Raw genomic sequence first — 72,089 nt, 5'->3', positions numbered from 1 at the left:
AGGGTCGTGGTTGTTCATCATATTGGTTAGCTTTATTTACAATTAATCCCTAGTATTAATTGTTACATTTATCAGTTTGTGCCAAGTGAAATCACATATCCTTAAAACCACTTATAAGTTTAATTGTTGTTCGATTTTAAGACAAAATAATATGAATTATTAATTTAGATTCAGGTAACTTAACTAGACTAGAATCCTGAATTCATAAAATTCAAATTTTAGTCCGCTTTATTTGCAGACCTTATAACAAGGAGCGCCATTGAAAAAGAAACAAAGAAAGAGAAGAATAGACACACAAAAAAAGAAGGCAAAAGTCAAAACGATTTTAAAATGAAATCCTGTGTCTGCTGGGTTTTTTTTCTTTCTTTCTTTTTTGGATAAAATAACAAGAACAAGTCAAAATTTCTTTCTTTCTTCTTCTTTTTCTTCAAAACTGGCCTTCCGCATTCCTCAATAACGCTCAACAACCCCAAAAACTCAATATAATTTCACAAATAAAATTTAGGTAAATAATAATCGTTAACTATGAAAAAAGTTTATGCTAGAATTATAAGTTGACATAATACATAAATAAACCCTCAAACTTGGACCCAGCTGGTAAGTATACCTTCCAACTTTGGGTGTGCACAAATTGACACCTCAACTTGTCTCCACTTTGTCAGTTAAATACTCCAACTTACAAAATGATCATCTAAATACCTTCAAAATTTGTGTGTCATGTTAGTGCCACATCAACATTTGTGTTTACGTGTTCAACTTTATACAAGTTGAGGTGCCTACTTATGCACACCCAAAGTTGAAGGGTATACTTGCTAGCTGAGACCAAGTTTGAGGGCCTGTTTATACTATGCCTAATAAATACATGAAAAAATTCATAATTTTACACACAATTTGATGGTTTAATCACTATTAATTAATATATATTTTACCATGTATGACTTAATCATAACTTAAAAATCAACACTAAATGTGAGTAAGTATTTTCCGTAAATTACTTCCTTCTTTGCAGCGGCAGATGCACCCTGTCCTCGGTAGTGTCATGTGATACTATTTCGTCAAAAATTTTAACTAAAATATTTATGTATAACTAATAAAATAAAATAAAATAAAATATTGGCTATAGATATACAAATAATATCGCTTGTCATTATAGTGATATATTCATTTATTTACTTCTTTAAATAATACTGCTTACGAAAAATTCTATGCTATTGTAACTTAAAAGATTCCCAAATGGAAGGTTGCGCAGGTTCGAAGCCTCCTGTATGCTTTCTCGATCGAGCTCGCCGTACGGGGTCTGTCTAGTGCGATTTTTCTCTCCAATGTGATTTGCGAGCTATTGTGCTAGAGCGGGATTTACCCAGAGCGCACTCGAAAGATAGTGAGTGCGGGTTCCTAGCTTACAAAATAATGTATAATTTTAGGAAAATCTCTCTGTATTAGTATATTGTATATAGTTGGAAAATGAGCTAGCTCACTCCCCACCCACCCCCAATATGAGTTTGAAAGTCATATAAGTTAAGAACATAGTTCCTTCTTTGAATCTCCCTTACACATTTTTAAATTATTGTTTTAGTTGGGAATTTGGACGTAGTCATCGTGTTACATTAGAAGACTTTATTAAAGAAAACAAGAAAGAAGAGAAATATACAATGTGCTATTAAAATTTGTCCAGCTGTTGCCTTTTAATAAGTACTCAGTTTCTCAACTAATTGCTTTTATACAAGCAAACCCTTCTGATTGGGGTTCAAATTTTAAATAATTGTCGGAATTGTTACACAAACAACCGGCCAAATTTAATATTTAGTTTTTCTAACCGATATACATGAATTACACATCGACTAAAATTATATGTATAGTATATACCCATCGATTATATTTAATTTAATAGATTATGTGGGCGACTTTTTGATTTAATTCTTCATAATTATTTATAGGGTAGGGCATAATTAAGAGGATGACTCATCTTTTTATTTTTATCTTAAATTTAAAAATGAGGTATGGTGATGAGAAATATAATATTTTCATAATTGGGTGAAGGTATAACTTTGAGTTTATTACAATTCTCAAGCAATACAAGTGGTTAGGATAGCATATTTTTTGGTCTAGTCAACAATTGGTTGATTGTCTTATTCTAACTAATGATCATAATTCATAAGGATTGTATTTTTATTTTTTTTTGAATTTCTTATTATGTGACGATATAATCATTTGCTAGCAATTTCCAAGATTTTTCTTTTAGAATATATTCTTTTGGAATATATTGGATATCTATGGCACTTTACCAAACAGTCAAAACACAATGATAAACTGACGGGCACAAAAATACAGAAATAATTCGAAAAGCACTAAACATCGATATTAATGCCTCCAAGTGTCACAAGTTTCTGTAAACTAATTTAAATAAATAATCATCACAATTTTAACAATTTAAGCTTTTATACAGTATTATTTATATAATTCAGTATATGCTTAAACTTGAATTGATAGAATTAGCTGATATTTGTGTTGCTAACAAATAACAGGTAAGTTGTAGAGTAGTGAAGTGTGCAAAAGCTATAAGCTAATCCCCATACAACCCTTAAATATGTTAATATAATTGTTAACTGATAATTCACATATTTTAGCAGGCGTTAGGGCATAAAAATTATAATTTATGAAAAGATAGTATTTGAAGTTAAGTTGAAAATGGTATTCGAAATTTGAAATTATGTTTGGACATACATTTCACTTGAAAAAATATTACAGTTTTGTGAGTGGAGAAAAAATTCATGAAAATTTTAAAAAGTTGATTTTGAAAAACTCATTTTTCGAAAAATTTCTAAAAATTTACAAAATTTTGTGTACAAACACATTTAACAAAAAAATATCTTTTTATGGACAAACGGATCCTTAGTATTTTTTGTTTTTTCCAACGGGTCCTTACTAGATTAATGTACGCAAATCGAGGATATATAACATTTCCTTCAAAAGTAAAACTTTTTTAGTTGGGGAAAAAGATAGTAGTAGCTAGCACTGGCCTATCTAGTATGATTAGCTAACCTTACAACATTACACTATTAAACGGACAAGTCCAAATAATATTTAAGTGATGGGTCCTCCCACCCCCCTTGCAACACTAATCAAATCAAATATCATGATTTTAGGTTTATCGGCTTAACATTTTAGTCTTTTAAAGTTATTAACTCCTAAATTAATAATATATATATATTTAATTAATTTTTTAAGACAAATATAAAATTTGAACAGGAACTACAAAATTTGTCCGAATATGTAAATTATACTTTAGCTTGGTTCCTGGATATCCTCTTTCAAATATTCACACTCTAGTCACTGATAAGAAGTATTCAATCCACAGTAAATTATATTGAATAAATCGATGATTAAAGATGAGAGAGGGGTCATACATCAAAAATATCATTTTCTTGTTCTTGGCACAGGGTATTGACCTGGTCTTTTGGACAAGTTCTAATTTCTACCTCTTTTTGCAAGTCCAAGTCATCTTCATAGACCTTATAAGGTTGAAAATTGCAACCTTATTATCTTACTTTTTCCGTATAATAAACTGGAAAAATCAGTTTATTTTGATAAGTACTTTTTTCAAAAGTGTTTTTCAAAAAAATACTTTTGGAGAAAAACAGTTTGTGTTTGGCTAATCAATTTGAAAATCACTTTTGAACAATAATTTGTGTTTGACCAAGTTTTTCAAAAAGTGCTTTTATGTGTCAAATTACAAATAAGGATATGAAGATGTTTGCTTAATAGTTAATATTATATAAGTAGATAAATAATTATAAATATTTATTATTAAAGATAATAATTTTTTTTATTTAAGTAAAATATAAAAATAAAATTAAAAAGTACTTTATTCTTTCAAGATAATCTAAATATATCAAAAAATCATCCAATAAATATGAAAGTTCATCCAAAAGTCATTTTATATTACTTAATAGTTAAAACTAAGTAAGGTTATTTTGGTATATATAATATTTTGCAAAGGGTATTTTTGATAGGAAGAAAAGTCAAAACTGCTTCTGCTTCTGTTTCTAGAGAAAAGCTATTTTTTTCTGCTTCTGCTTCTAGCCAAAAGCACTTTTTTTTAAAAAAAAAAAATGCTTGGCCAAATGGTATCAAAGCTAATGGTTGGCGGGACTATGAAGATGTCAGAGTGTGGCGTAAGGGCCCCGCTTAGTACATTTGCATGTTTACGGGGTTTACAACTTTACCCGTAGCTTTGAAGATGCATACACAGCCTTTGGGCATTGGTGACCGTAAATACTCAAGATAATATGTGGAGCAAATAGTTAATCACCAAAAACTTAGTTCAAGTAGGAGATTGTTGGGTTTATGCGAACAAAGTCCCAAATGAAAAGTAGAAAGAAAGAAAAATTCTACTTTTGGGAAAATTGTGCGGGCTTTACCCAAAACGGACAATACCACATCATTTTAAGAGTATTTTTAGGCTGTTTTAGTCCAACAAATAGTATCAGAGACAATGTTTGGTGATGGTAAGATATAATCTCATATTTTTAGTTGATTGTTACATTCCAATTTACTGCACTTTAGTTGAGTTTGAGCTTTAATCGATAGTATTTTGCACTAATTGTGTATTTTATGCCTTGTAGGAGTGATTTCGAGCTATGTAGATGTTATGGAATGAATTCAAGTGATTTGGAACTTTAAAGTCTGAGTAAAAGCCCAAAGAATTAAGTCGGGATCGTGTTCGGGGATCAACAGATGATATTGGAACGAAATGAAGAATCGAGCAGGCATATTGCGCAGTGTCTTGTAAAATGCACATAAGGTTTCACTCGGAACTCCTTTTTGGTTCCAAACTATATTGTTGCAAATCTAATTTAAAGGGCTACAAATTTCATATTTTACGGTTTTTTTCAAATTCCCAACAGAACAAGGTGAAAAGTGCGAGGCAAGTGCACGGCCGCGCACTAACCGCGCATATGGGGCAGAACAGTGTGAAAAGTGCGCGTCCAAGTGCGCGAGCACACTTCCAGGTGCGCGGCCGCACACGCCCAACTCCGGAAAAGTGTCCTCTTTCGCGTATGAGAAGGTATATTTATTTGGGCCCGACCCTACTTTATATATATATGCATGGAAAAATGGTATTTTGAGGACTTTTGATATAATTTAGACCTAAGGAAGCTAAGGAGAAGAGGGAGAAGCAAGAGCACAAGGATTTTACCATTCATCCTCACTCAAGACAAGGGTTTGGATGTTTTATGTTTTCCTTTGACTTAAACTTAATTGTGATTGATGGATTTGGTATTTTGATAATTGTTTGTGTATATTAACTCTAATTTTATGTATTGAATCGTTTTGGGTATTTTTATTATTTCATATATATTCACTTGTTTATGTAATTGAAAGATGCATAATTTGTGATGTTTTGAATTATCTTATTGGTTGAATTCATTGATTCTTGTTAGTAATCGAAAGAGGCTAGTTGAATTAATGTGTAGGCCTAGTTAGGAGGATAGTCGAAAGAGGTTCTCCTAAGGATCAATCAACTATGAATTCTTGCATATCTTCACCAAGCTTAACTTAGTTCATATCGTAAGGTTGGGACTTAATCGAGAGAGGAGTTTCTACTGAATGTTTGAACATAATAGAGTGAATTTGAGAGACTCACTTGAACCATAAAAGTGAAGTAACTAGAGTTAATTCTCAAACAAGTATCTTACACCTATCCAATCAACCCATATTTTCTCCCCTTAATATCTTCTTGCTTACTCTTGTTGCAATTATCATTAGCCAATAGTTAGACTTTTAGTTAATATTAGTTTTAATTCATACAAATCTAAATTGTTGATCATCTTGAATAGTAATAAAGTTGTAAACTACGAAAATATTGTTTAACTCCAATCCCTGTAGATACAATATTTTTTATACTATATTCGACTAGCGAGCATAATTTTGTGTTGTATTTTTAGCTCGTCAAATTTTGGCGCCGTTGCCGGGGATTGGTAATCAATGGTGTTTCAAATAGTTTTTGGTGCTAATTCAGGAATTAGGTTTTAGTTTTTTTTTTCTTTTTCCTTTTCTATTTTTTTTTTATTAGTTAACTTCTTTTCAAGATTTGTTTTATAGTTCCTAACAAGTAGGAGAAGACAATGTATATATTAAACTCTAAATGTTGTGAAGATGAAGTACAACCAGGCTAAGAAAACGGTTGAAGAGTTAGCAATTGAATACTATCAGCGGTCTGTTATGTGTTTTAAATGCGGTGAAAATCATCTATGGGTTGACTATCAAGCAGGTATGTATTCTTCCTATGGTTCGTATTTTGAAGAGTCTCACTCTGTTTCTAGTTCGTACAGGTATGAGGATTCATATGGGCACAATCTTAACTCTGGTTGGGATGAATACCCTTATTATGACTGGAATGGAAGCAAAGTGAGACAACCACCTCAAGGAGAGAATGATAGTTTGGAAGAGTTTGTGTATAAGTTCATAAATAAGCTGGTAGAGAGATTTACACAAGATAATGAAGCCATTAACAACCTAACAACGCAAGTGTGTCAAATAATAGGTACATTTTCAGAAAGCTCATTGCGCTGTAATGGGGAATATATGTAGGAGATACCCTGCGAAAATGAGCCTACTCAAGAGGATAAGCGTCTACAGAGGGAGATTTCCACAATACAACAAGACTCTGATTCAACTGAGATGACCGAGAATAAGGTTGTAGTTGAGTGTGAAGCAACGGAAGAAGAGTTCAAACCCCCATCCACCTTTCCACATTTGCAACCTTTAATATAGGAGAATGAGAAACGAATGGTCTTGGACATACCAGAGGAATATTCACTTGACCTTTCTTCTTTGTTTTCTTATTCTAACCTTGGTCATGTGAATTTTATTTTTGGGGATTTACAGGAATATGTATGGATTGATCTTGTGAAAGAATGCAGAAACAAGTTAAGGATCATCATGAACGAGCAATTCACCGCTCAAGATGAGGACAAGAAAGAAAGAAAAGAGCGGGTCTTGCATCTATCCTCAGAAGAATTGGGATTAATAAGCTCCATAAAGAATCCCAAGGAGCAAAAACGAGGAATCAATTCAGAATTAGGGGTGGTGTTCATAAGTTCTTAGAAAGAAAGAAAATTCACGGAAGTTTTCTTTACCTTATGCTTTTTAATTATGTATCATGGGGACATGCCATAACTTAAAGTATGGGGTGGGGGATATGATATATGTATGTATATTAGTTTTAGTTTTCTTTTGTTAGTTTGAGTAGTAGAGATAGAGAAAAAAATTGAAAAAAACCATAAAATTTGAAAAGTTTCGATTTTTCCCGACGATGGATATCATTCGACGGGTTTATTAAGGGATTAAAGTCGAAGGAAAAGACAAAAAGATTTTCTTTTGATAGGTAGTGTATTAATTCCTCCTTGGTTTTTTTTTTGTGTTGCTGTTCTTTTCCAAGGTTTTTGTTTGAACCAGGTGTAGTTAGTTTTTATTTTATTAGTAGTAGGAAACCTTGTGCTATGATTTGAATTGAAGAAATATATCTTGACTTTATTATGCCTTGAGAATAGTAAGTGCTTTAGTTGTGACGCTTAGGCTTAGTTTTTTGACTCTTGCATAAGTACCTTAAATCGTATGATCTTAACTTTGCTTAACTGCTTAGACTAGAGTGTCTTGATGAGTCCAATTCCGAGTGAGTTATGTGTCATGTGTGTGTGAGGTTTTGTGTTATTCTATGTATTGCATTTGATGTCTAGAACTTGCCCCGTGTGTTTGCAAAGCGAAATATTAGTTTTATTCACTCTTGGAAGTGATATAGGCATTTCTTTATTGCGCCATTTATATATTTTATCCACCTAATTGTTATGTATCTTAGTTAACCTCTTTGAGCCTAAAATTATATTTCTTTGGTAACCACATTACAAACCTTACCATTTTGTTTGAATTGACCATTTATTTAAACTATTTACCTCCCATGAGCACTTAAAATTGTTATGAACTTTGTAAAAGTTGAAGTGTGGAGTGTTTGGTTTAGCTTTTGAGTGGAACTAATGGAACAAGGAGAAATATGCACTTTTTGAAAAAGTAAGAGCCACTTGAATTGAACAAGAAAAGAAAAAAAATAGTTCTATTGTTGTGAACGAGATTCACTGATAAGTGGTAACTCTTGATGCAATTGTGCTTAAAGAATAGGGAGTTAATGCATGTTGATGTTAAGGTGGAGTATGGTTTGACATAAGTGTGGGGTTTGAACAATGAAATGTATGTATTAAAGTGCGTACGAAGGTGTAGTCACTCTTATATCTAAATGTATCCTACCCATCCCGCAGCCTACATTACAACCATTTAAAGTCCTATTTGATTCTTGACTGAATGAACTCGATTAGTTGAGGAGTACACTACGGGCAAGCCTATGGTTCATATTTTATGGCACATAAATGTTGTTTCTTAGAGTGAATGAATTCTCTCTATCTTGAGTTCCTGATTGCTCTTAATTTTTATTGTGTGTGGAACTATTCTCTTTTGCTCTGTGAGGGCACATGATTCATGAAGGAAAGGTAATATCATTGACCTTTATGTTAGAGTAAGTGAGTGAGTTGTGAATAATATGCGGTACTTGTGAGTCAAATCTTGAGGTGAAGATGTTACACTATTGTGCTTAGTCTATTTTAAATATTCTTGGTGTGATGAGTTAGGAGAGTTGCTTAGTAAGGTTGTGTCTATATAAAGTGTGGTTTGATTGCTCGAGTACGAGCAATGGTTTAAGTGTGGGGTGTTGATGGTAGGCTATAATCTCATGTTTTAGTCGATTATTACATTCTAATTTACTGCACTTTAGTTGAGTTTGAGCTTTAATCGCTAGTATTTTGCACTAATTGTGTGATTTATGCCTTGTAGAAGTGATTTCGAGCTATGTAGATGTTATGGAATGAGTTCAAGTGATTTGGAGCTTTTAAGTCTGAGTAAAATCCCAAGTAATTAAGTCGGTATCGTGTTCGGGGATCAACAGATGATAGTGGAACGAAACAAAGAATCGAGCAGGCATGTTGCGCAGTGTCTTGTAAAATGCACATAAGGTTTCGCTCGGAACTCCTTTTGGGTTCCAAAATATATTGTTGCAAATCTAATTTAATGGGCTACAAATTTCATGTTTTACGGGTTTTTTCAAATTCCCAACAGAACAGGGTGAAAAGTGCGCGGCAAGTGCGCGGCCGCGCACTGACCGCGCATATGGGGTAGATCAGTGTGAATAGTGCACGGGCACACTTCCAGGTGCACGGCCGCGTATGTCCATCTCCAAAAAAGTGTCCTTTTTTGCGTATGAGAAGGTATATTTATTTGGGCCCAACCCTACTTGGTATATATACATGAAAAAATAGTATTTTGAGGACTTTTGACATAATTTAGACCTAAGGAAGCTAAGGAGAAGAGGGAGAAGAAAGAGTACAAGGATTTCACCATTCATCCTCACTCAAGACAAGGGTTTGGATGTTTTATGTTTTCCTTTGACTTAAACTTAATTGTCATGAATTTCTCCATATCCATGGAGTAATTCTTCCTTATGGATTGATGGATTTGGTGTTTTGAGAATTGTTTATGGATATTAACTCTAATTTTATGTATTGAATCGTTTTGGATGTTTTTATTGTTGCATATATATTCACTTATTTATGTAATTGAAAGAGGTATAATTTGTGATGTTTTGAATTATCTTATTGGTTGAATTCATTGATTCTTGTTTGTAATCGAAAGAGGCTAGTTGAATTAATATGTAGACCTAGTTAGGATGATAATCGAAAGAGGTTTTCCTAAGGATCAATCCACTACGAATTCTTATATATCTTCACCAAGCTTAACTTAGTCCATATCGGAAGGTTGAGACTTAATCGAGAGAGGAGTTTCTACTAAATGTTTGAACATAATAGAGTGAATTTGAGAGACTCACTTGAACCATAGAAGTGAAGTAACTAGAGTTAATTCCCAAACAATTATCTTATACCTATCCAATCAACCCCTATTTTCTCCCCTTGATATCTTCTTGCTTACTCTTGTTTCAATTGTCATTAGCCAATAGTTAGACTTTTATTTAATGTTAGTTTTAATTCGCACAAATCTAAATTGTTGATTATCTTGAATAGCAATAAAGCTGTAAACTACGAAAACACTGTTTAACTCCAATCCTTGTGGATACGATATTTTTTATACTATATTTGACTAGCGAGCATAATTTTGTGTTGTGTTTTTAGCTCGTCAGTTGGCGGGACTATGGTGATGGCAGAGTGTTGCATGGGGGGCAGCTTAGTGCCTTTGCCCGTTTACGGGGTTTACAACTTCACCCGTAGCTTTGAAGATGCATACACATCCTTTGAGCTCCAATGACCATAAATACTCAAGATCATATGGGTGGCACATAGTTAATGTCCAAATTAACCCATAAATAGTGATAGGCCATGTCGAACTTAATTCAAGTGGGAAATTATTGGGTGTGTGTGAATAAAGTCCCACATGGAAAGTAGAAAGGAAATATTTACTTATACGGAGTTTGATACTCTTAATGGCTTATTTTGGAAAAATCGTGCGGGTTTACCAAAGCAGACAATATCACATTTTATGTTAAAAGTATCTTTGGGCCGTTTTAGCCCAATAAATAGTATCAGAGCCAATGGTTGGCGGGACTATGGAGATGGCAAAGTGAGGTGCGGGGGGGGGGGGGGGGGAGGGAAGGGGGTAACTCAATGCCTTTGCCCGTTTACGGGGTTTACAGCTGTACGCGTAGCTTTCAAGAAGCATACACAACCTTTAGACTTCGATAACCGTAAATACTCAAGATCATGGGGGTAACACACAACTAATCTCCAAATTAGTTAATGAATAGTAATAACAGGGGCATACGCAGAACTTTTAGTAAGTAGTGTCATAATTAATTGATGGCCGATGAACCAAATGAGTTCGGGGAGATGACAAGATTAAGAAGCGGAGTACAATAGTAGCAAGCTAGCACAAATAAATATTGCAAATTCAAGAAAGGATTATTCTGAATTGAGCGTTAAAAAGGTGTTAAATAGAATTATTATTGCCTTTCTACTGTAAATCATCCTTTGTCTCATTGGTTTGTACTCTTTATTCTATCGGGGAGGTCTTCGAATCCCCACAAAATTTCAGCCCCTGAGTTCGGTACCAAAGTGTGGTCTTTTTTGACTCAAGCACAAAAATAAGTAAAAAAAACTAACTGATGACCAATTTATATATAACGCATTAGTTGAATGCGCTATACCTTAGCGGCACGTTTGTCCGTTAAGGTATACATGATGCGCTATACCTGAAGTTAAAAAGACAAATAGGTATAGCCCATCCCATATATGCGCTATACCTATTAAAAAGCCTAGTCTTCTTCCTCGCGGACAATTGCAGAAAATGGTCTCCCCCCCCCCCCCCTTTTAAAACCTAAACCTCCATTTGAGCCCACCCGTCCCCCAAAAATCATGTCCCCCTGTAGTTTAGCGAGCTAACACCAGATCCAAGGCGTTGTCGTATAGTGGATCTCGTCTATTGCTCGTTTCGGCTCCTAAATCATCAATTTTTTACAATTCAAAAAATTATAAATCGAGGTATTCAGACTTACTTTTTGGTAAAACTCATGTATATAAAGTGCTAATTAGTTATTTTAACTGTGTTGTATATTTTTTGTGATCGTTTTGTGATATAATTATTTTTATATTTTTATCCGGATTAGTTTATTTATGTGCTAAAAAATTATTAAAAATATATATTATTATTTTATTAAATAATTAATGTTATATGTGACTTTAGTGTTGTACGTATATTAATATATGACTTTATTATTGTTTAGTGCCCTTTAGTGTTTGTTTAGCCTTTAATTGTTATGTAGTTCCCTTTAGCGTAGTAAAACTGATAATAAATTTTAGCTTATGATAGTTGACTTTGTTTATGACCATTTAGAATAATGTGACTTTAGTATTCTGTAGTCTAGAATAAAAACTATGTGCTCTCATTAACAAACCCAGTTAGAGTACTCAATTATGGATTTAATGTATTAGTAGATAATTATCAAATATTAGATATGAATCATTAAATAATCAGTTGACATTATAAACGAGACGTTGCTGGAAAGTTTGGGAAAAATATAACAGTTAACAAACAAATAGTTACGAATGAAATAAATTCAATATTATTTACTATTAAGTTTGTAGTATTTTTTATATGAATAATTATTGAATATATCTTGATTAATTATGAAAATTTAATATTTATTTCTGTTATAACCCAAACAAATCTGAAAAAAGATGATAGTTCAAACAAAACCTTGCAAAATTTTAGTCAAAAAATGTAGGAAACTAACATATGAAATATTAATATAGAAAACTTGTCAACCTAAGTATTTGTTATATGAATAATTACTAAAATATCTTACTAGTTATGAAAATTAAATATTTAATTCTCTGTTAACCCCAAAAATATCTGAAACAAAAGATGATAGTTCAAACAAAACCCTCCCGAATTTTAGTCAAAAAATGTAATTAACAAACATATAAAACAATAATATAGAAAATTTGTCAACCTAAGTATTTTTATATGAATAGTTATTAAATATATCATGATTAATTATGAAAATTATTTATTTAATTCTCTTATAAACCAAAAATAGCTGAAAAAGATGATAGTTCAAATAAAACCCTGCCGAATTTTAGTCAAAATTGTAAGAAACTAACATACAGAATAATAATATAAAAATGGACACCGTGAGAGACGCTGCCGGTTTTATACCGCTGATGCAGGTGAAAACATAGTCAATTCTTTTCATGATTATAACAGAGATAGTAAAAAATGACTTAAATTTTACGTCCACAAGATATATTAGGTTTGGGCCTAGGAGCGATTTTTGCAGTTCCAGCCACTTCTCTACCACCGATAGCTCCGGATGCACCACCTCCACCGTGTCTCCCACTAACTAGGAGGTGGATAGATATGCGAGGCCACGTCCACTAGGGCTGTTCAAAATCGAACCGAAACCGTTAACCAAACCGAACTGATGACTTGTTGGCTTATTGGTATCGGATTATTAGGGTAACAGATGGTGGACATACTGAGATTTTATAATTAACTTCTTAACGGTTTGGGGGCGGATTACTCAATTTTCTTATCGGATAAACCGTTAACCCGTTAAGAATTTTTATATTTACACTTTTCTATGGATCTTGAAGTACCAAGAATTCCTAAGACTCGATGTCCATTCCAATTTATAACTTTTTCACTCGAATTTTTAATTCTATTCGGCGCATCAGGTCTGTTAGGATGCGTACAGGAAGTCAGTCAATAAAATCACCCATAAAAAAAATCCATTTCAATATTATACCAAGAAAAAAATATTTGGTTTAGCCGATAAACCGCCTGATAACCGTCTGATAATCATTAATCTGATACCAATCTGCCTATTGTCTTATTGAATGGCTAGCGGATTACTATATTTATAATCTGATAACCGATAAGCCGAACCGTTAAGCATAATTATCTGCCTGATCTGCTCGATAAGCACCCCTAACACCCGCCAGGACGAGGCTCGACATCATCTCCCTTATTACAAAGATTTATTGGATTTACTTGAAGGCGCTCAGGTACATATATACTTGAGCTTACTTGTCCTGGCTTGATATTTCTTGCATTTACTCACGATTCTTGTGTTTAATAAATAGTTCATATGGAGTCCATACAACGACGCACTCATATCAGGATTGCCAGATTATTGCTCCTACGGTCTAGCTATGTGGATGTCTTCGGTTCCACTTATATGTCTCGATATAGTCGAGCATCATGCCACTGAGCGAGTCCTTCAACAGTTTGGTCGACCCCAGCTTGTACCTATTCCTCCCACTTGGCATTTCACACATTACCGGCGGGATGATTGCCGCAAGGTCGACCAGACATACTTGGCCTGACTAGAGGCCCAAATAGAGGATTGGGACCAGAGGTATGGCATGATTATGCCATACCCTCCACGTGACCGTTTGGACGGGGAGAATGAGTATATGGGTTGGTATCGCAGTGTTACCCAACTTCTCATCGGGAATCCCGTTCATAGCGCTGGTGGTCGGTACATTCCATACGTCGGGAGGCATGAGGCATTGGTATGTCATTTATTATACTTACTTATAATGTTACATTTCTTTAACATCCTTCCTTAATTAATATTTTATATGCTATGTAATCTATTGGCTTACACTAGTTCTACCAGTTGGGATTGGAGATGCTACATCATACAGGTGAGGGAGTGGCAGTTGTGTACGGGCTTGGCAGTCGGGTTACTAATCTTGCTGTTGCCACATTGAGACGTGCCCGAGAGGATGCGCGCTTAGGATACGAGGCTGCTTATGTGTCTCCCGAGGAGTACCATCATGGGCCACAAGTGACCCCTGAACGTAGTAGACATGGCAGGCGTGGCCAGAGAGGAAGGGATAGCCCACGTGGTCGTGGTGGTTGGTGAGGACGGGGTCCCCAGCAAGGGGGGCGTTGAGGCACCAGTGGAGGATATTAGAGATGATCAGGCGGGTGACTACCCTAAGCCACACGATGCTCCTCATGATATACCATCATTCAGCCTTCAGCTGTCACCACTGACTTCACATTTGATCCCATCAGCTCCAGTGTTGATCGCGGGCACGACCATTACTTATCATGAGTGGGATCAGTATTTTCCTGATCGTCTAGAGCTATCGAGGGTTGCTGCTGATCGTCCGATACGAGAGGTGCATAGTGGGCGACGACTGAGTTATGGCTCATCACCGAGGGCTGCTGAGAATATTTCAGGCACAAATAGGGATACATCACATCGGGGCGAGACATCACAACCTTCATCTACTCCAGTGCACCTCGATGTTCTGACAGAGCATTGTGTGGCTACTCATGCACAAGTTTGTTTGTATTACTATTATTTCAATTTGTTTTTACCTTATAGATTAGTCAGTAATATCTAAAGTGTTTATATTTTTTTTAAAGATTTTGTCATCACCCGTCACGGAGGTCACATTATGCGATACTCGCTTGCCGGAGACGGATGATCTTATTCAGGAGCCCTCTAAGACCTTGGTATGACCATTAATATTTTTTTCTAACACGTACGTTAGTATTCTATATTTCATATACTAAAATATCTTATTATTTGTAGGTTACTGATGGCCCAACGACCACTTCTACTGAGCTTGCCAGCCTTACTGACAATCATGGTGCAGCGCATCCTCCGATAAAGAGGCGGCGTGATGAGGATGATCCTGATAGCGTAGCCGGGCGGGATGGGATGCGCCTCAGTCCAGTCAATGCTTTAAAACATACAGGCTATGGGACTCATTTATATGTATTCTGAGTTGTATATATTACATTAAATATATAATAGTAAAATTATTGATATTTTACATATTTTACGCATGTGTTTTTATTTTTGGGGTTATTTATTAGTTTAACACTAGAACACAAACCAATAAGACAACTTAACATAAATTTAAATTCGTTAAGAATTAAAGATAATACATGACATGCACAACATAAAAATAAAAAACTACACTTAATGCATCCATGTGCTTGTTTAGTCACTATCGCCCATTATTCTATGCTTCAACCACTGAAAAAAAATTTCCAACCGTTTATTTTCTTATTTTGCCTCTTTCGGTTTCTCCTTCACTGTCGCAGGTTGTTCTTGCATTTTCAAGATCTGGAGTTCGTACTCACCGGTCAAATTCCAAATGTTTCGCAAACATGATTTGTAGTATTCCTGGTTAATGGGTTCATCATACCATTCTTCAAAACCACATTGATTTTCGTCCTACCATTGGGGATGATAACAAAAGACTATTAATTAACATGTTATAATAAAACTATTAACCAACATAACTTTCAATAATAATAACTTACAACTTGTTTACACATCCAACATCTGCGTCCTAGATTGTAATTTGACCAACATGGATTCAAAATCGCACGTTTTTCACAGTAACAGCTTGGTATGTCATTGCGTCCAGACATGTTGTAATACTCGAAAATGAAAAATTAATGGAAAGTTTTTTTCTTCGTTTGGTTACGACGCAAATAATAATGCAAAATGCGCTTGGTTTTTATAGGAAGCTAAGAGTAATTTTAGGTTACATAATGCATATTAGGATACAAGAGAAATCAAGTCAACATTCAAGTTAAAATTATTCCCACTGAATGTGTCCATATCACAAGTGTGGGTGCCAATATATTTCCCCACAATCCATATTTATTTTCAACTTTCTCGCACGCAGCATCTATGTACAACCTTGAAGCCATCTACAACAAATAGCCTTGTATACTTCCGGAGATGACTCATGAACCTCATTCTCACGACACTCTTTTATGTTATACATTCGCACCGCCCTGCTTAGGTGCGCTTTATCAGCAAAAAGCATATTCTTTGACAGCATCGTTGGTCTAGATTCATCCCATATTCCTGTCTGAATGTCGTCAAGATCTCTTATGAGGGCATCCACATCCGGCATACTGGGCAATTGATCAAAGTACAGAACCCCCCTTGAATGAAAGGGCACATGTGACTCGTACATTCTGGGTCTAATGGGAGGTCAAGTCTGCATATATGGAGCATGCTAATTGGTGGCATCATGCTCCCTCAGAAAATCAGATTGATCATTCTCATTCTCGTCATCATGACCCTCATCAGGGAAGGGTGTGTCATCTCTAGACTCATCAGCATTGTTGTCATAATCAATATTTTAAAAGGCTTGGGCGTAAGGCGAGGCATTTTACATGTGCCTCAGCGGGGAGTAAGCCCCGAGGCACGGGGCGTAAGCCCCATAGATATTTAATTTTTAATATTTTATAAAATAATATAATGACAGTAAATATTTATAAACAGGTAAAATTGCATAAAAATTAAAGAAAACTATATATATGTGTGCTCCATCCCCACAAAAAATTAATCAAAACAATCTATTATGCGTTACTTACAACCACAAGTAATTTGAGTCTAAAAGAATAAAGTTTTCTATATGGAGGAACAAAAAGGATGCTTAACCTGTAATTTGAACTTTGAATTTGCTGCTATAAAGAAGAATGTAATTCTCTTTGTATTTGTAAAAAAAAAAATATATATATTCGTTGCTTTTGGGAGATATTAGCAGACTAGCGGACACGATAAAAAATTGGGAAAACCATGAATTAGGGCTTAAATCAATAAAAATGGTCTTTACTTTTAAATTTAATACTTTTGAGCTCATTTTTAAACCTTTTGAGTAATTACCAAACTGGCTTTTGAGAATTTGGGTATTATATGAAGGACTAATTCAACAAATTTTGTTTTAATTTAAAAAAATCTCTGGGCGTATGCCCCGAACGCCCGGGCGTACGCCCCAAATTGCGGGGCGTACACCTCTTGAGACTTTCGTCCCACACCATCTCCCCAGGGCGTTGTTTGTACGCCTCTCCCCGGGGCTCGCCCCAGAAACGCATTTTAAAATAGTGGTCATAATCACTATCATCTTTCTGACTCCGTGCATCTGCCAAATCTTGATTAAATATATTATCTTCGGGCAATTGAGTAAGGACATGACCTTCAAGTTGCTCGTTTTCACTGCACAACTAATAAAATAATGACTTTCTCAAATTTATCCAAACAATATATATAAACTTTATCTCTTAACTTACAAATCATAATCTGTTGATATCACATGATGCACATTATTGAGTTTTTGATGACTCCCGGATGGACCACCATTATCCAAAATACCAAAATTGGGCATATTCCAACTGTCTGTTGGTTCATAACTTGTAAAATTTATATCTGGCTGGAACCCCATTTGGAATTTATGAGTGTTAATACAAATATAATACATAAAAATATAGTAATACAAAGAAAAATTAAAATTTACCACTCAGCGTGTGGATTATGTAAACTTGGGAAGAAATTATGTCCTCGCTCCTTATTCGCCTGTGGAGATAAGTTTAGATCTAGCCAAACTCTTTCAAACGAATCCTGTTCGGATAAACCTGCTCCAAAAATATCACCCGATGATTGAAGGTTATCCCTATTTTGCGGAACCTCAATATTGCAAACGTCTTCAGACTTGACGTACATTTCCAACATTTTTATAACAAGAAGTTCGTGGTGTTCATCCGGAGTCCTCAAAAAATCTGTCAGAGTTTCATCATCTTCGATGTTAAACTCAGCATAACAAGCAATCCCTTGCGGATTAACAGAATACAGATACTTCAGGTTACTTTAATATTAACCGAACATTTTCTCACACTTATTTTTTTTTTACATAACAACGGAACCAATCTATCGTACTCCATTGTAAGTAGCAACTTAACAATACATCATGGAGAACAACTATAGTGTACTGAGTTATTCTCCACAACAACCTCACCCCCCAAAATAATGCAGCCCTAATTTTTTATTATTCGTACATTATGACAAAATGTAGAAAAAGTTAAGTAAACAAATATTTCGGAATGAGTAAAAGAAAATAAAAAGGATGCAGAAGACGTGGAGGATCCTGAATGGATTTTTAACGAAATAATGAAACTCCTTAAATAAGCAAAAAAATAATGTAGGGGGTACAATAATTGAGGGTATAGCGCATTCATTATACGCGCTATATATGTAGCGCGATAAATACATGTGTTATACCCACCAATTATTGGTGAGCCAGTAAAATTCAAATATAGCGCATGGGTTGCATGCGCTATATCTTAACGGACAAACGTGTCGTTAAGGTATAGCGCATTCAACATATGCGTTATATATAAATTGGTCATTAGTTGATTTTTTCACCTATTTCTGTGCTTTGAGTCAAAAAAGACTACACTTTGGTTCTGGACTCTCTTTTTTAGAGAAGCAAGCTTAGAAAAACGAAAAGTCATATATGCAGGGTAATCGAACCCTAGACCTTTACTATCTTAATCATAGGCTTAACCATTGAACTAACACCTGAATATTGTCAAGCAGTGTCACTTCAGATAATATGTACGAATTTACTGTTCACATGTCATTTACGGCAACAGTTTTAATCAAAATTTACGACGAAGCGGTGTCACGTGACACCGCTTCAATGTACGTGCGTCCACCCCTGAGTGATAGGTCATGTGAAACTTAGTTCAAGTGGGAGATTGTTGAGTGTGTATGAACTAAGTCCCATATGAAAAGTAAAAAGGAAAAAAGATTCTAACTATAAGGAGTTGGATACTTTTAATGGTGTGAGGCCTTTTGAAAAAATCATGTGGACTTTTTCTAAAGCGGACAATAACACATCAAGTTTAGAGTATTTTTGTAATAATTTCACGGGGCGCCCTATTTGGTCGCCCCCATTTAACCTATACCTATATTTTTAAAATTCTTTAACCTATACCCTAATTTTGACAACTTCAGACGCCTCATCTTCTTCCTCCTGACCTATGCGCTCCTTTCTTCCTCCTCTTCTTTTCCTCTTCTTCCTTTCTCTCTCAAACACATGAGACTTTGTATAAGTATTATTAATTGGATCTGTAAAGTTTTTATTAAATCTTATCAACTACCATATTCTATGTTGAAGGACGAGTAAATAAAACTCCACAAGCTAGTTAAAGTAGGTGTGATTTGTGTCTTTCCCTGATCCATCCTTCTTAAACATACAACAGCACCTGACTACTACATGTCCTCTCTTCCAAGTTACCTGCCACAAGAATGGCACATGTATGTGAAATTTATTATACACAATAGTTGCTCTCGCGATCTCTTGGAATCAGCTTACCCATTACTTTATGATATCATCTGCAGGAAAAACGACAGAAAAGGGCTGCAGAACTGAAAAATAAAAGATAGGAAAAATAATTTCAGAACATTATCAAAAAAATCAGTTAAAACTTCAGCACAATTTGGCTTAAGTTATATTTTAAAGCCATCTAATTTCAAAAAAAGGCAGAACACAACTTCAACTTTAAGACTACTGAAATTTAGCAAATATAAAACAAAAACTTGAGCTCCTAGAATGCTGAAGTTCAGCAAATACAAAACAAAACTTCAGCTCCTAGAATGCTGAAGTTCAGCAATTACAAAACAAAAACTTCAGCCAAAATATGATGTAGTTTTATTGAACTGAAGTTTGTCATTGCAATATGAACCGGAAGTTTGCGTGACTGCCTTTGCAAGTCAGGCCAAACTTCAGGCAAAAATATATGAAGTTTTATTTTGATAAGGCTACACTTCAGGTAAAACATTCTGAAGTTCAAACTTCAGACATAAATTTTTGCTATTTCAGGCCCGTATGTCTGAAGTTACCCGAGAAATAGGTACACTTGTAATTTTTTTGCAAAACGAGTATAAGTTAAAATGTGATTCAAAAACTGGGTATAAATGCACTGTTTTAGCCCAACAATTTAGTGGTCATACGATAAATTAATCATTTACCGTACGAAGCCAAGTTGGGATGTGATCACAGCTAGGATGTTACAACTTGTGACTAGTATATTTGAGTTGTGTAACGTCGTGGTTATTAAGTTGTCCTCTTTTTGAGACACGTAAATTTCCAAGTAATGACAATAATAAAGTGGGGAAGTATAAAGCTTTACTAATTTGAGTTGTAGAGAAGTAACAGATAAACAAAATAGTACTAATAGAAAATTCTGTAGAAATAAACTAATAAAACACAATACTCTTTTAGCGTAGTATCTTCTCAACATGCAATGGAATCTTACTTAACAGACAAACATTCACACTGTTGGGGTGTTTGTTTATGCAAAGTTTTTTATCCACAAACTTTCTTTAAAAAGCAAAAAAGTTGCAGATCAGCAAAAAAAAAAAAAAATACTAGAATATTCCTAACCTTTTGGTTAATTATTTTGTTATATTATAAATTCAATATAAAGATTACCAAAGACCATTATTATTTAAGGATGTTCAATATATATTATTTATCTCTAAAACCTAATATTTTAATTATATATAATATAATTTTTCGATTGACTATCCTAAGTAAATGTAGCTTTGGCCCATGGTTACACCAACTTGCTATAGAGCACATATGTTTTAAGTATTATATGTAATTGTTTACTAAGAGCATAGGTAGGAGTTTCGCAAGTTCAATTGAATCTATTTCTTTCAGTTTAAAATACAAACATTATATATATATATATATATATTTAAAATATGCTGACTTAAAGATTCTTTATATTTCGTCTCTAAATAAGCGTACCCACTTATAATAGCTGATTTTAAAGATATTTTAAAGAATTTTGTTCAAAAACCTTCATACTCCTGTCACATTCTTTGTTTTGGTATCTAATCCGATATTTGGTACCCGCATTGGAAAATTAACTCAGTTGTTAATTATTTGGGTAATATTTCTTGATAAAAGAGCCTCTTATAGCATGATACACGCTTATAAAGAAAGAACTCTTCTTTTATTTTTTTCACGAAACAACATCAAAATAGCCCCAGAATGAATGAATTTTCATTATTTCGTTAGGTGATTAATGGTCTACAATTTATCTTTTTGTGAAAATAATATTCAAATATGAACACAAATAGCTGCTAAATTTTTTAAAACGTGCACTTATTACAGGTGGACAAAAATTATTGTCGTATGTGGGATTGTGGTGCTGTAGTGTTGTCGGTGTTAAAAAGGAGACAAATGTCCACTGCCAAAGAAGAGTAGAGACTGAGTCCTCCTAGTCATACTCATAGCATGTGAATGAAAATAAAACAAAACAGAAATTAAAGAGTCTTAACTCTTAATTAAGACTCGGTCACAAGGAGCTGCAATTGATAAAGAAGTTATATATATCTTGGTTTAACCAATTTTCCTTGATTTTAATAAAAATACAAAAATAATTAATTATACGTAAAATATCAAATATACTAATATATTATTAGAAAAGGATTAAATATATTCCTCGTTATACTTTGAGTCTATATAAATCCCTATTGTTATACTATTGGTTCAAATATACTCATTTTTCGTTAAGTTTGACTAAAGTGAACATCTAATCCTACGTGACACTGACATTTGATGAGGTGGATGCCACATGGCTTGCCACCTCAGCGCCCCTAACCTATTTTACCCCTCCCTTCTATTTTTTTCCACCATTAAAATTTTCTTCCCCTCCACCACTATTGCCAGCATTAACGCTACCATAAAAAATATTGTATTTTAAATTTTAGTCTTTTATATATGGATTGGGGCACTGAGGTGGCATGCCATGTGGCATCGACCTCATCAAATATTAGTGTCAGGTAGGATTGGATTGCCCCATTGGACAAACTTAACAAAAAAAAAAAAATATTTGAACCAATAGTATTACGATAGGGGTATATTTAGACTCAAAGTACAATGAAGGGTATTTAAATATTTTCTCATAGTAGAGGGATATATTTTGCCATTTGCCGTTAATTAAAAACTCACTCTCTTCCATGTTATTAATACATTTTGACTGGACACGAAGTTATAAATAAAAAAAATTCTAAACTTATGATCTAAAACAAGTAATAAATATCTGTGTAACTATAGGTCATCTCATTAAGGATAAAATAGAAAGTTTAAAGTTAAATTATTTTTAAATATAAAAATATATCATTCTTTTATATTTTTTGGACAGATTAAAAAAAAGTGCTTCATACTGTATACGTTGCAATAGAAGGGGTAAGTGTTTGTGGCACTGTGACCAGCACAAAGTTTAAGAAGAAAATAAAAAAGATTTTTGGAACTTGTGGTGTTCAACGTGCCATATTGGCTAGGGAAAAAGCTCAAAATTGCCCTCGTGTTCTTCAAAATGGCTTATCTGTACCCTCCGTTTGAAAATGAGGTCATGTGTAACCTTGCCGTTAAACGCCATTGGCACCCTTTTCTACTAACGACTTCGTTTTGGGCTATTGTTTCCTCGAAAAATCTTCAGCACGACACGTGTCTTCCTAAACCACCCTCCTTAATTTTCTTTACCTGCCTCCTCGCTTATTTTACCCACCTTCCCCGACATGTGTCGTACTGTGGATTTTTCGAGAAAAAAAAGGCCCAAAACGGAGCTGTTAGTACAAAAGGGTGCTAGTGGTGTTTAACGACAAGGTTACACATGACCTCATTTTCAAACGGAGGGTACAGATAAGCCATTTTGAAGAACACAGGGGCAATTTTGAGCATTTTTCCTAGCCAATATGGTAAGTTGAACACCACAAGTTCCAAAAATCTTTTTTATTTTCTTCTTAAACTTTGTGCTGGTCACACAGTGCCACAAACACTTACCCCCTCTATTGCAATTTATACAATATGAAGCACTTTTTTAATCTGTCCCAAAAATAATAATATATTTTTATAGTTAAAAATAATTTGACTTTAAACTTTCTATTTTATCCTTAATGAGATGACCTATAGTTACACAAATATTTATTACTTGTTTTAGATTATAACTTTAGAATTTTATTTATTTATAACTTCGTGTCTAGTCAAAATGTATCAATAAGATGGAAGAGATGGAGTAATTAATTAACGGCAAATGGCAAAATATATTCCTCTAGTATGAGAAAATATTTAAATACCCTTCGTTATACTTTGGGTCTAAATATACCCCTGCCGTAATAATATTGGTTCAAATATACTCTTCTTCTGTTAAATTTCTCCAAGTGGGCAATCTAATCGTGGCGATAATATTTGATGTGGTCGATGTCACATTGCATGCCATATCAGCGCCCCTAATCTATATATAAAAGACTAAAATTTGAAATATAATATTTTTCATGATAACGGTAACGAGCACTAAACATGGGTGGGAAACTAAAAACAAATAAATTGTCGTGTAGCAATAATTCATACTACTACTAAGTACTCTCAATTGGCTTTAATGAGGAAGACCGGGTCAACTCTTAAAATAGAAGTCTCTTTCTTTTTCTTAACAAGAAAAAAGGAGTAGTATAGTGAGGTCATCTTATCATCATCTTCTAATTATGTTTCTTTTTTCTTCCCACTTTAAGCTTGTGTTATTAAGCACCACAATAGAAAACAGAAACAGTTTATGCTTGCTCTATGTTAAAGAATTCCAAAATGAATAGGTAATTTTAGTTTTATGAGCTAATTTTTGGGATTAAGTTAAGTCTTTATTCCATCTTTTCAACATGGTACCAAAGCTACTCTTTTCTATTATTAAATAACCTCTTGAATTTTTAACGGCGAATGAAGTTTTAAGATAGGAAATCAAACCCTCACTAATAAAGTAAAAGTTAAAGTAATCAATCAATGGAACTAGTAAGATCCCCCAACTTGTATTGGATTGGTTACAAGGAAGAAGGCTTTTTTGTTAAAAGTATACAAGTAGTTATTAAGGAAAAGGTATTGGGCCATAATTTTTTGGTCTCAAATATAGTTGTAGAAATGACACCAGGTAGCCACTTTAAATGGCTGCTATTTAGGAATTAGCCATTACGTCATGAATTTCAGTTTTTCAGGACAAAAATATCATGAGTTGTCCTGAAGTTAAATTTTTTAGTTTAAAATTTCATGACAAAATAAGTATTGGCTAGTCTCTAAACAGCATACCTGAGAATGACTATTTGTGCACTTGCCCCCATTTGGTTCCTAGTACCTTGTCTGTTGGATTGGACAGTGAACACCCATTACAAAAAGAAATTTAGCACATGGCTCTTAAAGTTAATTAATGTTTGGGATCTTTATACAAATAGCCGGCCAGAGTGACTGTCGAAGCTCCAGTAGGTAGACACTCCCTTCTCAGAGAACCGTACATGAGACTTCCGCCTCATACGGCTCCGTCCCAAGCTTCCGTCGTCGGCCTTGGTATTAAACCATTTATCTATGCATGTATTTTCAGCCTGGACTGACAAATCTTTTGCTTCTCGGGTGTTGTTTTACTTTTTTAGTCTATATACATAAATTATTCACTAATTATATATAATTTTTCCATATTATATATGGATGAATTATACATTTATTATATATATGTAGGATACTTTTAATCTAAGGGGTTGGGTGGATACTTATATATGCTACAATATAAACTTATGTACCCCTCTTAGAGGATTATCCTTAATTGTATTTTTATATAGATAATTATCAATTGTACACCAAGTAATGTATTAGACTCTAATCTTCTAAAATGATGCAAAATCTCGTTCTAAAATGATATATATTGATGTTTTATTTTTTTGGTTTCGGAAAATTAGTAATACTCAAATGTTTAATTAGTAGGCATTTGGAATGGGATAGAGCAACTACCGAGCAGCATATCAGCATCAATTAACAAACTGATCATAAATTCTAGTGAAGTGAACGCCAAGATATGAATTCTCCACCACCTCTTATCTTCTCAAATGATTTTTTTAACGTTCTTTTTAGGTACTCTTCAAAATAATTATACGACCAATTAATTACTTATAAGTTATAACAAACATGGTCCCTCCTTCTAAGTTCTTCTTTTCATATATAAATTAAATCCAACCATCAAATGACAAGACCAGATTTCCTCATCAACTTGATATTAATTGCAGTTGGATTTAGTCATAGTTTCTATATTTACTCTACAATAGTGAAGAGAAGCTAAGTATTTGGATTTTTGACGAGAAAAAATGGAAAGAGAAGGAGAACTGGTGGTGCGGGGACGTGTAGAGATTGACACGAGACAGCCTTTTCGATCTGTGAAGGAGGCGATCATGTTATTTGGAGAAAAGTTTTTGGCTGAAGAAATTTATGCAAAACAGCTTAAAGAGGTTCGTTCTTCTCTTTTTTAGCAGCTGCTTCTTCTGTACCTAAGATTTTTTCATAAGTCGTGTCAACATTTAAAAAGGTGAACAAATGAATAAATCACGATAATATTATCTATATATATATATATATCTAGTACTAAATTTTTTTGATGAAGCGGAGTCTCGTGACACCTCTTAGAGCAATGCATACCCACTACTGATCACATGCAGTTCATCATATCATAGATTTTTGTGTTGTCGATGCATGTCCCAGTATTTTCTCGACATTTAAATATGGATTTAAGTTATATATACTTACAATATAAATATTATTTAATATAATTAATGTAGTTTAACATATTATAGTAGGTTCGTTTATCAGGTTATCAATTAATATTTGTCAAAAAATTTCCTTTAATTTTATCTTTTAAGTGACCTAGTCTGTATAAATATTTTTCAAATAGATGTCCGTGGAGTTTAAACTCTTAAACATAGCATATAGAAAACAGTTGCTTTTGTTATTTTTTTTTCATTTTTTTTTTAGTGCAAACCTACTGAAAAGACATACTCCAATTATAGGATGCCAATTAAAATTGCGAGGTTTTGCATGAATTTAATAGCTTGTTTTACCAAGCTTCTCCCAAGCCAAAAAATATTTTTTTTAAAAGTGATTTTTCTTCAAAATTGAAGTGTTTGACCAAGCTTTTAAAAGAAAAAAAAAGTAATTTTGAGTAAAATACACCGTAGAAGCACTTTTTAAAAGTTTGTCCAAATACTAATTGCTGCTCAGAAGAGCTTTTGAAATTAATTAGTCAAACACTAACTGCTTTTCACCAAAAGTACTTTAGAGGAAAGCAGTTCTAAAAATAAACTGATTTAGAAGCTTGGCGAAAGAGGCTATAAATCACATATAATATTGTGTTTGGCTAGCTGCATCTGACAAAGAAGTTATATGAAGAATATTAGTAACAACATGATCTTAGTATCGAAATTAAAAAATGGTCAATTGGCTGGGCTTACAATGTGATCACCTTAGCTGTTTTGTCAGGTGCAGACCAAGGCAAGTGGTGGACAAAACCAGCCAAGAATTGAATTACCAGTGACAATTGAGCTTGAAGAGACAAAGCAAAACCTCCAAAAATCAAAAGAAGAAGGAACATTTATGGCACATTGTCTTCAATCTCTAAAAGAAGAGCTAGAACTGACAAAAAGAGAGATACAACAATTGAAGACAAGAGAACTGAAGCAGAAAGTAGCGTTAGGCGCGGATCCTGAGATTGAAGATCTCAAATTCATTGAGAACTCGTCGTCATCCAAAGTTGAATTAAGAACACAATTTCAAGAGTATGATGATGAGATTGAATTTCAGAAAAAAAAGTCTGTTAAGTTTGCTAGTACCCCTTTACTCACTAGGATCATTAATGTGGAGAGTACTAGCCCTTCACAACTTAAGAAAAAGTTGAAGAAAAAACCTTTAATTCCTTTGTTTGGTGGATTGTTTTCCAAGAAGAAAGGGAAAGGAAATCAAGTAAACCAATATTCATGAAATCCCATTTTAAAATTGAAATTTTGTGGCCCTTTTGAATTAAGAGAATGGTAGAGGTCTCAAAAAGATTTTACCATTGGATTTGGCTGTTAAATCAAATAAGTTGTCTTCTTATTAGCAACTCTTTATTGCTGTATTTCTATTATCACTTTTAGCACGGCCCAAAAACTGTAGCAAAAAAAGTATAAAATTTGTATAATTTTCGTATACAATGTCATTTCCCTATTTCTTTAATCTAGAAAGAGAATGCCTGTAATTAGTTCAATATTCTTAGATATGCAAAATATAGTACACACGGACGATGTGTGTGTATATATATATATTGATTGAGATTATCAGCATTGTTGTTCATTATTGAAAAATCTACTATTACTAATGCAGAATAGCTTATTTCTTACAGTTTCACTTGGTTTCTATATGGCAAAAATTCTTTTTTTTTCCCTTCCTTTTTCCTTCTGGTAATGGCACAAACTCAGTGAAACGTCTCCTTTTCCGTGGCTTATTTAGATAATAAATCCTTAGATGAAACATGATAATAGAATACAAACTATGTAGAGATTAATGAGAAAGATGGCGCCAGTGAGACATAATTAGCCTTCTTACTTGAAACCTAAGAAGGCTAAGCAAATCATACTACAAAATCTTTCAGAAAACGATGACATTTGCTTTCACCAGGAAAACAGACACTTCAATTTTATATATCAGATGATGCTAGCAGCCCAGAATAAGCTGCGAAACCAGGCTACCCCAAACAAGTCTCAAGTTAATACAGATTGCAATATAAATCTTTTAAGTGTATTTGGAAGAAACGGTTAATGAGAAAATAGATAACATACTGATAGTATTCTCTCATGTACTCAGTCTCCTGAAGTAAAACCGGAGAGACGATCAATTTACACCATATTGATTAATCTACCTCATTTGGTTGCCCACCAAGACTACACACAACATGATAAAAAAGATAGAGGAGGATACCAACGTATCTTGTGAAGCTACAACAAGCTCAAGCCGGTTATAACTGAAGTGCTATGCAACGCTAACAGGTTGAGCTGGCACGTCTCTCTCAGTCTTGCACCTGCACAGGCAAAAGTATATAGATGTCACGACATAAATATAATATATTGAAAATCAGATGGTTGGAGATCAAGATTGGGAACAAAATCAATATTTCCCTTCAAGTTTTCTAAGCTCCATTTGCCTCTCTGCCTATATAGCTCAACTGATGTAGTTAAGTCAACAACCCTCAACTGCTTCCCTCCCTCTACTCCGACAGCGGTGACCCTTTTCGAGCATTAACTTTAATGTGATTGAAAAACCTTATATTTATTCAGAAAAAAGAAAATGTGATTGAAAAGACCATCATCACAATGAGACTACAAGGCAGTATGAAATGCCAAATGCAGTTTTTCTTTAAATGCTTATGTCCCTTGATTAAAAAGACACTACAACTAGAATCCTTTCATTTATGTGCCGGAATAGAGAGAAATTTGGCAGGAAAGTGGAAGAGACCTTTTGGAGTGAACATATTCAAAGGTGCTCTGCTGAGGGTTTACCAACATTTGCTCACTACTGGTTCACAAAATTCTGAATAAAATAGCCCCCCAGTGATAAGAGCGCAACACATGATGTGTGCATAGGCACATATCACAGATTCGACCTTGCGGCAGACAAAAGTCGGCTATTTAAGAGAAAACGGGTAGAGGGGCGGGCCCATTATCCACCGAGTTTCAAACCGTGTGCCAGTGGTCCTCGGAGATTTCTACTTTACAAAAAGAATCTGAATAAAGTACCAGGAGCATACCTATTACAATTTGATCGAGATGCATAATTATGATTATTGCAATTTGTGCACATCCAGTCCCCATCACGCCATTGCTTTGCCCTGATAAACACATGCATGATGCAACAGCACAACTTCTTAAAAATGTTGTAAAGAATGATTGCTAGCACTGCACTTAGATGCTATGTTGTGCGGACTCTTTATTTTAGCCGCTGCACCCGTGTCAACACGATACTACTACTGGTAAGGGTGTGGGATTCGTATCGGGTGTGGTCATTTGAGATCGGGTACTTTGACCACAATCTATGGACATATTTGAGGAAAAATTGAATTTTAGCCGCTGCTTGCTAGTATCTAGTGCCTACAACTTGAGAAATTCCCAAAATGAAAGATTGAATTATTGGCTGCACTCCACAACCGATAACGTTTTCACAGAATATTTCTCATAATTTAGGATATTTTTATAGATCTATTTTTAGAATTTTGAATTATTTTTTAGCCGAATCTCCGCACCCGTATCCGTACCTAAATCCATACTCCCAAATCTTAAAATTTAGATTATGAAGGATGACTTCTAGATCCGCACCCGGATCGGATACCCGCACCTGAGTCCGAGCAACATAGCTTAGATGTAGACCACGACTTATTTCATCCCAGAGCTCTTCATATTGTGTTATCAGTTTGTAGTTGGTTTGGCGGTTCAAGTGTGACAATACAGATTCAGATACATGTTTGATGACATAGTGTAAACAAAAGTTTGATGTATTTTTAATGGGTAACTGCCACGACTGTATATCCTCATCTTTTCCAGTCACCTTTATTTTTAATGGGTAATTGCCACGACTGTCTATACAGTAGTGATATTAAGGTCAGCTATACAAAAGGTGCTTAGTGACAGTAATGCACCGGCGAAAATGTACAACAAAGGTTTTTAATATTATAGTTCCTTAATCCTCGAAGTCCTGATGTCACTTCCTGAACATTGAAAGAGAGGGATATTATCTTTTTTTTTTGGGGGGGGGGGGGGGGGGGGAGATAAAGGAGAGGGATATTATCTTATGAATGTTACATTACTATTTTCCAAAGTAAATAATCCTAGGTGATAGTCTTTTTACAGAATAAATGGGCAGCATCTTCTGTTGCCTCCACTAGTCAGTCTAATAACCCAGAAGCAAGAGTTTATAATAAAAAATACATTACCCTTTGCCAAGAAGTGTGGGCGCTGCTGGTACATGAGGAACCTGCAGGTTGACTTGCAAAGGAAGCACCATTGAGTTTCCACTAGGGAAGGTCGTTGATATACCATTTAGTTGATTTCCAACTGAACCCACCATTCTCTCTGCTCCAGGATAGCCTTGCTGATACCCAAACGTCTGAGGGTTCAAATAAGAGGGTGTGAAAGTGTTAACCGAAAATTCACAACGAGAACTTTCCAGACATCAATAAAAGAAGATGGATCCATACATGCCCTGCATTCAGCCTCTTGTTATCCCAGTCATGAACAAGTTCCTCAGATGCTAATCGCTTTGTCCCAAGAGCTTCATTGTGAGAGGGAAGACAGAGGAGAACATACTAGTTCAGTTACACAATCAGATTACTGGACTAAAAGCAAACATGAGCAGGTAAAAAGAGTGAAACACAATTTTCTTCCCAAAAAGAGGTAGCAAAACGGAAAGGGAGAATGAAATAAGTTATGAGTACATTCAAAAATATTAGAGGCTCTAGCAACCAATATCTTGAGAATCATGACCCAAATTAGGATCTCAGGGGTAATTAATATCAGATTGCGGGATAGCATGATCCTAGTTTAAAGAATTAAAGAAAAAAGACAATGACCATTTATCTTAACTTGAATAACTCCTTCAGTTCAGTATGAATCTGTATTAAACCCCAACTATGAAAGACTAGCTTAAAATATACAGCAACTCACAACAAAAAACTCTGAGAGTTTTTAGAAATTTTCCTTTCTTTTCTTAACGAGTAAAAAAGTAGAAAGTTTCAGACAAATAGAGAAAGAAAACTAAGGGCAATGACTAAGTGGCTTATTGATGAGGTATAGCATTTGTTATCTAAAAGGTGAAATATTGCTGGAATTTGTAAAGTAAAACTGGTAAATTGGGAAGGCCGTGAAGGTAGTAAGATTTGTAGGTTTTGTGATCCTTCTTGACATTGGATACCATTTTAAATGATTCCATATATCCTAAACAATTGATTCTTGCCATCTTTGAGCTCTAGTTCGACCTTACCACCTGGAAAAATTTGATGAACTCGAACTGTAGGATAGCATGATAACTGGGTAAGTCCAAGCACTTGACTACATTATGCAATCATTCCAAAGTTACCTAAAGATTAAGGAGTCATTTGGTTCGGAGATAAGTTATGCATGGATTAGTTATTGCAGGGATCACTATGCAGTGAATAGTTCCTTTTGAATGTTTGGTTGGTATAAGAATTAGTACACATTATATAATTTGAAAGAACAGTCAGAAACAGAGAGAATCTTCACGAAAAAGTAACCAGCAAATGAGAGAAATTCAGATTGCTGATGAAGTTATAATGGTTAAAGACAACCAATTGTGTTGAAGGATTATAGAAATTCACTTTGCTCACTTTTAGTTTACTTTGAGTTGTCAACAGTTAACATTGAACGAAGAAGTTTTCAAGATTCTTTAAAGTGTGATCAAGTCCATGCTAAAAAATTTGATGAGGGTAATATTGACATTTGATAGTTTAACCCATGTATTAGTTAATACACGTATTCTTATTCCATATTCTACCAAGCATAAAATAATGCATAGATTTCCTCATAATTTTATACGTTTATTATGTAGAAGAAAACACTACCCAAACATTGTATAAGCTATGCTGGATTTTATACCAAGATTAGTTTTTCTTAAAAGACCAACCAAACAACGTATAAATCTAGTTATACCCTGATTAATCCATCCAACCACCAAACCAAACGAGCCCTTGTAGTGGTATAGGGTACGTAGTACCTAAGACCAGACGTTCTAATTGCCTAAATTCTATGGTATGAGAAAGAACCTTTGTCATCAAAACATATACACAAGTATTTCTTTTGATGATTAAGTAACAATTGAAAAAGAAGGCATCATTTGATATGTCAAACGATTAGAGGATTGGATGATGATTGAGTAATGATCAATTCAGAAAGGATTTCAGCAGAAGATAAGATACTTTTCACAAAAAGTATCTTTCATCCCATTATGTTACAACACAGGAATTTTTCTCTTTTAATAAAAGTTCAGTCCAGAACCTCACAGATTTTTCCATCAAAAGTAAAAAGTAAATTAAATTGGAAGCCCTTGCTCAATACATATTTTGAACATATAGGTTCCAAGGATTTGGTAGGAACTCAAAAGCAACCGGGGAAACTTAGCCAGCTACAAAGTCGAAATACTAAATAAGAGTTCTGCAAGGACAGTGACTGAAGCATTGTGGTTTTTTTTTTTGTGAAAAGGTATAAGCCTTGTGATCTATACTCATTTAATGGAAGACCAAAAAAAAAGATTTTTGCTATGCAAACCTGTCATAGGGGTGCTGACAAGAGAAGATGATGAAGCTGGAGGTGCAGCAGCATTGCATTTTTTGCACTACAAGAGCAGATGTACATCCACATGAAACCGCCACAAAAAAGTGTCTTTTCATATATTGAAAGTACTGTATTCAATGTTCTGTTTGGTAATACCTGAGCTCGAGAAGAGTAGTTGTGAAAGCCACAACTGCAGAGCCAGTCGCCATTACGCCATCCATTTGGAACTGGAAGCAGTTGATTCGCTTGGCTTCCATATGGAAATCCAGGAGTGCTGTTATCAACTGAAGACCAAGTAGAAGCTTGCAGCAGTCTATACCGATCAGAAGGATGGCTTTCGTATTTACCAGCCTCCCCTAAAGACCAGTTAGAGCTCAAGGGAAGTTGCTGCTGGAGAGCTCCATTTCCTAACAACCCAATGTTCAACTTTTGCTCGATTCCTAGTGCCCTGGCAAAATAATTTGGATGAGTTGGGATTGATGCTCCAGGGATTGCAATTGCTGGCATTGCTGCTACCTCCTTTGGTTGTCCACATTTTTTGCACTTTTCTCTCGAAGCATAATTGTTGTTAGTGCAACCTAATGGGGCATTCCCACACACACGCAATACACAACACACCCAGGAAGAGGAAACAAGCCGAGAATACGCACGCCAACCCGCCATCCAAGATGAAAAAAGACAGGAGAAAATATAAAAACCTCAACCTAACTGAAATCAGGTTTCTCATACAGCCTCACTTAGCAAATCAATCTTCCTTAGAATATGAGGAAATGCGGAAAGATTTCTACTAGTATTGGTTTATTTTGTTAATGAAAATCACTTTTATTCTGAAACAATTTAGTCCATCTGGAATTCCATAGTATGCCAATGACAACATTTAAGCTTATCACAGTTCACTTTATAGTCAATCTCATTGTTTGGCTTGTCTAGATCAGGTAATTAATTCCTGTCAAGAAACTAAGCCAGTGAAAGAATAATGCAATAAGCAAGCAGCTAGAGCTAAAAGTGGAAAATCCAACTTGATGAGAAGGATAAACTGTCGGTTTGGCAGAAGTGAAAAGAGACAAACAGTTCTAATCAGTTCGAGAATGCTACTTAGAGGGCTTATCCCCCAAAGAAAATCCTACTTAAAGGAAAAAACAATTTCATAGAGGGAAATAGAGATACAGTTGTTTATTCTTATTCTTAAACTAGAAACCAGTTTCAAGAAAGCCGGTTTCAAATGAAAAGATCGTGTAAATCAAATTTTTATACCACGGCCAATTTGAAGAAAAGCTTATCTTAAAGTGTCAGATTGGAAAAAACATTGATAAATACTTTCTTTTTCAGAAAAGACCATTGAATTCCACTCAATAATCATGAACTAATGTCAAGGAAGTCGATGCCGGATGATATGCAGAATTCCATACATACCATCAAAATACTTATAAAGAGATGTATGTATAAGATAGTTGACAATAATTTTTGATTGTTGTATAAGATAGTTGACAATTTGTAACTAGCACGTATAAAACTTCAATCATATTTACTTTGGTATTAGTTTCGAAAGAAGTACTGGCGTATTGGCGGAGCCAGAATTTCAACTTTATGTGTTCTGGATTTTAGAACGACGACTTAAAGTGCTAATAACTGGGTTGTAAATTTAATATTCCTACATATTTAATGAATTTCTTAACACAAATATACTATTTGAGCAAAAGCTAGTGGGTTCGACTGAACCCGTAGCAGGGCTTCTAGCTCCGCCCTTGATTTTTTATGGCACACTGAACATATTAAATCAAGTTCACCACTTAAAATGTCTTTCTTTAGGCACTTTGATGCTTAAAAACTACTTTCAATCAGCTAAGCCAAACTAGCTACCAATAAGTTCACTATAATTGGCGACTTAGCACAGTTAAACACATAGGAAGAATCATTTTTTTCCATTGAGAGTATGAATGAAAGAACAGACAAAAAGAAAACATAAAACACCAATAATAATTCGAAATGGTAAATACCGGTGCAGATCCAATCGCCAATACGAGGAAGCCACTTGGAATCAGAAGGAGTGTTGTTGTCAACAAGGAGACGCGGCTGTTTACATCTGTTGCAGAAACATCTGAATGCATAATTCCTATTGCCGCAACCACTACACACCCAATCTCCTTCTCTTCCCATTTTTCTCTGAGATTGTGCTGTTGTTATTGCGCAACACTTTCTGTGCAGGGGATATGCCTGCCCCATTTTGTTTTAGCGAGTGCCGGGGTCACGTGACTCTCGTCCTTTATATTCCGTTTACTCTTTTTGACCTTTTCAGAAAAGAAAACAAATTAAGGAGAACGTACTCCGCAACATTATTTTGTTCATTCTCAAATTTGAACCCAAAACTATAATTAACAATGATTTTTTTTTATTCACTTCACTATAATAGTTATTTTTCTTTATTTACATAATACTGAAATACAGTACATAAATACTTATGGGGTCATGGGTATGTGAATAGTGAAGTTCAGTATTCAAATAGGCAAAATACATAAGTTACCCCTCAATTATGGACCAAATCCCCATTACACACTTTTTACGGACAAAAATAACTCTACACACTCAACATTTTCAGAGTATGTCCAGTACACACTAATTTTATATTTAAGCATCTCAGAAAAAGTGAGGCATGTCACGCACCAATAATATAATGCCATGTGTCATTAATTTTAAAATAAAATAAATTAATATAAAATTATAAATATACCTCTTAATTATTCTCCTCCCATCTCTTTCTCTTCTCCTCCAAATTTCTATTGACGCTGTCCACCATAAAAACATCCACAATTATCACCTTCCGATTACAAAGCAAAATCAGAAACGCAAGTACATTAGTCATGACTTTGTGAGTCCAGATTCAAATCTAACACAGGAAATAGGATGCAAAACTCAAAACTCCATTAAAATTGGTTATGGCGAGATCCATGGCTGCTCGATTCACTCCGATAGAGCCAGTCAAATCTCGGCTTCTTTTGGCTCATCTCCTATATCCCTCAACCACCAAATTAATATCCTACCACATTAAATCTGTGTTCCTAAGTTGTTACTACTAAATTAAGATTCAAACTCAAATCTATAAAATTCTCTTATATAGATTCCTTATAACTTTTTTAATCAATTTCTTCCAAAGTCTTTTTATATTATTGTTATTCTTAAAATTTTGGACAGAAAAGATGGGAAAAATGGGTAGGGAAAAAGACAAAAATGGGGAAAGGGAGAAATGTCAGCAACGAACACATAGGGGAGGGGTTCTGGGGAAGAAGAACAGGGAGGGGGGTGGGTTAAAAATGAAGGAAAATAAAATATTTTTTAAAAAAGCAAAAATTAAAATTTTGACACGTGTCCTTTAAGTAAGAACTGGGACAAAAATTCTTCCGTTTAACGCGCTTATAATTTTTATTAAACACGTGTGTTGCCACATAGCAAGAGTAGTGTGTATTAGATACACTTTGAAAAGGTTAAGTGTGTAAAGTTATTTTCGTCCGCAAAAAGTGTGTAACATGGATTTGGTCCATAGGTAAGGTGGTAACTTATGCATTTTGCCATTCAAATACTATAAAGTGTGACAGTGTATCATGTGAAATATTAGTTCACATGTGCATGGTACCTTGCGGTACTACTTATACAGTGTAAGGCAAAATATGTTCATATTAAATACTCGCATAATAGAGCGACACGTGGAATCAGAGGCAAATGGAAAGTGAGACAGATGGAAATCAAGTCTGGGGCAGCAATCTCGTTTGTCCCCAAAGGGAATATTGCCCATAAAGACAAATAAATGCTTGCCACCCAGTAACATTCAATGGAAAATATTCTATAGCATTAAGTACATAGTCCGTTACAGAGAATATGGCATTCATAGCTTGTCGTTACATACTTTTCAATGGCCCTCATAATTGTCATTTAAGAGGGGCTTGATCCTAGGACCTTATTCCCTATGTGCAACTATAAATAGTGAGTTCAACAACCATTATAAGGAGGAGAATTTTTTGACAAATTCATGCTATATATTGTTCAAAATTTCAATAACATTTTGTTTCTTGCTTATCAATATTATTATTACTACCTTCGGAAGCTCTACTCCTGAAACCAAGCTATTTGTTGTCTTATCTCGATTTCAACGGTAAGTCTTACATTCTTATTTAATTTATTTATCATTTTGGGATCAAATCGATTCGCTTGTCTATTAACCACATATAAAATTAACTGTATCTTTTTACGGGTAAACAGTTTGGTGCCCACCGTGGGGCTTAGACAGTTGTATAATTGAGTTGATCCTTGCATCTATTACTAACCTGTTTGATTCTTTGTTTCTTAGCAAGAAATCATAAAAAAAAAAATAGGAGATAACGATGTCAACGTCGCACACAACGTTGAGTCCCAAGGAAATCAACCTCAACATGAAGACTCGATTAGTGATACCCATAACGAGGGGGATGAGGCCACGCCGGTCCACGACGGGCAATATCCACGACATGTTCGGGAGGTAACTCCCGATGATGCTGAAGACGAGCATGTCGCGAAAATAATAAGAATACTGAGGGAGAAACAAAAAGCTATTATGGACTATTTCTCGCAACATGATCATGTCATGATGGAGTTGAGGCAGGCGTTGTTGGGTGCTTCCAACAATGCAAATGGACGAGGCAGTTTCTCATGGTGCTCCCGCAAACCAAACAACATAGAGGGTTGATAATAATACCCCAAGAGGCGAGGTCGGCTTCGACAGGGCTGGGGGAAATGGTAGCGGATATGGTAACAATAATGAGAATAATCCCTTCAAAATCAAACTCATGCGGTTTATGAGGGAAATAAACACTCGAATGGACCAAATCCCGGGTGCGCCACAGTATTGAAAGGACCGGATTCAAAGAAATACACTCAGTTGCCCTTCAAACCAAGCGCGACACCAGAGTTGATTCCGAAGCGGTTCAAGATGCCAGACATGCCAAAATATGATGGGACTTCGGATCCTCAGGAGCACATCACCACCTATACAACGACGGTGAAGGGAAACAACTTATCTTCACACGAGATTGAGTCAGTCTTATTGAAGAAATTCGTGGAGAGGGATCCTAATTTATGGTGCGAGTACCATGGGATCAACGGCCTACAGACTGGGGACTGCCAACATTTGTGTGAGGAGGTGGCAACATTGTTGAAAAATAGACATCTTAGAGAGTTCTTAAGTGACTGGGCTAAAAATAACTACGGTCGCAACAGGGATAACGCTGAACCCTCGAAAGCAAGAGAAGATCCCCCTCGTCTGACGATCAACATGATTTTCAGGGGGAACGAAATTAATAGTGTAACTTTCTCGGCAGCGAAAAAAGACGAAGGTATCGATGACCCATAGCAAGAGACTCTAGGAAGTCGCTAAGGATGAAATCACCTTCACGGAGGAGGACACGGATGGACTCCTACTACTACACAACGATGTCTTGGTAATTTCTCTTAGTTTTTTAGATTTTAAGATTAAACGTGTTTTGGTGGACCCAGGGAGTTCAGCAAACATTATCCAGTGGAGAGTGCTGGAATAAACCAAGCTAACCGGAAGCATTATTTCGGCCACAAAGCTCCTCGTCGAGTTCAATTTGGCAAGTGTAACAACCCGAGGGGAAATCCTACTGCCCACAAATGCGATGGGGTAATGAAGACGACCCTTTTCGAAGTAGTAGATGACGATATGGGTTACAATATTATTCTTGGAAGACCATGGTTGCATGAGATGAAGACTGTGTCATCAACATACCATCAACTTCTGAAATTCCTAACCCCGGAGGGAGTTAAACATATAAGAGGAGATCTACCGGCAACAAGGGAGATGAACGCGATCTCAGTTTCCAGTAGCAAAGAGAAAGAGCATGCAGCATAGCAATTACAGGAGCTGGTACATGCTCTCGAGCCAAACGAAGACAACATGGGGGAGGAGTCATCAGAATCTTATCACGTACCAAGATATTTCCAAGTACCAGAAGAAACGGACGCAACCAAATCTACAGCGGAAGAACTCGAACAAGTCGCATTCTTTGAGAAACTCTTAGAGAGGAAGTTCCACTTGGGGACATGACTAAACCCCAAGCTCAGGTCATGATTTATAGAATTCCATAAATTTAACATTAATTGTTTTGCGTGGTCGCATGCGGATATGACAGGTATTCCGCCAGAAGTAGTTGTGCATAAGTTAAGATTGGATCCTAACATCCCTCTGGTAAGGCAGAAGAAACGCCCTATTGCCAAGGTCATAAACAAATTCATCAAAGAAGAGGTAACTCGATTGCTTGATATCGGTTCAATTTGGAACGTAAAGTATCCTGATTGGCTAGCTAATATAGTAGTAATTCCAAAGAAGAAGAATAAATTTCGCATGTGCGTAGATTATAATGATATAAATAAGGCATGCCCAAAAGACTCGTTCCCACTGCCAAATATTTATCAAATAATTGATGTGACGGTCGGGCACGAGTTAATGAGTTTCCTCGATACTTATTCTGAGTACAACCAAATCAAGATGAACCAGGAGGATCAGTAAAAAACTTCATTCATAACGAACTTCGGCGCATATTGCTATAATGTGATACCTTTCAGGTTTAAGAATGCCGGGGCCACTTACTAGAGGCTTGTAAATAAAATGTTTGAGAAACAAATTGGGAAAACCATGGAAGTTTATATAGATTATATGCTGGTTAAGTCTTTAAACACAGATGATCATCTTAAACACCTGCAAGAAACCTTTGACATCCTAAGAAAGCACAACATGAAGCTTAATTACCCCGAAATGTGTGTAATCGAAGTCAACTCTAGTAAATTCTTAGGATTTCTAGTGTCACAAAGGGGGATCGAAGTTAATCCTAAAAAAATTAAAGCCATCGAGGACATCCCTGACCAGTTATCAAACATGAAAGAGGTTCAAAGGTTGACAGGAAGACTGGCCACTTTAGGCAGATTCATTTCCCGGTCTTCAGAAAAATATCATCACTTCTTTTCACTTTTCAAAAAGAAGAACAACTTCGAATGAACTCCAGAATGCCTACAGGCTCTGAAGGATTTGAAAAGGTATTTATCGAGCCCTCTATTATTATGGAAATTGGAGGAAGGCGAACAATTGCCGATTTACTTAACAGTCTCGGAGGTAGCGGTAAGTGTCGTTTTAGTCTGTGAAGATGAGGGTACACAATCTCTTATTTATTATGTTAGTAAAATTTTAATGGGAGCAGAAACTTGCTACCCATATCTCGAAAAATTAGCCTTAGCTCTCGTAGTCGCCGCTCGAAAGCTTAGGCCTTATTTCCAATGTCATCCGATAGACGTGGTGACAACCTTTCCCGTGCGGAATATTCTTCACAAACATGAACTTTCAGGTCGACTGGCCAAATGGATAGTCAAAATGAGTGAAATTAACATAGAATATAAACCAAGAACTACGATTAAATCACAAGTTTTGGCCGACTTTGTGGCCGATTTCAGTCCAGGATTGCTGCCTTTGGCTACCAAATAAGCAGTGATGGTGTCAGAATCGACATCAGGAGTCTGGACCTTGTTCACTAACGGAGCTTCCAATGTGAAAGGGTCCAGACTCGGTGTAGTACTAATCACGCCTTAGGGAGAAACCCTAAGGCATGCCATAAGAACTACTCCTCTAACTATAAATGAAGCCGAGTATGAGGCTTTGATTGCAGGACTCGAGCTGGCCTGGGGACTGGACTCCGAGGTTATGAGGTCTACAGAATCTTCGAAGTCAAAGTGGAATGCATGAAATAATATGTAGTGAAAGTCCGGGCTCTCCTCGCACTGTTCAGGGAATGGTCAATAACCCACATCCCGAGGGAAGAAAACGTGAAAGCAGACACACTAGCCAATCTGGGATCGTCCACAGAAATAAAGGGATCGGACTCCGATACGGTCGTGCAGCTTATGCATTCGGTATTGGACGTAGACGACTATTATGAAGTAAACGCGACCAATTTGGTTTGGGACTGGAGGAATGATATCATTGGCTATCTCGAGCATGGAAAGTTACCTGAAGATCCTAAGGCATCTCGGGCGCTACATACTAAAGCAGCTCAATACTGCTTTAGGGGAGGTCAATTGTATAGAAAAACTTTTCAAGGCCCGTTGGCTCGATGCTTAGGAGCCTCTAAAGCTAATTCCGTCATGAGAGAAGTTCACGAATGGATCTGTGGAAATCACTTGGGTGCGGACTCCTTGGTATTAAAGCTCATTAGGGCAGGATACTACTGGCCCCGGATGGAACAAGACGCTAAGCATCATGTTCAAAAATATGATAACTGTCAATGCCATGCATCCTTGATGCACCAACCGACAGAGTTATTGCACTCGGTTCTGTCACCCTGACCATTCATGAAGTGGGGAATGGACATAGTCGGTCCGCTATCGCCGTCCCCCGGTAAGGTAAGATTTCTTTTGATTTTAACTAACTACTTTTCTAAGTGGGTTGAAGCAAGTCCTTACCAGAAAATTGGCGAGCGCGAAGTGGTAGATTTCTTGTGGGAAAACATAATTTGTAGGTTCGGGATACCAAAAGAGATAGCCTGCGACAACGTGCCACAATTTATAGGCACAAAGGTCACAAAATTCCTTGAAGACCTGAAAATCAAAAGAATCACATCATCACCTTATCACCCGAGCACAAATGGTCAAGCAGAATAAATAAACAAGGTGATTATCCAAAATCTCAAAAAGATATTGGAAGCAGCCAAACGCAAATGGCCCGAAGAGCTACTGGGAGTGCTATGGGCTTTATCGAACAATGGCAAAATCGAGCACAGGGGAGCCACCTTTATCTCTCGTATACAGAGCAGAAGCCTTGATCCCGATGGAAGTAGGAGAACCTACCATGATATACTTCCGGGCGGATGAAGAAGCGAACAATGAAGCATTATTGATCATATTGGAGCTGCTGGACGAATGCAGGAACTTGGCACATATAAGGATGGCGGCCCAAAAACAGAGAATGAAAAGATATTACAATCGAAGAGCCAATCTCCATTATTTTCAAAATAGGAGACTTGATTTTAAGGAAAGTAACTCAAAATACACGGGATCTCAACGTAGGAAAGCTAGGTCCAACATGGGAAGGACCCTACTGGGTTTCAGCTGTCACTGAAAAATGATCATACGAATCAGAGAATCAAGACGGAGTAAAGTTCCCGAGAAACTAGAATGTGGCACACCTCAAAAGATGCTATTGTTGATAAGCATCGCCTATACTGAAAGTATGTGCTGCACCATTTTTTCCTTCATCCAATTTTTGTCCCAATTGGGTTTTTCTGGCAAGGTTTTTAACGAGGCAGCAACGAAAATCATACTACGAAGGAAGCTTCGTCAACGTAAATAAGACCTTTAAATGATAAGGCACGCAAGCAATGAGCCACTACAGGACAGTTAGATAATCCTTTGCTCGATAGCAAAGTTCCTACTGGGAAATAAAGCTTGCTATCGGGCCAAAGGTTACCCGACCTTTCACGAGCGCAAGTCACCGGGGGTGGTTAGGTAATATTTGGCTATGTAGCAAAGTTCCTAACGGGAAGCGAAGCTAACTATCGAACCAAAGGATATCCAACGATTCACTAGTGGATTCTTCAAAGGAGCAAGACTTTCACTGTTCAAATTCGCATTCTTCGCATTTGAACACTAGGGGGGAATGATATGAGAATACGACAACATGACTGCCACATCAACAAGGACTATGAAATCCGAGAACAAAGTTTTATCATGGGGACCGGTGACTGCACGGCCAGCCCCGTAGAAATAAGTTGTATAAATTAGCCACAAGTAATGGCAATTTCTTTTTAGCACAATGAATGCTTATGTACTTTTGAAAATGGAAGGAATAAAGTAAAGTCCTTTTATTTTTATCTTGTTTCTTGTCCGAACGATAAAATAATTTTATCATTTTAAAAGTTAAACAAGTACTTCAAATGCTAGTGCCAGAATGAACATGAGACATACTCTTCAAGAGCACTGTAAAAATAAGAGGGCGCACTCTTATGAAATCCTCACAGTAAATTGGTTCCGGAAGAACTTATGCCCGGAATCAAAATGCTACCGGGGGAAAATGCACCCGAAGCCTTGCATAATTCGACGCAAAGAGAAAAACTTGCACAATACTTAAACGAAAAAGTACTTCTATATAACAACGTGCGATGCAACACAAGTACCAAAGTATGAAGTAAAAAACAAAAAGGAAAGAAAGCAAAAAAAGCTAAACTACTGCATCCCCAGAATTCGGGGGAAGACAAGCATCTGCGCCCTATGAAAAGTAGGTGGATCTGCCACTGGCTCGAGGTCTTGACCTTCATCATCATCCCCTTCAAGTTCTTCTTCAGTTCCCAAGAACTCAGAACCGAAATCAAAGGAATCAATCGCATTAGGTTGGAACGAGAGACCCCTTCGAGTAGTTGACTCCAGTTCACGGGCCTTAGTGGTCTCGGCATCACCTGCTTGGGCCTATTCCAAGATTTTTATCCTCATGCTATACATAGAATATGATTTTTCAACAATGAGGGAAGCCGCTCGGCACTGAAGCTCTTCCTAAAGCTAGTCAACCTCGGTCAAAAGTTTATTTTGCTCGGATCTAGCGGCTTGAAAGCTAATATCAAGGTCACGGATAGTGGAGTTATAAACCTTATTATGCTCCATGACCTTATTATACTTCTCCTCTACAGCAGCAGTCTCTTCAGTTTTGGAGTTCAAGGCTGCCTCCAAATTATTTATTCTTTCAGTAGAGGCAGTCTTACGATCAACAGCTGCAAGAATAACATTTTGGACCTCAGACCATTTTGCTTTGGCCTCTTGAAGTTGTACCCTTAACAGGGTGGTCTCTTGACTGAGGGTCACCACTTCTTGCTCGCTCTGCTGCAACCGAGCCTCCAACTCAGCGGCCTTGGCAGCTTGTGCTTCCAGTTCCGGGAGGCGAGCAACAATTTGATCTCGCTCGACCAAAAGCCGATCCCTCTCGGAGGTGAGTTTTTCTTTATCGAGGATCAACCTTTGAAGGCCCTCGGAAGCAAGGAAGTTATCCTGAAGAACAAAAGTTCAAATAAAAAAATCATGTCATAGCAAAGCTAGAAAAAATAGTAGAAGGAATAAAGATCATACCGCTGCTGCGTTGTGCATGGCATTGTTTACCATACACTCTCCCGGGAGAGAATGTATTTTATTCCTATCTTTCTCTGAAGCCAAAGGCTTCAGGTAATTAGCAAGTTCCACCGGCTGGAACAACAGATGAAATTCGGTAGAAACTGATAGGGAGACGTTCCTCCTCCTCTGAGGATCTGCGGAGGGGGCCGAATAGTTATGCCCCAAATTTGCATGGACTGGGTACTTGGAAGGAGGGACATCCTTCTCTCGAGTGTCTGCGGCCAGTGGAAATGATATAATAGTTGCTGGTTGTGAAGAAGGAGATGAAGCTGATGGCGTTGTAGGTTGAGAAGCAGCTGCGACAAAAGCAGTGCTAGTTATTGGTTGCTCATCAACCGAAGATGGAAGAGGCCCGGTACTCAGCCTCACAGTACCAGGAGCAGCGATTGGGGATCGGACACGGGAGTTGGCATGCTTTATCATATCAAATTCCCCCTAGAGCGCTGAGGCGTCGTCATCAGTTATATTATTAGCTCAGCAAATTGAGCATTCTGTTGAGCTGATGAAGGTCGTCGTCTCCTATGTAGGGAAGCCCCTTCATCACTGGCTTCCCCATTATCATCGATCACTACAGTGGCTACAACAGGCTCAGGCACGATGCTCTTCGCCTTTTATTTTTACCCTCGGCCGTAGAGGAACATCACATTTTTTGTTGCTTGTTCTCCGGTCGGGGACTCCGAAAGGAAGCACCTGCACCGGAAGCAGGTGCGACAACACCCGTTCGAGTGAAGGCCTCATGCATCAACCTCACCGCATCTGCGGGGTAAGCCAAACTGTCCTCCTCAGGGACAGTAACAGAGCCCTGTGGAAGACCTGAATTCAACAAAGGAAAAAGTTAGCCGATTTTCTTATATGTGAGATGAAAACAAGATAAGTTCGAGAATCAACTTACCATGATTTTTGGCCTTCCACCCATATTTGAGGGCCAGTTCTTTCCACTACAGGTTTAAGGCGTGGTGACATCCAAAATCTTCTGGACTCACTGGTCCAAACCTTTAACCCTTGGTGGTGTCCACCGAATTGCTGAAATAATAAAAAAAGAATGATCAGCGATAGCATGGAACAACCTTTAACTAGAAGAAAGGACAGACGTTGTACTTACGTGTACGATTCCATGATTCAGGAAAGAACGGAGTTATGGCCGGGATGATGTACCTGGTGGCAACTACAATGAACCGCTCCATCTATCCACGGTTGTGGTCATCATCCATGCTAGTGAACAGAGCATGGTGACCACATTTGCTGAAATTCATCATTCCCCCATGGAAAATTTTGGGGGAATAAAGGTTCATTAGTCGAGCCACGGAGAGCTCTTCCCCATCTCCCGGCATAGACGCCGAAGACATGCGACCATCTGCCACATAGAAGGGCTCACCTGTGCCAAGCAGACCTGGTAACGGAACCAAAACTCCAAGATAACGGAGTCAAGCCCCCCTCCCCCCCGCTCAATGAGAACGGGCCCAAAGTGAAGGGGTACGTGTAAACGTACGTAAAACCCTTCTTAAGGAAGGTTACCTGCTCCGCTAGATCAGGAGCGATGATGTTCAAATCGTGGCAACCATAGTCTTCCTTCACAACAGGGATGCTAGAAGGATGGATGGAAGAAGGATATACACCAACAACCCATGTGTGGGAGTTACTGAATCGTGGGATGTCGCGTGTTCGGGACATTAAATATAGAGAGACGTGCATCTAATCAAGCGTCAGAAACTTTTCAGAGGGGGTCAGAGAATTTCCCGCCAAGAAAGGTATTTGTATCTACACCACCTTCCCGGTGACAAAAGGACGTGCCACCGGAAAGTAGGAAGACTATCTGTATAGGGCAAAATATGTTCATATTAAATACTCGCAAAGCGAGACAGATGGAAATAAAGTCCGGGGGTAGCAATCTCGGTTGTCCCCTAAGGGAATGTTGCCCATAAAGACAAATAAATACCTGCCACCCGGTAACATTCAATAGAGAATATTCTATAGCATTAAGTACATAATCCGTTACAGAGTATGACATTAATAGCTTGCCGTTACATATAATTCAATGGCCCCCATAATTATCATTTAAGAGGGGCTTGATCCTAGGACCTTGTTCCCTATGTGCAACTATAAATAGTGAGTTCAACAGCCATTGTAAGGAGGGAAATTTACTGGCAAACTCATGTTATATATTGTTCAAAAACTCAATAACATTTTGTTTCTTGCTTATTAATATTGTTATTACTGCCTTCGAAAACTCTGATCCTGGAACCAAGCTATCTGCTGTCTTATCTCGATTTCAATGCTAAGTCTTGCATTCTTATTTAATTTATTTATCAACTTGGGATCAAATCGATTCACTTGTCTATTAACCACGTATAAATTCAACTACACCATTTTACGAGTAAACATATACGAGGCACCAATGTTCCATTGCCAAAGTCAATAACTGTCACGAGCGATGCCATTACCATATATATCCAATAACAACCGCATGACATTCGACATGTACTAAACTTTGACCCACAATTCTTTAATATTTTTTTTATAAAAAATGCGCGATTAGATTTGATTTTAACCTTTCCAACTCTAACATCAAATATTATATGAAAATAAAATTTAAAAATAAAATTCAATGAATATAATATAAATAAAACTATCATAAAATCAATTTTAAAGATAAAAACTATTTTTTTTAAATTTTTTAGACGTATTGAAAAATTATTTGACTCTCGTAATTATTTGATTCAAAAAATAGATTTTGGTGAGAATAATAGTTTGTTTGGCCAAGACTTTAGAAGGAAAGAAAGCACTTCTAAGTAGGATCAGAAGTAGTTCGAAAAAAATATTTTTGGTAAAATACACTTAAAAATACTTTTTAAAAGCTTAGCCGAGAACACTAATTACTGCTCAAAAGTATTTTTCAAATTAATTAATCAAGTACAAATTATTTTTCATCAAAATATATTTTTTAAAAATATATTTCAAAATAAGCTAATTATAGAAGCTTAGTCAAACATGCTATAAGATACAAATTGCAAAGGCTCAAATGGAAGTGATACCCAATCTGTAATTAATCAAAGTTTAGGGGATACAAATACAATTTCTGTAAAGCAAAACTGAAAAAGACAGACAAACAAGAACTTGAAGCTATCTTTACCAAATTCCTTCAATATCCATCCTCCACACAACGCGTGTTCGAGCAGTATCATCATCATCACCTGCCTAACAATCGAAAGCTCTCAATTTATTTTTTCAATTAAATTACAAGGTGCCTCTTTTTCTATGCTTTTGGAATTTTTCCTAACAAAATGTATGTTCTTTTTCGCTCAGATTTTACCTGCTAATTTTTTCTTCCTTGCTAATTTTTTGATCTTGTGTTCATTTTGGTTCCTTTATTTCATTAAAAGATAAATTATTGAGTATTAGTGGGATTTATTTTTATGATAATTGTGTTTGCTTTATTGGGTAAAAATCTGATTTTTATTTTCTTGGTGGCTTTGGATATTTTTGTGGAGGGACAAATTATAAAGATTCTATCTTGGGGTTCTATTGGATTTGTTAAAGAGGCCAAATTGAAAGTTGGGTTGGACTAAAAATGCTGTCTTTAGTATTTTCTTGAACTCACTGCCAAAAGCAACATTTTGTACTTTGTAAGTGAATTCTTTTGATATATCTATAAAAAGGGGGATAGTTTTTAGTTTCTTCTCTTGGGTATGTAACTGGTGGATTTGGCAATGGATTGGTATGATTTCATAGTGTGTCAGTTTTACTAAGAGTTTATCTTGAACTTCAATAAATTTAGTTATATTATTTTGGGTGGTGTGTGAGTCAGCTTGGACGCACCTCGCCTATTCCACTTAGTGTTTTTTTCCTCCTCTGGGATTTGAACTTAAATATATAAATATATCTTATAGATTCAAAATATGAATTCTGTAAATTTGATGTCAAAGAAACACTGGTAGAAGTTGAGCTTAAGGGACACTATCTTCTTAGTGTAGTTTCTGATAGAAGTATTCTGTTTTTGCTAGGGGAATATGTAAATATTCCTTCTCATCTTACAGAAAACATTATTCATTGTTTGTTTTAGAATGTGTTTTGCCGAGGGTCTGTCGAAACAACCTCTCTACCTTCTCAAGGTAAAGGTAGGTCTGCATACACACTACCCTCCCCAGACCCCACTTGTGGGATTACACTGGGTATGTTGTTGTTGTTGTTTAGAATGTGTTTTGTATTTTTTGGACAAAATTGGAAGTGCATTGCGCTACAAAGAACTTGTTCATGTATTTACGATGCATTATCTGTATATCAAGAATTGTGTTGTAGTGATTGAACTTGGGAGTTGTTTGGTTAGAACGAACAAGAAAGAAAGGAAGGGAGTGGATGAGAAAGATAATATGTTGTTAGTCAAAATTTACCGTCTTATTCATTATTTGCATTTGATTCTTTTTCTTTTTGACTTGGCCAAAAAGCACCTAAGACTTCTGAGATGATTTTTGTGTACGTGTTGCTACTTCCTAGTGTTGTTAGATCTTAATGATCTAAGTTCCTAATTTGAATTTATAACAGGTGATGTTGGTAGTACTGTGCCTTGTTACCGCTTAGTGTTATTACTTTTCTCTCTATTTTCTGGTTATTGCGTTGCTGGTGTTACCTTTCTAAATTCCTTTGCTGTTACTGATACACTGTCTCTTTCCTTCTTGTGCCGAGGGTCTACAGGAAACAGCCTCTCTACTCCTCCGGAGTAGGGGTAAGGTCTGCGTACACACTATCCTCCCCAGACTCCGCTTGTGGGATCTCACTGGGTTGTTGTTGTTGTAACAGGTGATGTCGGCTGAGGAAGATATTGATTTTTCAGATTTAAAGTACCAACTGAGCCAAACACAAGTTAGTTGGAAGCAAGAGATGGAGAAAAACCAGTCTCAAGTAGATGCTTTGCAAGCAAAACTATTAGATGTAAAAGCTTGTATTCAGGGGTCAGAAGAAAATACAAAAAAGGAGTTAGATGTACTTTGGCGTAGAGTTAGAACTGCTGCAACATTAATGACGTATTTGAAAGCTAAAGCTAGAGTCATGGCTGTTCCTGATTTGGCCCATACGTCCTGCGGTATAAAAGAACTAGATGGAGTAGGAATTATTGATAAAAATGGTGTACCGTTGTCTAGTTGGTCAAGGGACATAGATCTCTCGTCTTTTAGTGATGCTGATGATGACACATGGATTAAACTTATGAGTAAACAAGATTCCTTTGATGAACAAGATGGATCTTATACGAGCGAATTACTCACCAGTGTACAAATGGTTACAGATGTTATGGAAAATCTTGTCAAGAGGGCTATAATGGCTGAATCTGAAACTGCTTTAGAGAAGGAGAAGGTAACAATAGGTCGTGAAGATATTCAAAGAAAGGCGCTTCAGATTGAAAATATGTCAGGTAAGTTAGAAGAGATGGAAAGGTTTGCTTTGGGTACAAATTGTATCTTGAATGAGATGCGCCAGAGAGTTGAAGATTTGGTCGAAGAAACTTCTAGACAGAGGCAGCGAGCTGCAGAAAATGAGCAGGAGCTTTCTCGTGTTAAAAGAGATTTTGAGTCTCTAAAATCCTATGTCAGCAGTCTCGTTAGTGTCAGAGAAACTCTTCTGTCATCAGAAAAGCAATTCCAGACAATTGAAAGGCTTTTTGAAAGGTCAGTATAACCCTTTCACTCGAACATAACATCCGTTATCATAAAATGAAGGCAGATCTGTTTAATCATCTGTTTAATCATGTTCTCTGCGTACTCGCGGTCAGTGTGCGTGTGCTATCGGAAGAGACTAATAATGTACTGACATAAAATACCTTTCTGAACAAGTTGCTTACCAATTCACCTAGATTTTGAATTTATGTCAACAGATTCAAAACCCTTAAGCATCTTTTCTAGCCATGTTTCTCCCACGACACCTGAGTGTTCTTTGATGGAGTGGGTTATAATTAATTCTCTTTGAATGTCGGTCATATGGTTCATACCATGTATCAGGCACTAGGTTGTTTGTTCTCAGCTTTTCTGATATGTGCAGAAACAATAGAATCTGAAAGACAAAATGAAGTAGATTGTTTGGATTAAGAATGAAAACCCATCCCTTTTTTCTTCCAGTGCAAAGTTGAATATAAACTAGCGCTATGGCATGTCCTAGGGCACATAACTTAGAACGAGAAGGTTTGACTGCAGGTTTATAAAGCTTTTCTTTGATTTAACTAATGACAGTAGTGATTAATCACCTTCTACCAATATTACAAATCAAGATGCTGGACTAATAGTTCTTAATAAAATCTGAACTGATCACTAAGACTAGAAGATTGAAACTTGCATTATGGACAATTCAAATCGCCGAATTTTAGTTCTAAAATATTAAGTGTATGTTATATTTCTTCAACCTCTACATAAAGTCAGCTTATCCTCTTTCTAAGTGATTTTTAATTGAAATTTGGAACTAAGTTATTTTATTAATAGTAAAGTGCAGTGCCCCTAGGGCTCTGGTCTATTAGTATGAGCGCAACGCGTGGTTTGTGGATTAGGCGCATGTCATGTATTCAAAGTTTGTTGCAAACAAAGGCCTGGTATTCAAGTGGGGAAGGGTAGGGGTGGACTCATTATCTCCCAAGTTTCGAACCTTACGCCACTTGTTCTCAGGGATTTCTCTGTTATCCAAAAAAGAATTAACTACAAAGTGTAGTATATCTTGTCTTTTCCGCTTCTCTTCGATGTATTTGAAATTATAGTTTAATTCACGTATAATTTAATAATCATTCATTTTGTTTAGATTTAAGTGGTAATGATCATATAATTACTGTATTACTTTTATTGTAACTTAATGCACTAAGTGATTTGCTTGTATAGGGTCTCTATCACCTTCCGTTCCTTTCCCAGTTCTCTTTCTCTCTCTATCGAACTTTATCCTTCATAAACACTGTGTGCGGGTAGATTATACAATCGTCACGTCACTCCATCTCCACTTGGTCTCTATAATTTGTCTTCAAATTGCCATGAAAAGTCTAACATCATCCTGACTCTTAAAGTTTCCAAATGATGTTAATGCTGGTTTATGTTAGATAATGTTCTTGCTTAGGAGACCTAGAGTTCTTGAAATGTTCCTTTTTGCTTCTCACAATGGGGTTGATTTTCCCTGCTGGGGGTGGGTGGGTGGGGGGATTACTTCTTCTCTGCTTGGTGTTTTATCCATTTTTTATCTGGATATACTTTTCTGACTAGGCTAAAAATTCAGGTCGGCCCTGCAATTTGCGGGGGATGTATTGTTGAATCATCTAGCCTGGCGTAAACTCGAATGTTGAAGTTCTGTACACTTGTAACCGACTAATATATTCTGCCCGTATGTCATTCCTGTTTTACTTTCCTGTATGTTGAAGTTACCAAGCAGTATAGAATAAAAGAGTGTGTCATGAAAATTAGAAAGTGCAGTTCAAAGGGAAAGAATGTGACATGAAAATCAGGATTTCTATAAGCTATTTGATAAAATTCCGCTGCTGTGTGTTGATGTGCGAACAAAGTCCTACATTGGAGGTTGATAAGAAAAATAAGCTACGTATAAGGCAGGAGATATTCTTAATGGTGTGAGGCCTTTGGAAAAACTGTGTGGGTTTAGCCTAAAGTAGACAACATCACAACTGTTAACAGTGTCTTTTAGGTTAGCTTAGCCTTATATCGGGTGTCAGAGTCGACAGTCGACAACTTAGTGATACAAGTATAGAAATGTCGGAGTGATGGCGTGGAACGGTCGGCTTACTGCCTTTGCTTGTCTACCGTCCAAATTACTGCATTTGCCCATAGTTGGAGACGCACGCACAAGAAGCTTGTGGATTTTGGTGTCCATAAGTACGTAGATAATGTGGGTAGCATTCTCCCGATAATCCCATATATCTTGGTGATGTACCATGAGGTACTTAGTTCGAGCAGGAGACTGTTGGGTGTGCCAACGAAGTCCCGTTGATAAGAAAATAAGCTACAAAAAAGGTGTAGGAATATTCTTTAATGGTTTGAGGCCTTTCGGCAAAAATTGTATGGACGTGATCCAAAGCGGACAATATAACACCATGATAAGAGTGTATGTGGGCTGGCTTAGCCCAACACTGTGTTCTGAAACACCATTGGGAAGATCCCAAAGAGCAGAGCATGTCTTTGGTTTCTTGCTGTATTAGAGCGAAATTTTGTGCTCCTTACAACTGGCTTTGTTGATTGCCGCTGCCTTCCTAATGGTCATAATAGTGTAATACTAATTAATTATATATATCTCACGCTAATTTGATGCACGAGAATAGAAGTCTAAGCACATCTAGTGGCTAATACTTGGTTTTTCTTCTCCGGAACATTAAGAGTAGTGGTCCTCGCAAGAATGATAATTGTAAAAGTTTGTTTTATATGTCACGAATAGTATATCGTTGTAATTAACAAATGCTAAGGTCCCATATCCGTGAATTTTTTATGTGTTCAGTTTGTTTTATGTGAACCAGGTTAACTGCGAAAACAACCCAATTGGAGAGCGAGAAGATGCAGAAAGAGGTTGAGGTCCAAAAACTTATGGAAGAGAATGTGAGGTTGACAGCTCTTCTTGACAAGAAAGAGGCACAACTCTTGGCCATGAATGAACAATGCAAGGTTATGGCACTGAATGCTTATAAGTAATATTCTGCTTACAGCCTTTGTCCCCTTGTGTTCTGCGTAAAAGGTTGTCGCAAGGTTTGACTTCCATAAAATCTTGTATTCTATGCATGCTTCTTTGAGAGGAACCTGCAACCATAGTTGTGTTGTATTTGCTCATTAGGTGAAGTAATTCAACTAACTAGATGCAATTTGCTCTTGAATTTGATGGAAAACTATTGCTGCGCCATGTTAGGCGCTTTCTGTTTTACCTCTTGCCTTTTCTTGAAATATGCTTTTAGTTAAAAGGAAATAGTTTACTGCTTAATGTACACTCAAGGATGAGGCCTAACCGTTAATAAAGTAGGTGAAAACTAGGGAGAACAGGATTCAAATTCTAGCAAAAAACAAAAAACACGATAGTTGATTTTTCGCATCTGCCTAGTACTTAATGGGTAGAGTTACTGTATACCTATTTTGATGAGAGGTGGCAGGTACCCCGTATATATGAGTTGAAGTGTGTGCAAGCAAGCCGATTGAACCCGTATATATGAGTTGAAGTGTGTGCAAGCAAGCCGATTGAACGCCACTATTATATAAGGAAAAAAAGAGAGGAAGCAAGGCAACAATTGATGAAACGACTGCCAAAGTCGACCGGTAATCGTGCGGTCCCGACTTATATTGCTGGCAAAGGGACGAAATGAAATATGGTGTAAGATGCATTCTTCTTCAATACATAACTCATAAGAAAATGTTAAATAGTAGCGGATAAAGATAACATTAATTTAAATTATCTAATATTATTTAGAAAATTATTATTTTTGATTGCCTACTATTGACTTCTATATAAGAAAATCTTGTTCCATAACAGCAGACTATTAGCTACCTTGTGCAAGTAATCGTAAAGGCTCAGCAGCACATTGCCTCCCAAATGCAAATAAAGCATTTTATTTTGTTGTGACACATTCTAAAGGAGACGACTTTCATTCGTTAAAAAAAAAAGACTTATAGTTGACTTGAATTGTGCGACTTAATGATCAACGAAGTTGGTGAATATCACAAAAGATTAAAGTTCAAATTCCAATAAAGACATCATACGTCTGATTTCTTCGTATTTCTTAAGTTTTGGTAGACAAAGTTACTTTATATCAATACATATAAAAAGTTACATGTGCTATGTGAAACGGTCGAGTTGCGCACTAGTTAGCCCGACATACGGCTGGCTATAACAGTCTTCTTACCGTGATTGCCTGTTTTATCTTTTCTTTTGTATGGTTTTCGTGTCTGCCACAACCTCTTTAATTAAGGTTATCTACTCAATTTTCATGTTGTAGGCTTGTAGCAATAGTTGCATTATTGTATGTTGGAATGCTTTTGGGTAGTTGAGCATGAGGGATGAGTCAAGGCAGACATTAATTAGAACTTGGAGTTTGATTAGAGCGCGTAGATAATTTCATAAATGTTTGTCGAATAAATTAAGAACGTGATGTTAGGGGAGCCTTGACATAACTGGTGAAGTTGCTGCCATGTGACCAGGAGTAGTTTTGCAAAAATGCAGGGTAAGACTACATACAATTGAACCTTGTGATCTTGCCCTTCTCCGAACCTTACGAATGACGGAAGGTTAATGCACCGAGTTGCCTTTTTCTTTTTGTTATGTCTTCTTGTACATGTTGACAAGCTCATCTCCTTTAGTATCTCCACATCACTGTCAAAATTAATCTCCCCTAACCATGTAGTAGAGTTCCTTTCATCCCTTTTCTCTATGTTGTAGATAAGATAAAAAGGTATTTTCTGGACAAGGTCAAAATGTATATTCTGCCACGTATAGGATAGTTATGTAAGTCTGATTCTAATATATAGAAGAATCTCACCCGGCCTTTGCTAATATATGGTAGGTTGTCTAAACTAAACCCATTTAGCCCTTTTTCGAACATGTATAAATGCAAGATACAGCACTGCACTGCCCTTTGCTAAAAAAAAATGGAAGATAAAGTTTCTTCACAAAAAGTCTGACTTGAATTGCCGTAATGTACTTACATTTATGATTTTTATGTCATGTTTTAGTTTGTGACTTGTTCATATAGACATAGTTCACATTGTTATTATGTCGAATACAAAGTAATGGGCCATCATTCTCAATTCTAATTTGGTCGGTTCAATTATATAAAGTGGAAAAAATGAATATACATTTCTATGAAATCTGCATTTATCGTGGCAAAACATTAATTAATAAATGTAATGGTACACACATTTATTGAGTACTAGTCTTAGTGTACGTGTGTTGCACGTGTTTACTGCGTCAATAATAAAAATTATTGATAAACTATATTTTTCATCATATAAATAATACTCCATCCGTTCACTTTTGTTTGTCCACTATACTAAAATTACATTTTCACTTTTACTTGTCCACTATACTAAATCAAGAGAATTTTTTTTTCTCCGTTTTACCCTTATCATTAACTACTCATTCCCCAAATTATTTTTCAATACTTAATTTAATTTTTTCTTAAAGGACGTGCAAACAGTGACGGATTCAGAATTTGAAGTTAATGGGTGCTCTAGCGTAAATCTAACACTAGTCACAAATTGTAGTCGAGGTATATTTTGGATTAATTTGGTCTAGTTAATTCAATTTTCTGTTCATAATTATCAAATCGAAATGAGCTCAATTCAAGTTTTTTGACTAGGTAAATATTCTGTATACACCATCAAAATAGAGAAAGAAAATTGGTAAAGCTTTTTGAATATTTTAACACGTCAAAATTGGGTCTAAGCTATGATACTCTTCGATTTACATAGATAGTAATACTTTTCTAACTTTATAAAATATCCAAATTCACGTCATGCTTTCATATCTCGGTTTATTATCTTCAACTATTAGCTTTCTAAGTTTTTAAGGAAAGCTTAAAGTGAAGTAATTGGAGTGTAATTTTTTTTTATTTAGAAATAATAGGTTTTAAAAATCTCAATATTAAATTGCAAACCTACTTTCAGACCAGTTTTCTCATAAGTTGGATAATAATTAATTGATTTTTGTTCTTATTCATGCGTAAACTTAACTTGTTAAATAGCATAAAAAAGAGAGAAAAATAAATTTAGTTTAGCCAAAATTATTCTAAACAGGGGGGAAGTACAAGAGATAAAATAAAGAGCAAGGAATGAGAATTGAGATGAATGGGGCGGTAAAACGAGAAAGAATGTGTAACGTGGAAGATAAATTTAGGCTACAAAAAGAACGGAAAATTGAAGGAAAAAAAAAAAGCCTTGCTCACACATAAGGCTGGCAAGTGGGCCGGTCCAGGCCCGGGATCAGTACGGGACCGCGGTCCAAACGGTCTAGGACCGTTAGGACGGTTTTAGTGGACTTGATCCAGTCTCGTGGGTCGGTCCTATGCTTTGAGCCCGCTAAGACCGTGACCATTTGGCCCGCCAGAGACCGGACAGGGACCGAACCGGTCCCGTCGCGGGCCAAACGGTCAACTTAAAAAAAAAAAATTAAAAAATTAAATATGTATACATATGTTGTTGGGGAAGAAGACCAAGGAAAGAAGAAGAGACGTGCAAATAGACAAAGAAGACATAGACAAATTAAGATATGCTTTTTGAAAAGTGATATGCTTTCTTCTTGAAAAGTGATATGCTTTCTTGAAGAATGATATATTTTCTAGGTCATGACAAACTTTTTTGTCTCGGGCCCACCATTATCTAACTTTTATATTTGATTTACTCTTATTTATACATTTTAATTGATCATAAAAGGACAATTTTTTTTTTATCCCAACTAACTATACGTGGAGCTTGCTTTGAAATCTTTAAGCTTTTGATTCTTTTGAATATGTAAAAAAACTTTTTATATTTGATTTATAAAATATTATATTAGATATTTTTTTAACATCCTTTTGTCTCTAATTTATATTTAATTTTTTTTTAAAAATTCGTTAGACCCACTTAGCCCATTTAGCCCGCGGGCCGGAACCGTTTAGCCAGGGACCAAACGGTCCCGGTCCCGGGCCGGTCCCTACAAAAAGATCATATAGCCTGTTTAATTTGGGACCGGCCCGGGCCCGTTTGGACCGACCCGCTTGAAGGGGAAGTGCACAGATAGCCACTGATTAGAGATGTCTTTACTTTTTAGCCACTGTTTTAAATGTATTTACTCTTTAGCCAGTGTTTAATAAATTTTTACCCGCCGAACAAAAATACCCTTGTGTATGTATTGTGTAAATATTAAGGACATAGTGTCCTTAACTTCATGAATGTTGTGTAAATATTTAGGACAAAGTGTCCTATTTTTGTACTTTCTGCTACTAAACTTTAGGACATCATGTCCTTAACTTCATATGTGCAGTGTAAATGTTAAGGACATGGCGTCCTTAACTTCATGTGTGCAATGTAAATGTTAAGGATATAATGTCATTAACTTGTATTTGCAACTTTTTTTGTTAAACTTTAGGACATCATGTACTTAACTTCATATGTATAGTGTAAATGTTAAGGACATGGTGTCCTTAGCTTCATGTATGCAATGTAAATGTTAAAGACATAATGTCCTTAACTTGTATTTGCACATCCTGTTGTTAAACTTTAGAACATCATGTCCTTAACTTCATATGTGAAGTGTAAATGTTAAGGACGTGGTGTCCTTAACTTCATGTGTTCATTATAAATGTTAAGGACATAGTGTCCTTAACTTCATGAGTGATGTGTAAATACTAAGGACAAAGTATCCTATATTTGCACCTTCTGCTGATAAATTTTAGGACATCATGTCTTTAACTTCATATGTGCAATATAAATGTTAAGGACATGGTGTCCTTAACTTCATGTGTGTAGTGTAAATGTTAAGGACATAATATCATTAACTTGTATTTGCAACTTCTGTTGTTAAACTTTAGGACATCATGTCCTTAACTTCATATGTATAGTGTAAATATTAAGGACATGGTGTCCTTAACTTCACATGTGCAATGTAAATGTTAAATACATAGTGTCCTTAACTTCATGAGTGATGTGTAAATATTAAAGACATGGTGTCCTTAACTTCATATGTGTAGTGTAAATGTTAAGGACATTGTGTCCTTAACTTCATGAGTGATGTGTAAATATTAAGGACATGGTGTCCTTAGCTTCATATGTGCAATGTAAATGTTAAGGACACGGTGTCCTTAACTTTATATGTGCAGTGTAAATGTTAAGGACATGGTGTCCTTAACTTCATGTGTGCAATGTAAATATTAGGACATCATGTCCTTAACTTCATATGTGCAGTGTAAATGTTAAGGACATGGCTCCCTTAACTTTATGTGTGCAATGTTAATGTTAAGGATATAATGTCATTAACTTGTATTTGCAACTTTTGTTGTTAAACTTTAGGACATCATGTCCTTAACTTCATATGTATAGTGTAAATGTTAAGGACATGGTGTCCTTAACTTCATATATGCAATGTAAATGTTAAAGACATAATGTCCTTAACTTGTATTTGCACATCTTGTTGTTAAACTTTAGGACATCATGTCCTTAACTTCATATGTGTAGTGTAAATGTTAAGGACGTGGTGTCCTTAACTTCATGTGTTCATTGTAAATGTTAAGGATATAGTGTCCTTAACTTCATGAGTGATGTGTAAATACTAAGGACAAAGTATCCTATATTTGCACCTTCTGCTGATAAACTTTAGGACATCTTGTCCTTAACTTCATATGTGCAATGTAAATGTTAAGGACTTGGTGTCCTTAACTTCATGTGTGTAATGTAAATGTTAAGGACATAATATCATGCAACTTCTGTTGTTAAACTTTAGGACATCATGTCCTTAACTTTATATGTATAGTATAAATATTAAGGACATGGTGTCCTTAACTTCACGTGTGCAATGTAAATGTTAAATACATAGTGTCCTTAACTTCATATGTGTAGTGTAAATAATAAGGGCATAGTATCCTTAACTTCATGAGTGATGTGTAAATATTAAGGACATGGTGTCCTTAGCTTCATATGTGCAATATAAATGTTAAGGACGCGGTGTTCTTAACTTTATATGTGCAGTGTAAATGTTAAGGACGCGGTGTCCTTAACTTTATATGTGCAGTATAAATGTTAAGGACATGGTGTCCTTAACTTCATGTGTGCAATGTAAATATTAAGGACATAATATTTGCAACTTCTGTTGTTAAACTTTAGGACATCAAGTCCTTAACTTCATATGTGCAATGTAAATATTAAGGACATGGTGTCCTTAACTTCGTATGTGCAGTGTAAATGTTAAGGACATAGTGTCCTTAATATTTACACATCACTCATGAAGAAAGGGTGAAAAAGACTTTTCGTATCAATTTTAATAGAGTAGTGGCTATTTTTGCTCAACATTAAAAACACTGGCTAAAAAATAAATACCACTTAAAAAAGTGGCTATATCACGCTATTTCTGCCCCGCTTGACCTGTTTAGATCCGGGACCGACCCACTTGCCACCCCTACTCACACATATGAAATTAGTGATACTGTTCACAATTGGAATCGAGCCTTGACTTGAAGAAAAAAAGTGCCTTTAGGACCAAAGCACCATATAACTCACTCCTTCATGTTAAATCTGTAAAGAATTTCTACATAATTATCAAAGTTTCAACTGAAGTTGGTGGGTGCTTGTGGGTGCTTAAGCACCCATAGAGATGCACGTACATCTGCCACTGCGTGCAAAGTAAAAAATGGATAATTAAAAGTGAACGGAAAGAGTATTAATATCGTGTTTTAATCAAATTAAAATAATTTCAATTAAAATTTTTGAACTAAATATTAAATAATGTGTCACCACAAGTTGCTTCGTATTTACACAAAATTAAAATTTTGGCACAAAATAAAAAGAGTTAGAGCTTATATTATTTAAAGAATAATATTTGACTTTTCAATTTTCATTATTTATAAGTTAGTAGGTCTTTGTTGTTTCCTCTTTTTTATTTTTGGGTCTTCTTGATACATTTTTTGCCTTTTATATTTTCAACTTCAATTTTTGTTGCACCGACTTTTATAATATCATGTAACTCCTATACAATTAAACGTCTTCCAATTTGATGCCCTCCATTTATTGTATTAAGTTTGAAAAGAAATAAATAAATTTTATCCACACTTATATTTATAATAAAATTATTGTTAAAAAAATAGGCTAGGTAAAAGTAAGAATTTTACACACACACACACATACACACACACACACACAAATATATATATATATATATATATATATATATATATATATATATATATATATATATATATATATATATTCAATTAACCTTATAATGTGGATTTAAGGATACGTGATTTCACTTAATACTAATTGAAATATGTGAAAATTAATGATAGAATTGTACAATAAAGTAAATCAAACTAGTATTTGAGTAGAACTCAACCCTTGAGTTAGAGTATCCTCGAACTGGTTGATGCAAGGACAATAAAAATACAATAAGCTGAAGAACAAGAGTGTGAGCGAGAAAGAAAATTATATTGCTTTTGTATCAGTTGCCTTTACAAAATGGTTAGAACTCCCCTTTATATAGTAGAGGAATTCTATATATGGTACAATTCTAATTACAGAAAGAAATCCAATGATTAGCTAAACAACCGTTCTTGATTCGATCCGTTCCGAGATTTCCGTCGTGATCTTCGACCAGTCGCGGATATCTTGCTTTTCCGTTATTACGCTATCTTCGGTATTGCTCGATGCCTGTCTTGTTTGGTCTCGATTGCTGTCGGCCTCGATCTTAGCAGGTGTCCCGAATTCCGAGCTCGGTACCTTGTCTTCGTGCCTTGACCCGATCCACTTTGGGGTTGACCTTTGATGCAACTTCTTGGTCTCGGTCAGCATAGAAAAATCAGGTGGACCCGATTTTAACCGTATACAGATAGTCCCCTCGTTTTTTGGAGTATAACGATAAGGAACGAACTGAGTCTTCGATTCTCTAGTTTGACCTATTATGACGTCATCATTGTCATGATGTCATCCTCGCAAATGACCGATAATATTCCATCAGTACGATTCCCCAAATCATTAATGAGTGTCAGTTGATGGTCGGCCACTAGTGCTTTTGAACCGTCGCTGTAAATCCCATAAATAGGCCCTCTCTTCATTGATTCAAATTTTACTTTCACTTTCTTCTCCAAAGCCTTTACCTCTTTCAAGTTTTTCCATTTTGCGAAATCCTCAGGTTTTGTTGTTAACCTCTTCTCAAAACACTAAATCCTACTACTTCTTTTTTCAAACCTATACGAAAAATGGCAAAAACATCAAAAACGGTACCACAAAAAGAAACTGCTTCATCTTCTCAACCGGCCAGCGGAAAAATGCCGGCGGAACCCCGTATTGAGGAGTGTATTCCCGAAGGGTGCGTGTTAAGCTCCAATTTCAAAACCGATAAGGTTTCGTCGGTTCCAGGTCGATGCGAGCCTGTGTCAAGATATTTATGCTCGATAACAGAGAAATACCTCGAGCAGGTAAAGAAAGACTGTAACTGGGGGGATATAGAGGTGGTGATCCCGACCACCGAAGAGGACATAACTACCTATGCGAAAGGGTTTCTAAGTGTTTATACTTACCCTTTCACGCTGGGCCCCCTCGACCCCGTCGTCGTTGATTTTTGTCGTAAGTATCAAATAACCCTAGGACAAATCCATCCTTCTTTTTGGCGAATTGTTATTTTGGTCCGATTCTTTGTGAGCAAAGTCGAGGGGATGCTTTTCACCCTCGACCACCTCATCAGGTTATACAGCCCCCGCCTCTATCTAGGCGGGTTAATAAAACTCCAACGTCGGGCCACCAAAGTGCTGTTCTCAAGCATAGCCGAGGACAAGGACCTAGGTTGGATGGGCCGGTTTGTTCGAGTGAGGACTTTCGACCTAATCCTGGTTGAGAAGATGCCATTTCCTGAGAGATGGAATATGAAGCATAAGTATAATCCCAATGTTAGTTCTTATTTATTGTTTTCCCCTTTACTTCCTCTTATCGATATCCCTTTCCATGATGTAGCAGTTTCTTGGATGCCTCGTACAATTTCTAATCTCGAGAGCTGGGTTCGGGACCTGGCCTCAACCTCTTCGTACGCCGAGTGCTCGTAGAGCTATTTATCAAAGGGCCGATGGGAGGCCAAAAATCACGGTAAACCTCCTTTTCATATATCTGACGATTTTATCAAAATGTCTTTCTTATACTTAACCAATTTTCTTGTGTGTAGGCCTGAGCAAATATGTGGTCATGAGGCCCCCGTATGGAGAGGAAAAGACTTCGGCCCCGGTTCCGAAACCGGTGAAGGACAACAAGAGAAAAAGGGATTCGACCTCCGAGGATCTAGAACTTAAGAAAAGGATGGCTCATAAGCTGAGGAAGAACATCATCCCTCTAGCCGAAGAATTTGTTCGGTGTCTAAGGGATGAAGACGAAGAAGAAGAAAACGACGGCTCCGTTCTGGTGGCCTGAGTGAAGAAAACCATCGATTCCCCAAAGGCAGCTGGATCGATGGTGGTTGATGAGGATCCGCCTCGAACTGAGGTGATACCGAAGAAAGACTTGTCGCGCCCCGTTTTCCTCGCGAGAGAGCGGGCCTCGACGTGTGACAACTCTTTTAAAGGAAGGTAATTAAAATAGGAGAGTCACCACCTAACGATTTTTAAGGTGCGTTAGGGCACCTATTATGCAGATAACTCTGTTTTAACTAGTCCGCGTCATCAAAGATCGGGTAAGGGCTCAAGTTACCTCAAAGAGAAGGTGTTAGGCACTCCTCGAGGTCCACAACTGTGAGTCCCGGCCGAACTTAAGATTATGTGGATTATGATTAAGCTAGGTGATCAAATAAATAAAGGGAATTCAGAAGTCAAAGAACTTTATTACAACATCAGATCTTAGTGCGAGTATAGGGATACAACTATTTAGATCTAATAACATATAAAGATGAGGGGGGGTCCTAAGTATTTTAGCCTAAAGGATCACCCTGTGCAACATAAATAATATTTCGGAACTCCCTCAAGGTGGGGTGTTACTCATATTATTCAGCGGGCACAAACTATCATCTCCTGCTACCCGATTACTATGTTAAAGTTGTTACCTAAAGTGCACTAATTCAATTATAAGTCGTACCTTATGCGTGCACTACCCGTCCCATACCTATGGTCCAGGAGGGAATTAGACCTCTATTTAGGGTGGTTCTAGACTTAAACTTAGGCTGCTCAAAATGATAAAACTAGGCGATATACAAAACACATTGGACTTCAAATATGGCAATAAAGGGGGCTCAAGTTTGCCTCCTCACTTAAGCAGTAAATGCACGCAAACACATATGCCAATTAGGAATCTGCAGAAGCATGAAGTAGTGTTTGAATTGTCTAGCATTAACCAATTATAACGAGCAGTTATTTCCTATAAGCAGGATCTCTAATGCATAGTACTTCAGAGCTTGTTTTATTTATACTTAGTCCTATAAACAAGATTTCTAATGATCAATGTGGTACATTAGCGAATGAAGTGGTCAGAATCCTATAGGCATGATTTCTAGTGAATAACTGAAGTGAATTGCAGGAAAATTCATTTGTTCCTATAGGCAGGTTTCTAATGCGGTTGAAGGCAGTCATGAAAATTGAAAGAGTGCTCATTTCCTATAGGCATGCTGTCTATAAATACGTAGCAGTAGACATAGCATTTTAACTCATGTTTAATAGTAAACAAGTAATGTGTGTGTGCTCCCCCTAATGTCATGATCTCTACAGTGCTCATGTAATCGAACAACACATATAGCAAACATATTATCAAGTTCTATAGGCATGTTATCTACCCATTTTGCATGTTAGTATTAGAATCTACCCCATTCCCTTTTACTAACACCCTAATCGTTTATACAAAGATTATTATTACAGACCCAAATTAATAATAAGGTAATAATATTACATGGCAATAGACAGGCCTATAGCAAGCCCAAATAGAATAACTAAATGCCCAGCTCTACTGGGCCTTATAAACTTCTGGCATAACAGACTTAGGACTTCAACAAAGAACCACACGATCAATGAGCCATAGCACCAAGTGTTGCACCAATTGGAACAACCAATATAGATATACAGTACATGACAGGGAAATAGAGTATTAGGGATAGTTTTGGAGGTTGAGAGAATGAATAGGACCAAGCCCTAGTGTGTCAGAGTTCACAAGGGCCTCAATTGGAACCCGACCAGTGCTCACACTAGGGAGGTTGATAATAGAACCTAGATAGCCTTGGCTTTCAGCCGGCTAAGAATGAGAATTAAGAATAGCCTGAGTAGCAAATAAGGAGAGTGGATAGTGATAGAGGGACATAAATTAAGTACTACATCAAGTTAAGCATACCAAGCAACTAAGCAGGCCAGTAGGTTCAACAAGACAACAAAACACCACATAGATAGACTCATATTGAAAGAAATTGAGGAAGCAACAAGTTTGCAAGATATACATAGATTATCATTCAACCAATTGAGACATAAGAGGTTCGGATTAAGCTAAGCATGCATCTTAGGGTCATACTAATCAGTATTTAGACATTGTGATAAACACTGGAAGAGGCAAGCTATCAAATGAACAAAAATAGACTGGAAAACATATTAGCATGGACGCAAGATCATAGTTGAGGCAAAATGGAATGTTTATCTTAAAATCCTAAGTGATGCTAGGGGTCAGGATAGCAAGGAAAACATGTTTAGAGTAAACCTCAAAGCAGTGTTCTATATAGTTGTGGCTAGTACACAAAGAACAGTCAATCAGACACAAGACTCAGCAATAAATGATTCATTCAAAGTAAATGGAGGTTTCCATAGAGTTGTAGTAGTATCCAAATCAAGGTATGAAGAAATTCTATAACTAACAACATATAGTCACAATAATCAGATTCAGATCAAAATAGGCATGCATTGAAACTCAAAACTGAAACATATTCAGATGCTAGAGGTATAGAACTGATTCCACAAGAAAACAAAGAACCAACATAGAAGTGCAGACCATAGTGAAGAACATATACTAGCCTAACACAAACTAAGGACAAAATAGTAAACTATCTCATGCATTCAACTATCATAGGATGGCAAAAGAGTATTGAGCATTATCATAATAATGCAATATCAGGGATTCACAACTAAATCATACTCATATAGTGCAAACACATATAGGCACACTGAAGGAAAGAAAGAAAATTAATATTGCAAGGGTTAAAAGCACTAACCAGTAGCAAAATTATACGAGCAAAAGAATAGTAAAGAGCTTAATAGCAAGAACCCCAGATCTCCGATGCTTCAGAGTTCACAAGAGCCTCGAGAAGGGCTTCGAGCAGTGCTTGCACCAGAGGAGGTCGTTTAATGGCCTTGGCTTTCAGCCGTCCCAGAATTCAACAGTTTCACAAAATATTCTAGTGTAACAGAGTGAATGAGTAAGTGAAAGAAGAGAATAATGAGAATAATAATAGTGATTAGGTGATTCCCCCTGGTCTCCCAAAGGGGTTTTAGGGGAGGGGTTTATATAGTAGCAGATTTAACACATAAAATAGGGAAACACGGTAAATTAAACACAGAATAAGGAAAATATGGCATGCCAGAATCAATTAGAGTCAATTTAGGACAAATAATACATAGAATAAGAAGTTCAGTAAATTAAGCGGAGATAAGGAAAAATAACATGCAAATAACATTTAAAATAAGAGAATACAATAGATTGAACAGATAATAAAGAAAATATCGGTCAAACACGAGAAAGGGAAGAGTATCAGTCGAAAATCAGTAAAGGAAAAAAAAGAAGAAAGTCTCAAACCCTAGTTGGGACTAACGACTTGAATCAAACCAATAATGCAAGAATCGTTCAGTATAACATGTATATAGACGAAAGAGAGACCATATCTTCACAGAATCAAAGTAAACCGGTCTATCGTACTGATCTCCTCGCGGAACTGCTCGATCCTCTCAATCTTTTGCTGCAGCTGAGAGACTGAAATATTAGCCACCATTCCTGATTCAAGCCCATGGGTTTTTAAAATAGTCATTACCTGCCCGATCAGGTCTGTCTGATCTTGGTGAGCCTTGGCCAACTCGGCTCGAAGATCCTTGATCTCTTCCTCTTTTTAACTACTAAGAAGTTCGAGGGCATTTCTCTCCTCCGAAAGCCCTCGGAAGTCAGCCTCACATCGGCTCAGCTCTGCCCGAGACTTGGAAAACGCCTCCTGATGAAGAGCTAAAGCCTATATGAAAAAGAGAAAAAGTTAGATAGAAAATGGAAGAATATGACATCAACAAAAGGCGTCGAGACCTACCCGATTCAGGGCGCGTTAAGCCTCGAAGAAAAGAACCGATGCGTCACTCGAGCAGGCAGCATCCTCGATACATGTAAACAAATCACGGAAGGGGTCCTCTCCCTCATGAGCTCCGTCTACCTCGAGAGTTCCAAAGCTCGGGATTCCCGAATAGCCCCCTCGGAAAAAGCAGGGAGAGTGGGCGAGTCTCCGATTACTATTACTCCAAACGAGTCACTTGGGGCGTTCTCCTCAGTTCGAATGGATTCAGGGACGGTCCCTTCAGATATACCCACCGTTTGTTCTCTTCGGTGGAAAGCATCTTCGATCTCCAACGACTCGGGAACTTTACCCGAGTCTTGTTGATACTCAATTTTGCCCTCATATTTTCCAAAATACATATACACTTTCAAAATAGCATATTTGCATCAATATTTAGTTTACAAACCTATACAAGCATTTTCTATAATTTTTCATAATTATTTAGAGCTTTAAATTAATTTTCTTGCATTTAAATTATATAAATATTTAGTAATTATGCCTTTAAATTATTTTGTGATGACTTAGCTACCTAAAATTATTATTTTTGAACATGTAATATATGTTTCAAATATTTATTTCATTTCATATAATAACATTAGCATTTTTAAACTATTTATCTAATTTTGCAATAATGATTTATATTCATACATAAAGGCTCTTTATTTTATATTATTTATGTCAAAATGGCAAATTTATATTTTTATAATATAAAGTTATAATTTTAAGCATTTCAGTGCATAAATAATATTTGCATTCATTTATTAAGCATTTTTCATAAATTATTTTGATAAATTTTGGGGTATTTAATTAATAGCCCAATTTCTTACCTATTTTTCGGACTCAATACTACCCAGACCTTAGCCCAATCTACCCAAACCTTAGCCCGATTACCCTAAGCCCAAAACCAAAATACCTCTTTTAAAATACCCAGCAACCCACTACCCATACCCCTTTAAATACCCCGCCCAACCCCATTCTCTCATCTTGGCCGTTGATCTCATATGATCAACGGCGGCCCCTAATAAACCAACCCCTTTTAATTAACCCCAACCTAGAAACCCTAACTCCATTTCCCCTGAGACGCTGCCCCTATTCTCTCTACCTCTCTCATCTCTCTTCTTCTCTGATTAAACCCTAGCCGTCGTAACCCTTAATCCTCTCCGATTCCGACTCAAACATGGAATTAATCCATGATCTACTTACCTATTTTGTGATACTGTATCATTATACGCGTGTTTATGTTGTTACTTAGTTCTTGCCCTATTTTTGGCAAGAACTACTTCTCAAGAACACATCGTACGAATAATTCTGGGACTCTTTCCCTAGCAGATTCTGTTGTACCCAATTGCGTAGATCACTTAGGCATCGCACATATAGGATTGGTAACTTAAAACTCTCAACAATTGACTTATGATACCCGCATGATTCTATCTATAAGCTATATCCTGCATCCGAAATTACTTGTATACTTTGATCGCCTAGAAAGCATGTCAGCAACTATTTGAGCTCGTGTGTGATGCAAGTGACTATGCTATAGGAGCAGTCCTGGGTCAGCGGAAGGACAAACTGGTACACCCAGTTTACTATGCAAGCAGAACGCTAAGCGGTGCACAACTCAATTATACCGTGACTGAGAAAGAGATGTTGGTTGTGGTGTTTGCATTCGACAAATTCAGGTCTTATTTGATTGGTTCAAAAGAGATTGTTTATACTGAACATGCAGCACTTAGGTACCTGATAGCAAAGAAGGAGTCAAAGTCATGCTTGATCCGTTGGGTTCTTTAGCTACAAGAATTTGATTTGGAGATCCGCGATAGAAAAGGGGCAGAGAACCAAGTGGCAGACCACCTTTCAAGGTTGGAGGGAGCTGAAAAGAAAGTCAAGGAAGAAGATATAACTGAGACATTCCCAGATGAACAATTGCTAGCAGTGACATTGGATGAGGCACCATGGTATGCAGACATTGCATACTACCTAGAAAGCGGTATAGTCCCCTATGATCTTTCCTCTGTTCAAAAGAAAAAGTTCTTTCGTGACTGTCACATGTATTATTGGGATGAGCCTTACCTGTTCAGGATTTGTGTTGATAACATGATCTGAAGATGTATCCCCGATATAGACCAATCTTCTGTTTTGCAGGCTTGTCATGTATCATAATATGGTGGACACTTCGGGGGAGTAAGGACCGTTGCGAAAGTGTTGGAATCAGGCTTCTACTGGCTGACAGTGTTCAAAGATACACACTTATGGGCGAAAGGTTGTCACGAATGCCAACAAAATAGGAATATTTCTCGCCGACATAACATGCCTATGATCCCAATTCAAGAGGTAGAAGTGGTTGACGTGTGGGGAATCGATTTCATGGGGCCCTTCGTCAGCTCATATGGCAACAAATACATACTCGTAGATGTGGACTACGTGTCAAAATGGGTGGAGGCTGCAGTGCTCTCGACAAATGGTGCTAAGGGGATAATTGGCTTTTTGAGAAAGAACCTATTCACCCGATTTGGCACTCCAAGTGCGATAATCAGTGACGGAGGCACTCACTTCTGTAATCGAGACTTTGCAAAGTTGTTAGAAAGTATGGTGTACGTCACAAAGTTGCCACCCCATATCATCCACAAACGAGTGGGCAAGTAAAAGTGTCGAACAGAGAGATAAAGAGTGTTTTGACAAGACTGTGAATGCTACAAGAACGGATTGGGCAAGAAAGTTAGATGATACACTCTGGGACTATTGTACCGCTTTGAAAACTCCGATTGGTATGTCATCATATAAATTGGTATTTGGGAAGGCATGTTACCTACTAGTGGAGTTGGAGCATAGAGCTTTATGGACACTGCGACAGTTGAATCTCTATGTAGAAGTTGTGGGCACAAGTAGAGTCACAGAGCTGCACGAGCTTGATGAATTTTGTTACCACGCTTTTGAGAGCACAAGATTATACAAGGAGAGAATGAAAATAATGCACGATAAAAATATTCTTGAGCGGAGTTTAAACCCGAAAATAAGGTATTGCTATACAACTCAAGGTTGAGGTTATTTCCGGGTAAGTTAAAGTCACGATGGTCGGGACCATTTAGTGTGGTAGAGATTCACCCAACCGGAGCCATAGATATTGTTGCATCAAATGACTCTCGCACGTTTTGAGTCAATGGGCACATGTTAAAACATTATTTGGGTATGGAAAATGCGAAAGTAGTGTCGGTGACTCATTTGCTCGAGCCACCAAGGTTAACTAGCCTTAAGTGAAATTATCTGCGTCGGGCCGCAACGTTAAATCAGGCGCTTCATGGGAGGCAACCCATTGGACTGTTGTATTCGTCGTTCCACGATGTTAACTAAGGCGCTCGTTGGGAGGCAACCCAATTCGCAGTTGATTTTTAGTGGAGTTAGAATTTTTCTTTTTGTTTTTAGGTACTAACAAGTTTGCAGGTGAGTTTGGGCCAGTCGAGCAGGGTTTCAGCATCACCTGACGTACACCAGACGCTGGACCAGGCGACGCTAGGATAAAGCCAGGGAAAGATGGCGTGGGGCTAGCGACGTCTGGCTAACGCCAGATCCACCAGGCATTAGACTGGAGACGCCTGGATAAAGCCATGTAATGCTGGCGTTAGGCTGGCGACGCCTGGGTAACGCCAAGTACTGGGCCAGGCAATGCCAGGTAAGTTATTTCGGCACATTTTAATGTTTTTTTTCTCCTTATTTTAGTCGAACCTCCTCACATTACACGCCCTAAACACTGAACACAATACAAAAAAAAACCTAACCTCACTTAAACCAAACATACATCAAGCTCTAAAAGAAAAATTCACAAGCACACACATCTGCTCATCAGCTTTTCTCTCAACCAAACACACTGCCCGAATTGGCTCACCCACAAACACTCAACAACACATTGCCATAGTTATCTCTCCCATCCCCATTGAAGTCAAGCTTAGTCTTGCTATTCTTTCACACTCATCAGAAATTCTCAAGCAGCTCCCTCCTCTCAAAATCTTCAAAGGTATGATTTGATCTCTTTCCTTTGTAATTTCGAGTTGGGTACAGGTATACAATTACACACAAAAATTGGTGGTTATTCTTCATTATAGTATTGAGTTTGTGTTCCCCAACCTCATGAACCCCATAGGAATGGTCCTGCGATTGTGAAAATATGTGGTAGTACGGAATCCCCAAGCCGATTTGGGAGGATGAGGAAATCCCTCATTTCCATAAGAACTCCCATGGCACTAATGCATGCTAAGTGTTTGATATAATGCCTCAATAGCATTCCTTGTCCCTATTGGAGCCCGAGTCTCCGGGATTAATAGACTAGTGTTATGAAGTTGTGCATCACGTAAAAATCTTAAGTGTGGGGTGGCGCACGGGTAGCCCCTGTGTTGTTTTTTGATTCTAATACTAAGAAAATATGAGGTTAAGTTTGAGTAACCTCAAAAAGTTGGGCAAGATTATGTGTGTAGTGTGTAATGCAATTTTATCTGACTACTACTTATTTGTGTAGGAATAAGGATGCCTCCTAGAAAAGACACAGGCAAAGGAAAGGCTACTTCCACTGCTATGGCTAAAGCAAAGGCGACCTCCGCACCTCCCCCAAATAATAGAAAAGGGGGAGACGATGGATCTCCTAGATTTTTGGTGTTTTTTTCTCTAGACTTACTTCCCTCAATAAAACTGTCTAGGAGATCCATCGTTGGGAATAGTCTAATTTTTTTGCTTTTTAAAAAAAAAAACACATAGCCATATCAATTACTAAACTAATAAAAACACATACTAAAACAAAGCAAACAAATACTAAATAACTAAAATTAACATGTACAAGTCCTCACCCCACACTTAGATCATGCATTGTCCTCGGTGCATGCACAAAATAACAAAACATGAAAAATAAGTTGGGTGTAAAGAAACTCCCTGATCAAGCAGCGTCTTCATCCTCTGGCGCTCTCTCCACTCTTCATCATGTTCGCCCTCCTCCTCCTCATCATCTCCCTCACCATCTGATTGCTCTAGATTAGCCTCAAACTACTCTGGTGTTTTGATATCTTCATCATTGGGGAGTCTGTATCTATCTCCTAACCCAACCAGCTTCTGGGCATGAGCATTGAGCGGGTACCGATGTTCCAATTCAGTCCTCTCGTTGGGTGACCTCCTATCCTTAGCTACAAATCCATCATACCATAGAGATGGGCCATAAAACTATCATCCTGAGTATTGCGCTAGTACTTGTCAAAGATGTCATGGCAGTCTCTTGTTTCGGCCGGTGATTAGTGATGTTCGTTTGTTGTAGGGGTTGATCGATGATGTGGTCAAACTCTGGCTCCTCCTCAAAGTCCTCGTGTCTTAAGTACTAAGTTAGAAAATTGGCAAATGGCATTCGATCGACCTCGTGTCTTCCCGACGATGGATCTCCTAGACAGTTTTCTTGAGGGAAGTAAGTCTAGAGAAAAAACACCAAAAAGATTTTTTTTTAGGTAGTGTAGTAATTCCCCGTTGGTTTTTCTTTGGGTCGCGGTTCTTTTCCAAGGGATTTTAGTTGAACCGGGTGTAATTAGTTTTAATTTTTAGGAGCAGGAACCATGAAGCTATACATTTAATTGTAGAAATATCTCTTAGCTTTGTTATACCTTGAGAATAGTTAGTACTACGGTCATGACACTTAGGCTCGGTTTTTGCCTCTAGCTTAAATACCTTAAATCGTAGATTCCTAATTTTGCTTAACTGCTTTGACTGGAGTGTCACGAAGAAACCAATCCGAAGCGAGTTATGTGCTATATATGTATGAGTTTTGTATGTATTCTGTGCATTGCATTTGATACCTAGAACTTGCCCTGTGTGTGTGCAAAGCAAAATAGTAGTCTTGTTCAGTCTGAGAAGTGATATAGGCGTTTCTTTGTTAAGCTAGATATATATAGTTTACCCACCTAAAGGTTATGTAACGTAGTTAACCCCTTTGAGCATGTAATCTTGTTTTTTTGGCAACCACACTACAAGCCTTACCCAATTGTTTGAATTGACCATCTATTTGAACCTTTTTACCTCTAATGAACACTTGAATTGTTATGAACTTTGTAAAAGTTAAAGTGTGGGGGTGGTTGGTTTGGTTTTTGAGTGGAACTAATGAAATAAGGAGAAAGGTGCATTATTTTGAAAAAGTAAGAGCCGCTTGAATTGAAAAATGAATGAAAGAAAGAAAAATAGTTGTATTGCTGTGAAAAAAAATATTCTTTGATAAGTGGTGACTCTTAATATACGTGTGCTTAAAGAAATATGGGGTAATATAAATTGAAGTAAGGGTGGAATGTTGGGTTTGACATAAGTATGGGTTGTGTATTAAAGTATATGTATCAAAGTGCTTAAGGGAGGTGTAGTCACTCATATCCAAATGTATCCTACCCGATCTGCA

At 36.6% G+C, this 72,089-nt stretch overlaps 3 protein-coding genes across 9 annotated transcripts; 2 read left to right on the top strand and 1 right to left on the bottom strand.

The window, feature by feature from the left end:
* The first annotated feature begins 25,286 nt into the window (after positions 1-25,286).
* Positions 25,287-27,517, top strand: LOC104084465 (WEB family protein At2g17940-like). Of its 3 annotated transcripts, none has more exons than XM_009588321.4 (2): positions 25,287-25,711; positions 26,736-27,517. In XM_009588321.4, the coding sequence occupies exons 1-2, from the start codon at positions 25,571-25,573 to the stop codon at positions 27,231-27,233; spliced, it is 639 nt and encodes a 212-aa protein (XP_009586616.1). In that variant the 5' UTR covers positions 25,287-25,570; the 3' UTR covers positions 27,234-27,517. The 3 variants fall into 3 exon arrangements, with proteins under 3 accessions (XP_009586616.1, XP_009586615.1, XP_009586617.1); XM_009588320.4 differs by having other exon boundaries at positions 25,368-25,711; positions 26,724-27,354; XM_009588322.4 differs by having other exon boundaries at positions 25,438-25,711; positions 26,742-27,354.
* Positions 27,518-27,991: 474 nt separating this feature from the next.
* Positions 27,992-34,804, bottom strand: LOC104084464 (uncharacterized). Of its 2 annotated transcripts, none has more exons than XM_009588319.4 (7): positions 34,564-34,804; positions 32,723-33,144; positions 32,561-32,627; positions 30,478-30,551; positions 30,214-30,386; positions 29,035-29,115; positions 27,992-28,308 (listed from the first exon to the last, which is right to left on the bottom strand). In XM_009588319.4, the coding sequence occupies exons 1-7, from the start codon at positions 34,787-34,789 to the stop codon at positions 28,260-28,262; spliced, it is 1,092 nt and encodes a 363-aa protein (XP_009586614.2). In that variant the 5' UTR covers positions 34,790-34,804; the 3' UTR covers positions 27,992-28,259. The 2 variants fall into 2 exon arrangements, with proteins under 2 accessions (XP_009586614.2, XP_018622276.1); XM_018766760.3 differs by having other exon boundaries at positions 32,723-33,109; positions 34,564-34,796.
* Positions 34,805-46,837: 12,033 nt separating this feature from the next.
* Positions 46,838-52,624, top strand: LOC104084462 (uncharacterized). Of its 4 annotated transcripts, XM_070185748.1 has the most exons (4): positions 47,017-47,033; positions 48,440-48,470; positions 48,545-49,407; positions 52,227-52,624. In XM_070185748.1, coding segments are annotated over exons 1-4 (1,068 nt in total). In that variant the 5' UTR covers positions 47,017-47,031; the 3' UTR covers positions 52,399-52,624. The 4 variants fall into 4 exon arrangements, with proteins under 4 accessions (XP_070041850.1, XP_070041851.1, XP_070041849.1 ...); XM_070185749.1 differs by lacking the exons at positions 47,017-47,033; positions 48,440-48,470 and adding an exon at positions 46,838-46,991; XM_070185750.1 differs by lacking the exon at positions 48,440-48,470 and having other exon boundaries at positions 46,883-47,033.
* The last annotated feature ends 19,465 nt before the right edge of the window (positions 52,625-72,089 follow it).

This window comes from Nicotiana tomentosiformis, chromosome 9, assembly GCF_000390325.3.
Source record: "Nicotiana tomentosiformis chromosome 9, ASM39032v3, whole genome shotgun sequence".
Lineage (NCBI taxonomy): Eukaryota > Viridiplantae > Streptophyta > Magnoliopsida > Solanales > Solanaceae > Nicotiana > Nicotiana tomentosiformis.
The sequence above is the reverse complement of the archived record's forward strand: the minus strand, read 5'-3'. Positions and strand labels throughout refer to the sequence as shown.

Excerpts from the sequence above, each read along its gene's own strand:
- LOC104084465 (XM_009588320.4), top strand. The coding sequence starts at position 25,571 with ATGGAAAGAGAAGGAGAACTGGTGGTGCGGGGACGTGTAGAGATTGAC. Across the intron at positions 25,712-26,723 it reads ATGCAAAACAGCTTAAAGAG|CTGTTTTGTCAGGTGCAGAC; the intron begins GTTCGTTCTTCT and ends TGATCACCTTAG.
- LOC104084464 (XM_009588319.4), bottom strand. The coding sequence starts at position 34,789 with ATGGGGCAGGCATATCCCCTGCACAGAAAGTGTTGCGCAATAACAACA. Across the intron at positions 30,552-32,560 it reads TGTCAGCACCCCTATGACAG|CTCTTGGGACAAAGCGATTA; the intron begins GTTTGCATAGCA and ends CTCACAATGAAG. Across the intron at positions 28,309-29,034 it reads TCTCGATCAAATTGTAATAG|GTGCAAGACTGAGAGAGACG; the intron begins GTATGCTCCTGG and ends TTGCCTGTGCAG.
- LOC104084462 (XM_070185748.1), top strand. Across the intron at positions 48,471-48,544 it reads TCTACTCCTCCGGAGTAGGG|GTGATGTCGGCTGAGGAAGA; the intron begins GTAAGGTCTGCG and ends TTGTTGTAACAG. Across the intron at positions 49,408-52,226 it reads ATTGAAAGGCTTTTTGAAAG|GTTAACTGCGAAAACAACCC; the intron begins GTCAGTATAACC and ends TATGTGAACCAG.